The following is a 60,357-nucleotide window of genomic DNA, read 5'->3' as shown; positions in this document are numbered from 1 at the left end:
GATGTGTAAAGTCATCTTATGCTCCGTTTTGAGAATGTTTTGTAATTTGAAGGTAGTTCTCTTGCTTTTAATGCATACAAATTGTCAAACATGTGTGCATATAATCTTCTTTCCCAGTTGACGGACCGCAATATTGGCAGCTCTCGAGAAACCTCTTTTGAGCAACTCATCATGTCAGAGACAAATGGTAGAGGTGTGGACCTTGTTTTCAACTCCCTCACTGAGGAAATGCTGCTGGCCTCTGTACGCTGTCTTGCCCATCGAGGACGGTTCCTTGAGATTGGAACATTTAATCTTTAGAAGAACAACACTATTGGTATTGTAAAAATTTTACTGATTTCACATGGATTCATTATAGCTTATGCATTTGTTAAGTACTCTAAAACAATTGATAATGATTTACTCTTTACTGTACTTGAAGCTACTGATATAAAAATGCTTAAAATAGTTGTTCTCTATTCGTTACACAGTGCCGTGCCCTTCACACACTGGTGTACTTTGTTTGGAGCAGTATGCACCTATTGTTATCTTTGCTTTGGTGATTGTTCAACTTCATGAACAAGAAGTATATCAGAGAGTAAATGAAAGTTAGGTTGTCGAATTAACTAACTTCATAGCGTATAAGCTATCTTAAGAATTTGAAAACTGCTAATGTGGCCAAGAATTTACCCTGTATATAAGGAACCTTAAGGTTGGTTATTGTGTTCATAAGAACCACCCACTTTCACGTATTCTGATCCAGTTGGATAGCAAAAAAAAAGGGCGTGTAGGTTTAAATTTGTTAATTCTGAAGATGAATTATAGTTGATTACAAATACTAGGAAATTTCCCATCAAGAATGGCAAAAAAATTTAAAGTCATACTTAAAAACACATTTTCTTTATTCTTTTACAAATCACTGTATGAAAATTTAAATTTAATGTTTTTTTAACAAAAAAATCACTATGTATCTTTGCTTAACTAAGATTGTAGTATGATTTAATGTAGTACAGTCTTAAACATGATTTTATATCTAAGTTGTAACAACTGTGCTACACTGTGTACATGCACATAGTAGGACGCCCTTAACAACATATCCATGGCTATAATATTATCTCATAGAGCCCAAAATCTCTTAACAGGAAATGATCACCAACCAACCAATAGTGTGCATCCCTTCCAGATGCGGGGTGATGACTGCATTACGACCATCGCATCATTGCGATGGACCAATTGACTTTGAGCTCAGCTTAAGGCGCGTTCCCGCCGTTGTGGGGGAACGAATCAGGTCGCAGCTTTTAAGCCAAATTCAATGACAAATTACGTAATGCAGGGGTATTTAAGCGCGATCGTGGTTGCGGGGCGCTCTCTAAAGTTTTGGTCCTTCGGTTGAGCGGGGGTGTTTTTCTTAACAAACGTACGACAGAACAAAGGAACAGCCGAGCCATCCAGCTGCCTCCGTGAATAGTGCTTAAAAGATATATATGTTCCTGCGCGTATTAAGGAAAAATAAAGTGTCGTCGATCAGTGCAACACAGAAAGACTTTGTTGTCCATTTGTGTAGAAACCTGCTCCACCTTCTAATTCCCGTATATTCCCAGGGAGTCGGAAACTCGTGCTCACCGACAACCTCTCACCATCATCAACAATCCCTTTCTGTATCTTTACATATCCCACGTCAAGAAGCTGTAATCATATGAGCAAACCAGGCTACGACTACGAGTATACTAAACAAGCAGTGTGACGTGTGGTGGACGGAAAGGGACGGTTACAAGTCACCAGGGAAAGGTACCTACTAACCTAACGTAATTAGGATACGACAGATATTAGAAAGTTTGAAATGTATGAACTGTGTTTGAATCATGAAAAAGTTTGTACTCTCAAAGACTAGACCAGCAAACGAAAGACAGAAGTAAGGGGGGGGGGGGAAACAACAACAACAGCATTCACAGTAAATGTGAAACATGACTGTCGGAAGTAACGTTCTTATAAAGAATCCATTATTATCACAGACGTTTAGGGAATCAAAAATACAAGCTGTATCATACTTAACTTCATCATAAATGTTTTTTTCAAAACTGAGGTCCTAAGGCATTCTTCTCCCAACAGGCGCGCTACCTTCAGGACCACAGAGTCCCTCAAGTCCCCTTGACTTGGGTGCGGGGCATGCAGTTATATCAGTTCTACCTGCCTGATGAACTGCCAGAATTTGATTCCTACCGTGTCACTAGCATCACCGCTGATGTTGAATGTCTGCTGAAAAGGATTGCCTCTCTGATACCTCCTCATTATAATCCAGGTGATATATTTACTATTACTCTGATTTTTAAAAAGAAAAGCAATTTTGTAGGACAATATCTGCTGTCTGTGATAGCCACTTTAATGACGTGGTTGACTTCGTGAAATGCAGAAGGAATATCTTCATGTTGGGTCGTACTGTAAGGCCATATACGAAGGATTGTAAGGCAAACTGTAAACGGAACTCCAGTTTGCCTCCGGCCGTCTTCACCATCTGAGAACGATCAGCGTGCGCAGCCCCCTGCTGTGTGTTTAAATATTTCACAAATGGTCCCGACCCCGCGGCGACACTCAAAGTGTCTCTGATCGGGATGCCGTCTGTTCGCCATACAATATCGCAGCATCTGCAGAATTCTGTGCCCACATCTGCCAAGAGCTGGCTAGCCCACCGTGCATGGTATTCCATTCTGACACTTCGGTACCGGTAACAGCGACCACACGCAAGGGGCTCCACAATGTTGACGTACCTGCTTCTGCCCCATCTATATCGGCTACTGCGAGCACGTACAGAACTGATATGAATTTGTGTTGCTTTCAGCACATCTGGTGGAAAAAGTGATGGCATATATCGATGGGACGAGCCCGTCTTTTCCCGTGTTGGGAGATGCTCGTAGTCAGTTGCCTCGCTCCATGTCAGCGATCTTCTACCTCTTGGCTGACTATTATTTCAAAGTTAATGAATGGGTAAGTAGTTGATAAGATATGTGAATTGTGCTTCCTTTAATCTTAATTTCTTTGGATTCTCTTTTTGAATATTCTACCTTCCTTAATGCCCTCGCTTCACTTCTGTACTGTAACACCAAGACAGACATTTCATTACAAAACTTTGTTAGCATTTCTTCCTTGATTTTGTCTTCAGTGTCCTTGTAAGTATGAAGCTTGTAATTTAGTCCTGTCAGTAACTGCTTCAGGTCGTGTGGGGTAATTCCTGTAAAACCCATATCTTACTTTTCTGTACTGAAATTTTAAAATTGTGCCATGCACATGAAATGTTCGACTCGAACACGAACCTTTGAAGTTCCTCTCCAGAATTATTAATGGACATACATAAGTGTTTGTGGAAGAGTCCTTAGTGTTATCTGAATGATTTTGACACCGATTATTGCCGTGCAGTGTGGAAACAGTGAACACAAGGTTAAAGTGCGGAGTGTCTGTTGCAGGGGAAGGCAATTAGGCACTACCTGCTGGATGTTTGTGTCAATCCTGTACGCATCGACTCCTGGGCAGGAATGGCGCTTGCTCGTGGGAGTCAACTGGAAACTAAACTTAATTCTGTAAGTAAAATATTTACAGTGCGTTCCACTTAATGTAATCACTTTTGCAGGATGTGCATGAAGTGAATGCATGTGTGTGGCTGGTCATATCTGTCTGCGTGATTGAACTTGAGACCCACTGGATGGATTTTGATGAAATTTGGTATGGACTTATGCCATTGGAGTGTACTCTGACTTGCCAACTGCATGGGGCAGAGTCCTGAGACCAGTGGAGTGCCACATGGGAAAAGCGGATCCGCCACTGGGAGCAGACTCCTATGTGTATAATTTTGCTAGTAGCAATCAGTATTTTGTAAATAGGTAAGGTTCAACACAATTTTATGTCGCAGTGTGAACCATTGAAGAGCGAGATGGACTTTTTGCGTCAAGCGTCTGCTGCTCAGCGTTGCTTTCAGCGTGCTCTGGATATTGAGGCGAATCATTCATTGATGTGGATCGAGTACGGCTCCTTTGTCTATATGGTGCATTCCTTCTGTTCCCACCTGCTTAAACAGGTAAGATAAAAGAGCGTTTCTTGTAGCTGTAAACTCGCTTTTGAGCTTCACTGAGAGCAAGAGTCGTATAACAAGTAACTGAAAATGCTGTCCACTGTTTGATGCTGATGACGGAGGATGTACGCAATAGAATATTCTCAGGTGATTGGTCTATCAGTTTGAAGCAGAGGTACGATTTATAATCTCCACCATCAGGGAATGGTGTTTATTGACACACACACACACACACACATTTACAGATTCACTGGGGCCTACATTTGTGACAACCATTGACCTTTGAAGGTTAGGTTACTTATGCAGAGTAAAGTATAAACTCATGTCGTCACCATTAAGCTCACTGATTCAAAACTTGCAAAAACAAGTTAGAGTGACGCACTTATATGATATTTTTCTGACCTTCTGACATGCATAGTTTTTTCTTCAGAAGCAAGATGGCCTTTCTGAATGTTATTCAACATTCTTGTGAACCTAACCTAACCCTGCTGTGGTTTCTTGGAGTATGTTGGTGAGCTCTTCAAAGTCAGTCCTTGCACCTCCCAGATCATCTTTCAGTTGTCCCAGTATGTTAATACTCTTCTTGTTCAGCCACTGCATTGTCTTGATGTTATTTGTGGTGAGAAACTTGCTGATATCTCCAGAGGAGGAATGCGTATGAGATATTGTGACCATGCCAGTCTTTTGCTTCTCTCTCTCTCTCTGGTTTATCTGTGATGTGCTATAGCCATCTTGTTGGAATGATTTCCATCGATGTTTTATTTACCATTCAGACTTGGCCCAGACGCATTTGCTGTAGCAGAACAGTACAGAAAGGCAATTCAGAGTGAAGTAGGAGAAGAGTCAATGAGAAACATTTTAGGAACCATGTGAGTAGGAAAGTAGGTGGAAGAGTTTTAGTGACCCAGTGGTTGAAAGTGTGTTAGTTCTGCTGAGTCAGTCACTGCTGGTGAGGCTTAGCAGTTGCTTGATGAAGGTGTCTGAGTGGTAGGTCTGGTTAGAAAGGTGATAAGAGTCTTTACTCGGTCTGTACACATCTTTACAGTTGAAGTTTTGAAGGTGCTCTCTTATTTCAGTGGTTTCCCTGATGGTGCAGGTGTGACTGATCCTGTTGTACATGCCCAGTTCTTGATTTTGGAGTTGTCTGTCCTCTGTGGAACCGAAGCAGACGACTCCAGACTCAAAGATTGGCGTGCACAAGATCCTCTGCTAATGCAGTAAGGTTTACTTGACCAAATGGGTCTTCATATCTCCACCAGGAGTTGGGAACACATTAGAGACTCCAGACTGGAGATTGGCTGTAACAAAACTCTCCACAGAGATGAAACACTGCGTCATCTTTGACAGACAGAACAGAAGACATAGCCATTATCTGCACCTACAATTTCACATCATCAGGGAAGCCATTTAATTAACAAAACATTCTCATTATTGCATTGTAATTTTTGTAAACCATTGAACACTGTGTGTCTGCAGGAAACAGACAGCCTCAGCCTGGAGATGTTTGAGATATTGGAGAATCGAAAGGAGAAGATGTTGGACACGGCAGAGAAGTGTTTCACCACTGCCAGCAAGGTCAGCGGTCAAGTGAATCTTTGTTTGTTGTTTCGCTGTTCTGAGTGTTTTTATTTTTAAAATTGCAGATGTAGGCCATTTATCTCATATGACTAACTCCATGGAGCAGAGTTTATCGTAAGAAGCTCGTAGTCTCTCGGGTAATGAAGAAATTCCCCATCTTGCGTGCGATCGGAAGGTTCATTATCGTGATGACCAAGTATGTACGACTGGCCCCTGACCAGTCCATTCCTAAGGAACTATTAAAAATCTATTTTAATATTATCCCTTATCCAAGCCTTTGTCTTCCATGTGGTCTGTTCCTTTCAAGTTTTCTGACTAAAATTTTGTATCTATTTCTTATCTCTCCACGTGTTTACCCATTTGATAATTCCCTTTGATTTGTCATCAAAATACAGAAAGGCAGCTCAAAGACTAGGTATGCTTCGCCCTGTCTTTAATAGGAGAAATCGCATGTCCATCGGAAATGGCGTGCTGTTTTGTTAGACGGTCATATGTCCTATGATAGATTATACTTCAGCTATAATTTTTGTGGCTAAAATATCAGGACTGGTGTATGTTGACAGATATGGTATGCTGCAGGAGAGGATTGTGGAATACAAGATGAGCGCTGGGTAAAGTGGCAGAGAAGAGAGACCACAATCCAAGAGTTTTCCTTAGCCATTTTGCAAAGGTAAGAGCAGTAGGCTTCCTTGGTGTTTTTATAAATGGATTATAATTATTCTTGGTGTTGTGAAATAAGAGCCCGGTTAGAGTCAGAGGTAAAATGATCAAGAGAATGGGGTTTGTGAGTGGGATCCTGGGAGGGCTGGCAGAGATGGCTTTGAAACTCCTCCACAGACGACGCGAAGTGGGAAATGCCCTCAGGCAATTTGTCTAGGGAGGCAGGATTGGACTGGTCTGAAACTTTCCTGTCGGCAAGGTCACGAGTCCCGTAGGTCAGCTGGCATAGGCGCATCATAATCCTGGTGTACTGATTAGGAAAAATGTTGTCAGCCCAAATGTAAGTTTCTATTTCCTGGATCTGATTAAATTTATTGCACAAGGTTAACAACTCACCAGAGGTTTGATGGAGTCCGAGGCGGACGCGTGAATCTCGCTGCCTGCTAATCACCTAAATATTCTTGGAGGCCGGTGACCTTCCGTATGTTGATCTCATATTCCAGCTCATCCTTCCTGAGGTAGTCCAAATTCGGAAGTGCACGATCCATTGTAAAGATGATAAACAGCTGACAGATTAACAACAATTCACAATAATCAGTACAAAAGAAAAAAATGTGAGTGCAATAACAGAAGACCTTGAGTTAGATAGAATCACAAAACCACGCTCTGTGCTACCACTTGATATGCACAAAGGCCCAGAACCCTTGATAAGAAAATGGTTTATTAACAAACTATGAACTGAACAAGAGTATGCCTGTTGAATATAGACGCGACGTTTATTGCAGGCTTGCGAACACCTTCATCAGACGCAGGCTAGTTATGCCCGTAGGATAAGCTACAGTAATCCACAGAACTTGGCAGTTGAAGCCTTAGAAGTCTACTATAGGATCCACGCTTGCATACTTAAATATTTGGAGCAGAATGAAGGCAGAAAGCTCGATGACAATTTGAAGACGCTGTTTGAAAAAATGCTCAAGGATGCTGCCGCAGGACCATTCATGGCTTCTAATTTGAGAGAAATAGAAGGGTAAGCGTGTTTCTGTGTCATAAGCTACCGTATTGCTTATTAAAGTAACTTGCAGCAGGTGTGTTGTATGACAGCCTTGTGAATTAGTTTTGTTAGAGTACCCGAAACTGTTGTCAAGTCTTTTAAATTATAGATTCCAACAGAAAGTGAGTGAGCGAAAGAGTGATTCATTTGTGGAAATTTGCTTGTGTTTATTGATTGTAGCTGCTAATTTTAACATGTCTTTATCTGAAATAAACATGATTTTCAAATTTTTTTATTTTTGTTGTAATACTATGTGGGGGCTTTTTAAATGTTTGTGGAACTAGGAAGTTGTTTGTAATAAACTGAGAATTTTCTTTAGTTCCATATTTGTAAGTATTCTCTTAAAATGTCTCTGTTGTTTCAACAGGTTTATAATTTTCTTTCGTATTCCGTATTTACTTGCTTTAGGAAAGCCGAGAGTGACGAAGAAACGACCGCCCGTGTCTTTGGATATTTTCGAAGAGGTCCCATTTACAAAGAAAGCACGTCTGGATTTGCCTCTGGTTAGATTATTATTAAATATAAAGCACTATATATAGTAACAACTGTGAGCACATATTTAAGAATGCCTCATTGCAACTTCTTTAACAATTTGTAACCCAGTGTCAGCTGGCAATTGACGTGACGGCGTTACGCCACTGCAGCGCAAAAGGTTGTAATATTTTACTTCTTAATACAACGTTTGCAAGTTACTGACAACAACAGTTACGTGTGTTCTTATTGGTGGTCAAGTGTAGGAATTGAGGCAGTGGGACACAGGAATAAACAGAATATGGGAATAGCTGAGGAGAAGAAGATTAATTGATCCTTGGGATTTTACTCGGGGGAAAGCTGTCTGCCACCTGACCAGCCTACTGCTTGCCAGGAAATCAGTGGATTATGTTCAGTACACTTGGCAGGCTCACTTCATATCTCAACAGAAAATTGGCTGAGATCATGAAGGGCACTCCTGTCTTCTACAGATGTATCTGTCTCAATTTGACGTGCATTGTGTAAGTACACTAGCAATATGATGTATTAGATGTGCTTGTCATGTGATAGAGTTAAGTCTGTCCAAGAATATGTGGCACTGTTTATCATTACAATGCCCTTTGTAACTTGGTTGTTGTATTTCTTGTGGTATAGCTCTTTTGCAAGATGTTTGTTAAAATATTAGAGTGTTCGAGCTGTCTGTTAGTAAAGATTCCTTTGCATATGAATCTTTATCAGAAAAGCTATCAGACTGGTAAACATTTATTGACATATATTGAGGTTGACACTGCATCAGCACAAATTTTTTTTAAGTTGAATGGTTTATTGAGGACCACTACATGCTTAAACCTTAATTTTTAATCTTCACTATTGTCTCTTTAAGTGCTTGAATGTAAGAGACAAGACTGCTAAGTCGTGTACATGTTTGAAGCAGATAACTTTCGCATGGACCCATTGCAAATGCTTTACGATTATTCATATGAGTTATTTACCAGGAAGCATGGGATGTCTGAGCTAGAGTAGAAACACAGTTTTTTCACCAGGTTTAGAAGCACATGCTGAAATGGAAGGGAGAGGAATTTAAGTGGTGTAGCTCTTTTGCAGGATGTTTGTGTTCGAGCCATCTGTGAGTGAAGATTCCTTTCCGTATGAATCTTGGAGGTAGAAGGTACCTTATTGATCTTGATATTGGGTAGTCAATCAGCATATGATTATCATGTTGAAGGGGTCCCGGGATCTTAATAAACATTGTGACCACAATCCGAAATTGTTGTGTAGACACGCTGTCAATTCAGTAATCAGCGTGCACTAAAACGCATATCGTAAAACTGTTTATTGACGTAATGTCAGATATAAAGGTATTGTTTTGTGGAATGGCCTCTGTGGTAAGTTGCATTCTTTATTCTGTTCTGTTTCTGCTTGTTAAAGTTGTTTCATAGAGATTGCTGCTGGTGTGTCATGGAGAGATGTTTCCTCAAGGTAAGGCATTTTGGTGCGCTCTCCTTTACTTAGTGGGGAATCCCCACGTCCACAGTACAGAGTGTCTAAGTATTTGTGACCAGGTTGGTGGCCTCAGCACTCTGCCAGTTTCTCATAGTAACTAGCTCCTTAGCACCTACAGTCATCATTCCATCACTTCTGCATGATGTTCTGGCAGATGCATTTCTCTCCTAATCTTCTGTGAGCGTGGAAATGAGCCTTTGTAGAAACAAATTTCTTGACTAGCTGAATATCAAAGTATTCAGAGAAGGTTTTGCGTCATGGACGTGTTTAATTCGCCATTTTGCAAGCAGGACGTGATCAAGATATTTCCTCATCAGCACAAATCTAAGGTTGCCAAGGAGACAAATATTACCAATTTAATGACTCAAGCCTCAACTTCGGCGCTTGTTTCCACACATTTGCTCGACATTTTTTAGAGCGGGTTACCTTGGCATCTCACTAATTGTTGAATACCTATGTACGCGCATCTAATTATAGGGCTGATACTAACCAAATGTAACACAGACGTAATTAGCTATAAGAAGATGAAAGGGGTTTGGTAAGCATTTTGTAGTTATTGCAAACCTTTTTATACATTTTCAAGATTTCCATCACCAACTGTTTTGATATGGGCGACAGGAAGTCTTTATCTTGTCCACTGAAGACAAGTTTATTGTTTCGTCTTCAATTACATGCACAGCTGCAAATGGCCCGCTGAGGTCAGCACGCCCGGACTTTGAAGGGTCAGAGAAGGTTGTCAACACTGCATCTTTCAAATTACACGACATATTATTTGCAAATGATATTTTATGAAGCCAACTAATTGACTATATGGCTTACCGAACCCGAAGGTTCATCACCGAATTAACCAAAGCCCTGTCCTGGGCCAACAAAATCCAGGTTCCTTCAACTTCTGTCTCCCATAGATCCCGCCTGACATTATCCTCCCATCTACGTCTAGGTCTACCCAGCGGTCTCTTCCCTTCGGGTATCCCAACCAGTACCCGGTGCACACCTCTTGTCTCATCCATGTGCGCTACATGCCCCGCCCATCTCATTCTTCTCGACTTAATCACCCTGACAATATTGGGGGAGGAATATAAATTTTGAAGTTCATTATGCAGTTTTCTCCAGACCCCATCGTCTGCTCTCCTAGGCCCAAATATCCTCCCTTAGAGTGAGAGACCACGTTTTGAACCGATGCAAGACAACTGGCAGAATTATTGTTTCGTATATTATAATCTTCAGGTTCTTAGAAATCAGTCGTGAAGACAAAATATTTTGAACTGAGCAGTAGCAGGCATTTTCGGAATTTAGCCTCCCCCTAATTCCGTCGTGAATAAATTTTGATTTGTTATTGTTGTTTCATTGTTCCGTAAACCCGCGTACTATATAGTAACAGTATCAGAACTTTAACCTGATTTTCGACCACTTTCAAGGTCACTGACAATTTATTCTGGCCGATTAAACGCACGACGTCGCTTTCATTGCTATCGTAAACCACGTGCACTCTTAGCTTCGTGTTGTTGATGATGTGTCCGTGCTATGAATGCTTTTACGAAATCTTGTGACGTATTCGAGTATGGTGACCAAAGAACGTAGAAGCGAAAATCAAGGTAATGCATCGTGGAGATGTACTTTGTATGTCGACTGTTGAACGTTTGAATACAGTCTCGCGAATAATGGTATACGTTGTAAGTGTGCGCGTAGATGTGGAAATGGAGTGCTGACAAGAGTAGGTTTTCTCTCTGCGTTTCTGATAATGTCATCTCTGGTCGCGACGACGATGGCGCCATCATTCTACTTCGTGTGTTTGGGATTGTTTGACTAAGATATTTTGTTGTGACTTCTGCTTCTGTTTTGTAGCGTGATTATTAATCTTTTCTGTATTTGTTAAGAAATATTGAAATAATTTGCTAAGAGCTTAATATTTTTTATTACATTATCATTTATCTTTATTAATGAGGTCAATATTTCTGTAGAATGTTTCCCTGATTTATTTCTTTCATGTTTTCCAGACTGCTTTTATTTTGTTTTTTTGCTCGAGGCTGTTTAGTCTGGTTGTCACATTTAATCTGATTTAGACCTCGAGAAAGTAAGTATCTTATAATATTTCGTGCAGTGAATTTTCATTACTTGGTTGTTCCACTATTGACAAATTAGGTAATCTTTTTTTATCTTTGTGATCCAGTCATTCTTTTCAGATATTTTATCACTGTTTTGGTGGTGAAACTTGCTTATACATTTTTAAGAGATTATTTAGGAATGTGTTGAATTTTGAATCTACATCAAGGCTGTTTAATACTGAGTGCCAATTTTCATTCGATGCGTTATACATTCTTTAATAGTGTCTTCATTTCTGAGTCTGATTGATATTCTGTACTTATGATAACTGGAGATCGACTTTTTTATTATTAATATTACTAGAAGTCATACATCTTGATCAGATGGAGTAATTTTGGATTCTTATGGGGAAATTAACTATTGCCATGACATTGGAAGATGCTAGTCGATCATTTTACACATTTTTATGGTGACTTTCAATAAGATAATTTGTATTGATGATAATGGGACCACAGTTGACGATGTTGTGCTGTAGGTTTAAAAATGTAATTTATAATGCTTTGTAACTTGTTTAGGAAAGTCAGCATTGCCAGTGGGGGCTCTATGTATAGCTAGGACATATATGTTGGAATGTTTAGATTCCAATTGCACAATGCAGCATCTATTTCTTGTTATTTTAGTGACACAATGCATTTATCTAATTAAATTTTAGGTTCTTTTTGGCAATAATACTTGCACCTTCTTTTACCATATTTCATCTAGAGTAAGTACCTCCAAAAGTAACATTTTCAAGTTTACCTCTGGTGTTGTGTTAAACACAGATTAGGGTGTGTACTTATTATTAATGGACACTGATAGTTGATCAGTTTTGTTTGAAAGTCCTCTTATGTTATGATGGTGCACCACAGAATTGTTATCTTGATTGTATTCTGAATTTAGAACTGGTTTATTAGCATTGATGTAGACATCTTTCAGGTATTTGGTGACAGATTTGGGCTTAAGCCTAAAAGAAGGGTTAGATCTTACATCAGTGATTACAGGTATCCAGTTTGCACCTAATCTAATTAGCAGTGAGTTGCACAAGCTTCTACTTGCCTTCTGAATTAAGTTGTAATCCGTGTCTGGTATGATCATTCCTATTTCAGGATGAATTGTCAGTTAATCCAATATGTGATTTGTCTGCATTGCAAAGGGCACACTCAAGTAGAATATTTCCACTCCCCACCAACTTGTCTATATTGGGCTTGTCATGGTTGCAAAAGGAAAGTACTAGAAATCTGGTGACTTTGTAGGTTATGATTGCGTAATGTCATGAAAGAGAAATTTATGGGTTTTTACTTGTTCAATAAGCTCCTGATTATGAGTGTTTGGAATATTCATGCATTACTTCTTTTTTAAATAAGCACAGGTGAAATAGGCCTTCAACATCTTACTTGCCTGTGGGGTGGGGCTGGGGGTTCTAAAGAAGATGGATGAAAATCATAATAAAATTCAAGTGACAGTAAAACAAAGGCTTCGTGTACTTAGGAAATTTGAGAACAAAGAATGGGCAACAGAATTTATAATAAAAGTATGTGATAGGGATTGAGTGATTCCATCCTTGAAAGAACACCATATACCTTGCTGACCTACTGATGGCGTATTTTGGGCATAGTTTTCTGGGAGTCCAGTAACACTGGTTTGATTATGGGGTAAACTTTCTCCAGAGCTAGTAAGAAATCAGGAAATCAGAAGTTCATGTCATGGTGTGTGCTATGAGAAGTTTTGAAAAGATTGACAGTGAACTGAAAAATGGCTTCAGAGTGGTGCGTGTGAAGTGGACTTCCGGCACATGACAGACGGACATTGTAAGAGCTGCCGTGAGACAAATGACAGTGAAGTTCATGCTGTCATGAGGGAGAGTCTAAAGAGATTTCAGAACAAGTGAGCATTACAAACTGTTTCGTAAAAAAGGTCTGTTGTGTAAGAAACGTTAAGCAGTTTGTGAAGTTCTGTGAATGCACCAAACAAAATAGTTTGGATTAACTCTCTTTTTTTATTATCTATGCATCTTCTACCCTTCATTAGCCCTGATAATCAATACAACAGGTGGGAAAGGGAAATTCTTGAAATCTCTTAACTTTTTTGGTTATGGTTGTAAAAGAAAAGTTGTTTAACTGTGATGTCTTCGTTATTATTGTATAAAATATGAAAGACATTTTCTTGAAATCAGTTTGGCTATTATTCTGTAATTCATACTCATGTAATTCGTATTTGTTTCAACGTAAATAATTACACGTTTCCCCAGCGCGTGGGGTTTTATCTAATTTTTTTTCTACATTATTTAGCTTATTTAAAAACTCTGGTTTCCCTACAATAGGCATAAATCTTTTGCCTTTTACTAAAGTTTTCTGTTGAGGGGAACATATGATTCATACTGTTTCATTCTTACATTTGAATTACTGGTTGATTTTTTTAACTTTGTTGTATTGAGAATGTCAGAACAAAAATGTCTACTCTGCAGTTATGAGATCTAACGTAATATTAATCTCAAACACTACCGTGTACTTATCAATTCACTGTTACAAATTCCATTGCTCATCTTAAATCCTAGATGAAAACTTCTTGTATGTTCTTTCTACATGCTGTATGTTCACAGGTGTGGGGTATGGAGGGTCATCGGAGGAAGCAAAAGAAGCAGCTGCTAGATCAGTTTTGGACAGGATCTTAGTTGCTTCCGAAGAGTAAGTGCTCATCATTACTTCTCTCTGATGTACAGAGAATATTTCTTTCAGCACAGGGAACCTGTAAAAGTATGAAAGTAAACCACCAGGTGTATCTGAAGTCTTGACCTGATAACCGTCTGTCCTTTTGTTTGCTAGGAATTCTGACATCCCGCTCGACCCCAATTATATCACTAGATACTTTGTGTCTCTCTCGAAATTGGCCGTCTCCTTCTTATAAAGGAGGACTCGCTGAGCAAGGCTCATACACCTGTTCGTGTATTGTTACCAAACAAGAAGAAGAAGAAGAATATTTGAAGCTTGAGGAAACTGGTTAGTTGAGTCATAGCACTGGGTATACGAAGAGTGGTATGTTTGTGAATGTGTATGCTATGATGTGGTTAGGAATACCAATAGGTGATGATTTTGTGTCGTCATAGTAATCTATAATTTCCCTAGAAAATTTTGAAATTTTTTTTAATATTTATATGAACCTTACTGTTTCATTCTTACATTTGGATTACTGATTGATTTCTTAACTTTGTTGTATTGAGAATGTCAGACAAAAATGACTACTCTGCAGTTATGGGATCTAACGTAATATTAATCTCAAACGTTACCGCGTCCTTATCAATTCACTGTTACAAATTCCATTGCTCATCTTAAATCCTAAATGAAAACTGCTTGATTTTTCTTTATAGATGCTGTATGTTCACAGGTGTGGGGTATGGAGGGTCATCGGAGGAAGCAACAGAAGCAGCTGCTAGATCAGTTTTGGACAGGATCTTAGTTGCTTCCGAAGAGTAAGTGCTCATCATTACTTCTCTCTGATGTACAGAGAATATTTCTTTCAGCACAGGGAACCTGTAAAAGTAAGAAAGTAAACCACCAGGTGTATCTGAAGTCTTGATCTGATAACCGTCTGTCCTTTTGTTTGCTAGGAATTTTGACATCCCGCTCGACCCCAATTATATCACTAGATACTTTGTGTCTCTCTCGAAATTGGCCGTCTCCTTCTTATGAAGGAGGACTCGCTGAGCAAGGCTCATACACCTGTTCGTGTATTGTTACCAAGCAAGAAGAAGAAGAAGAAGAATATTTGAAGCTTCAGGAAACTGTTTGGTTGAGTCATTGCACTGGGTATACGAAGAGTGGTATGTTTGTGAATGTGTATGCTATAATGTGGTTAGGAATACCAATAGGTGATGATATTGTGTCTTCATAGTAATCTATAATTTCCCTAGAAAATTTTGAAATTATTTTTAATATTTATATGAACCATACTGTTTCATTCTTACATTTGGATTACTGATTGATTTTTAACTTTGTTGTACTGAGAATGTCAGACAAAAATGTCTACTCTGCAGTTATGAGATCTAACGTAATATTAATCTCAAACACTACCATATACTTATCAATTCACTGTTACAAATTCCATTGCTCATCTTAAATCCTAAATGAAAACTGCTTGATTTTTCTTTATAGATGCTGTATGTTCACAGGTGTGGGGTATGGAGGGTCATCGGAGGAAGCAACAGAAGCAGCTGCTAGATCAGTTTCGGACAGGATCTTAGTTGCTTCCGAAGAGTAAGTGTTCATCATTACTTCACTCTGATGTACAGAGAATATTTCTTTCAGCACAGGGAACCTGTAAAAGTATGAAAGTAAACCACCAGGTGTATCTGAAGTCTTGACCTGATAACCGTCTGTCCTTTTGTTTGCTAGGAATTCTGACATCCCGCTCGACCCCAATTATATCACTAGATACTTTGTGTCTCTCTCGAAATTGGCCGTCTCCTTCTTATGAAGGAGGACTCGCTGAGCAAGGCTCATACACCTGTTCGTGTATTGTTACCAAGCAAGAAGAAGAAGAAGAATATTTGAAGCTTGAGGAAACTGGTTAGTTGAGTCATAGCACTGGGTATTCAATGAGTGCTATGTTTGTGAATGTGTATGCTATGATGTGGTTAGGAATACCAATAGGTGATGATATTGTGTCGTCATAGTAATCTATAATTTCCCTAGAAAATTTTGAAATTATTTTTAATATTTATATGAACCATACTGTTTCATTCTTACATTTGGATTACTGATTGATTTTTAACTTTGTTGTATTGAGAATGTCAGACAAAAATGACTACTCTGCAGTTTTGGGATCTAACGTAATATTAATCTCAAACGCTACCGCGTCCTTATCAATTCACTGTTACAAATTCCATTGCTCATCTTAAATCCTAGATGAAAACTGCTTGTATTTTCTTTCTACATGCTGTATGTTCACAGGTGTGGGGTATGGAGGGTCATCGGAGGAAGCAACAGAAGCAGCTGCTAGATCAGTTTTGGACAGGATCTTAGTTGCTTCCGAAGAGTAAGTGTTCATCATTACTTCTCTCTGATGTACAGAGAATATTTCTTTCAGCACAGGGAACCTGTAAAAGTATGAAAGTAAACCACCAGGTGTATCTGAAGTCTTGACCTGATAACCGTCTGTCCTTTTGTTTGCTAGGAACTCTGACATCACACTCGACCCCATTACGTCATTGGAGACAATGTGTCTCTCCAGGAATTGGCCGGCTCCTTCCTATGTAGGAGGTGTTGCTGTGGGAGGCCTATACACCTACACGTGTATTGTGATCAAGCGACAAGAAGAAGAATATTTGAAGCTTGAGGAAACTGGTTAGTTGAGTCATAGCACTGGGTATACGAAGAGTGGTATGTTTGTGAATGTGTATGCTATGATGAGGTTAGAAATGCCAATAGGTGATGCTGTATGTTCTCAGGTGTGGGGTATGGATCTACTGAAGATGGAGCCAAAAGTGAAGCAGCAAAAGTTATTATTGACAAGTTGTTTATTGGTTCATAATAAGATTCAGATAATTGTACCTACAAGATGTCCGAAGTTGTGTTCATCATTTTTGTTTATAATCGTTGCAGCGCACTTATTGCATGTGCTGTAAATTTAATTTAATTTCTGGTACATTTTGTCTACATACAGTGAAACGTCTATCCATCGTTCCCGGATGCATCGTCTGTTTTGTTCGGTCCCGGATACATCCCATATAAAATAATGTTATATTTTCCCGCTTCTATCGTTTTATGGCATCGATCGTCTAAAAATCTTAGTCCCGGCCCACAATTTTCCCGCAATGATCGTTTCTGAGAATTTAAAATGCTGGGTTTTGAGATAAATTAATACCGAAAGACGCACAATGTTTTTGGAATACGCAGTAGCGGTAACATGTTATGTTGCCCAACCAGCACAGATTCTTTTGGAATGAGTGGTCAGCGGTGCAGGGGTGATAGTTGGAGTGAATGTCGGTGCTCATTGTCAGAAATTTTATGAGTTTAATCAGGGTGCACTCATATTTCGTTCCAGCGATGCCAGATGGCATGTGCAGTGTGAATTTCTTCACAAATGCTTTTATTATAAGTACAAAGGAAAGGCCGGCGACACTTTTCATTCTTCTGGTTCATCTCGTTTCCAGTGGTTCAGTGTCTTCTACAGCTACGTTTCGTTGAGTTCGGCAGTAACAGTACTTCCATTCTTACTGTTATTGTTCCAGTCTATACTTTTGTAGTTGTTCCCGTAAATATTTTGTTATTCCTGTTACTACTGTTAATTATTTTGTTATTATTCCTGTACCATCTCTCGCCCAGTAAAACAAGTCAGAATTCTTCTAGAAAGATTAAAAATCATAGAAGAAGTGGAGAAAAATGCATTTGAAAAAAGAATCGACTTTGCTAAACGCCTTGGATTAGCACCATCTACTTTAAATTCAATGATTGCAAAGAAGAAATAAATCCGAAAACAAACTGACAAGTGCGGTAATTCATGCAAAAAAAGGAAAACCGGAAGGAAATCAACTTTCAGTGAGCTAGAAAGTGTCCTCTTCACTTGGTACCAGCAATCGCGGGCCTCAGGAATTCCTGTTGATGGCAACATCTTGCGGGAAAAAGCCAAGACGATAGCCGCAAGACTGAATATTGAAAATTTTGCAGCGTCGAATGGCTGGATTAGTAGATTTAAAGAACGACATGGTATGGTCTACAAGAAGTTAGCCGGCGAAAGTGCTGCTGTGGATGTGGAAAGAACGGAGCTGTGGCTCGAGAGTCTGCTGGAGGGACATTTATAATGCGGATGAGACAGGACTTTTCTACAACGCCCTCCCGGATAGGACGCTGGCATTGAAAGGTGAATCTTGCCACGGGGGAAAACGTGCAAAACACCGAATTACTGTTCTTCTGTGTGTTAACAGTGACGGTAGTGACAAACGGGTTCCGATTGTAGTTGGAAAATCACTAAAACCGCGTTGTTTCAAAAACATGAAAAAACGTCCGGTGAAATATCACGCCAACAAAAAGGCTTGGATGACCACAGACATCTTTACGGCGTTCTTAAGTTCTCTGGATGCCTCCATGGGCACACAAGGCAGAAAGATTTTGCTGTTTGTAGATAATTGTGCCGCTCATCCGAAGGACACGACATTTCTACGAAATGTGAAAGTCGTGCAGTATCCAGCAAATTGCACGAGCGTTTACATACGCTTGATTTAGTCTTTCTTTTATGCGCATAATATTATTGAACGTGACGAGGAAAACATTTTGAATGTGGAAAGGTCTCTGTTTGGCTTAAAACGTAAAGTTTCGACAAACCATTTGTCCATTAAAGACTTTTTTGGTAAAAAGAAGTAACTTTGAAAGAGAAACATTGCTTTTTTTAAATTTTTAATGCTTTCCCGTATTCATCGTTTTTATTTCCCACCCCCGCCGAAACGATGCATCGAGGTTTCACTGTATATGCTTGAAAATGTCTGTTACGCACAGGCACAAAAATGAACACACAAATGGTACAATTATCAGTTCTGGGAAAACACCAATAATAACTTTAGGTGAGTGCCACTAAGAAATCTGTGAATCATCTCTTCCTATAATCCTGTCATCAGCTTGCTGAAATAAGCTTAACATTTCTTCTTTATGTTTTCAAGGTTATGCCTGCAAGCCTTGTTCACTAAAATGTGTGCGATGTTTACCAGTGTCTCTGAATGGATTTTAGCATTAAAAATGGCTGTCTTCAGCATTGTAGCGTCGTGTATTCTGGTGAAAGTTTACCAGCACGGCACTACAACCTGGATGACAGCCATCTTCATACTCGCCAATTTGAGAATCTCAAATCTTGCAGTTTATGTTTTATCTGTTTCTTAATAATAAGATTGTCATTCATTATTGTTGTGAGGTTTAAGTAAGCAGTAAATAATACTTAAAATGCAGTTTATACCTCAAAGGCAATTTAACGTGTGTCTGTTACGAATATCAGTTAGCTGTGCATTTGAGGGAAATTATCACTGTTTATTCCAAGAAAAATTAATGGAAAACAGGTGCACAGTATCCGGTTTGCAGATTACGAGGTGCGATCAGAAAGTTTCCAGACTGTGTCAATAGAGGGCGAACCGGATGTAGTACGAGCTTCTGCCGCTAGGGGGTGCGGCCTACAATCATAGTGAATCAGTGTGCCAGCCGGCATCATCGAATTAGCATTTGTTTCTTAGTTACGGGCGTTTTGGTAGTGCATTACACCGACCCTCCTGCAATTTCGGAATGGCGTGTGCATCACATTTTGCCAAAGACTCGCCAAAACGGCTACGGAAACCTATGAAATTCTAAAGCAAGCATTTGGGGAGTCCGCAAACTTTTGTGTGGCATTCACGTTTTAAAAATGGCCGAACCTCTGTCGATGATGACGAGCATTCTGGACGACCATCTTCGAGCACAACGCCCGAAAATGTTACGAAGATCGACGTCGTACCATCAACGACTTGTGCGACATTGTTGGGATAGGCTATGGGACCTGTCAGCTGATTCTAAAGGAAGAACTCCACATGCGACGCATCATGACAACGCGCCAGCACACACCGCCCTCAAAGTTCGGCAGTTTTTGGCCTCAAACACCATGGCTGTCATCCCGCACCCTCCTTATTCGCCGTGTGACTTCTTCCTCTTGCCAAAGATGAAAATTCAGCTAAAGGGAAGGAGATTTGAGACGATAGAAGAGATTCAGGCAGAATCGCAGATGGTGCTTGACAGGCTGACAAAGAAAGATCTCCAGGGATGCTTCCAGGCTTGGCAGCGGCGCTGGGAACTACTCCGAGGGTGATGGATGAATTTAATACCTGAGATAAGTGTACAGGTTTTTATAGGCGCAGTCTGTAAACTTTCTGATCGCACCTCGTACATTGCAATAATAGCAAATTGATAAGGTGAAATGAACAGGATGCTTGGAATGTTTAGCAAAAAACTAGAGAAGTTCCAGCTAAAAGTAATGAACTTGACAGTGACTGTCTTGTGGATATGGATATGGCATGATCTTACGTGTTTGACAGCTGTTGAGGCATCTGCAAATTAGCTGATGACAATAGGGAGGGCTTCTTGAGCCCATAGCACAGTATGGAGTCAGCATTTGTTTAGTAGCCTCGTTTCTGTGAAACAAGTGATTACTGACTGAAATGCTTCAAGCGCTCGTATTCACGCTGATTTTGATGAGGCGTTGTATATTTTACGTGCAGAAGTTTGGAAATTGCATGATCTGTGAAATAATCCTACAAAATAGACGATGCGGTACTTTTGACTGATTTGTGGATTTTAGACGATACTGATCAGGTCTTTCTGACACAAAGATCCAGATGCATTCATTGGTCTGGCTGCATTGATTATGTATTTAACAAGAAACAGCAGCGACATGTCGCATCATTCCCTGTAGGTTTCTGAAATGCTGGACTTTGCTCCAGATTGATGCTGCTGGTTGCCTGAGAAGATTTTATCACATTTAGTCACTGTGAAAGCTTCAAGTCATTTCTGACTGATGTTCAGTTTTGAAAAGTTTATCATTATCATACTTTTGACTATGTTATGTTACAAGTTATGTGATTATGTTTGATTTTCAAGAATGGTGATATAGGAAGTCACATTTTCAAATAGTTTATATGTATATATATATATATATTATTATTATAAAATTATGTTTGCTAAGAAAGCAAAGCATTACTGAAAGAGGGAACTTATTTCATATGTACATTGTTTTCAACAGTAACTAGCCAGTTAATGTGTTTAAAGCAAATATATATAATTACAAAATTATATGAGATATTTAGTAATATTACTATTTTCATGTATTACATGCAATTGATATGTATATGTGTCTTCCATGAATGAAAACTGATGGAGCAGCATTTTGCATTTATGTATACATGCATATATGTCTTTATATATGTACACCTAATAAGTGCATACATGCTTATACAGTGTACATGAAATGTGACCATTAAAAGTTTTGGAACCCGTATTTACAAATTTCATGGAGAATTGATTTTTGTATGTGAAGAATCTCTTATGTATGGGTGAAACCATGTGGATGGACGTCTGTTGAGTAGAAGTGAATGTTGCAGTTTGAATATCATAGAGTCGAGTTCTTTTAAGTATATATCAGGTTGCGTGCCAGAGACAAAGTTTTCTTAGTAATTAAAAGTTTGATCTCGTTTGCTTGACACAGAAGAAGAGGACAGTGCAGGCATCTGCAGTCACTGTCGTGAATTTGAATGCCTGATGATAATACACAAGATTTATATAGGAATTTGCTATTCTTGTATTTATATGCAGTCCTGTATGTCAAAAACAATACTGAATAGTTTTCATAGTTTCCATAGGGCCATGCTCTTGGATACCTATATTTATGTTAGTTTTTTTAATGGCAGATCAGAGTTATTGCTTTGCTGTTCTGTTTGCCTTATTGACATGAATTGTTCGTTATATGTTCATGAGTAGGTATTGATTAAACGAGTTGTGATTGTGTCTTTTCACTATACACTTATTGTATAATAAAATGAAAAAGCATAGTTAAAGACTAGTGATAATTCACTATATGATATGAATGAGCAAATAAGGATATATTTGCTTTTAGAGACAATTGGGCATTAAAATATCAACATGTGACTTGTGCGTAACTGAAAAGTTGTTCAGATTTGAAAGGATTCATGAATGTTCAATTGACAGTGCCTGTATCTTTCACCCTTATTGTGCATTTACAACCTATTTGTAATTTTAATTTAGTCCTTATAACCCCTAGTGATTACTGGCTTTAAGATACTTAGAGTAAAGGTGTATTACTGTAAACCTCATTTGCTATACCTTGTGTTCAAAGAAGGATGCATTAAAGAATAATCAAGTTTAGTGTGGATAAAATATCCAGTAACTTCTCTGTTATGGCATCTGACTATGATGAATGGCACAAGCACATTATTGAACCACAGTTCATTATCGAGGTGTCTTACAGGGATTTGGGGAAGTTTTTCCCAGTTTTGGCAAGTGGCCTTGAAAGAATGTGATCGTGGATTTAAAATAACTGGCTGTGATAAAATATTGCATACTGTTTTTACTCTGTATAGCAGCTAAATGTTTTTGAGAAGATCATATTACTCTGCTTGAATTTCAGAAGTATGGATGGAGGATGTCTGAGGACTGGTAAAATACAAGTATCATTGCTTATCTTGTGTCACTTGAAACACTGCGTGCCTCTACACGCCTTTACTGGTAATTGTTTTTCAATTCTCCTGCATGAAATGCATGACATTGCAATATTTTACATTGGCCAAGCTTGCCTCTTTGTGAAATTGCCATTTCTTTTGTAAGTCACAAACCCTCAAGGTAGACATGCTTGAAGAAAGGTGAAAGTACTCACACTGGGACAAATAGTTATTGGGGATTGTCTTTACAAATAAACCAATCTACATCACATACCTTGTGCAGTGATAGTTACACAATTCATCTCTTGGTTTCACACAGCATTAGAAATTACATACACTGTTCTGTCAGAAGTCTTTGTAGAACAAAGCTTGCTATTTCTTTGTGTTGAGAAACTGTTGATAATCTCTGAATATATATATATATAAATTGTAAAAGTGGTTAAAGGCATGTCAGAAACTGTTTCGTTTAAAGTTAAAATGTAATTTCCAGTATTGATGATGTTTGTACTGTTTGTTGTAAGGAATACTTTGTTGTCCATGTGGAATCCCAGGTTTCCCCTTTTTTTAGGGCAAGTGTAGAATTTTCTTATGGATCTGTCAAAGAATTACTCTGTTTAAAGTTATATGTCTTTGCAGCTATGCGTGTGCAGTTTTACAATTTTTGTTAGCAATAATGTTCATAATTTAGCAATATAAAGCAGTTGTACTGTTTAATGGACAGACAGGTTATGTAAAGCTGATGGCAAAGATCATATTAACAAGTAGTTTGAAGAAGAGGGGATGTTACTGAAATGGTTGTGAGAGTGTGAACCAGGTTGAGTAACTATGAATGTAAACACACACACAGAAACAGTTGTTTAATGCCCACTTGTCGTGTTGGTGTCAGATTTTTGTCTTGAATGTTATAAAAAGGAGAGAGTAGTCAGATTGAGATTGTCGTTGTCTATTTTGAATTAATTTTGTTTCCTGCTTGTTTCCCTTAACCTGACGTGTGGACTCATTGCAGACAGTTCAATGTTCATAAAGAGCATGCATAGGAAAACTTTGAAAGCATAATATTGTACCTTAAATGAGCATAAGAGTTTCAGCAGGATCTAGGAAAGAGCATTTAACAATCCTGAATCCATTAAGTCGTGTAATTGAATATTTTATGTGAGAGTGGTTATGAATATGAGGAAGTAACAGTTTGAAACTCAGTGGTTCTAATGCGAATGAAGGCTGGATGATCTTTTAGCTTGGGTGTAAGCGACAAGAAATGCATCAGGAATTGTTGGGGTTTCGGAGGAGGAAGCAGACTTATAAAAAGAGGGAAGATGATGTTAAATTTTGTTATTTTTGACCCAGTTTAGTGTCATCTACGTGGCTACTGTTTGTCCTGGCTAACAAGTCTCATTGGTCGGGTCAGAGCATATAGCACAAGGGAACATGGCTTCTGGTCATGGCTTAGCTCAAGTGTGTCAGGGTCAGTGTCTGCGATAGGTCACATTAGAAAGAGGTAAAATAGTTTTAGGGGCAATCACAAGAGCATGAAAGATTATAACCATCTATTTTTACTAATTCCGAAGCTTAAACTTGGTGTTTGTTTGTTATTCTTGTATATTCCCACATGTTAATGAAATGTGAATTTCATTTAAACAGCAGTACACAAGTAGCTGTCGGACATGTTATTTGAAACATAATTTTATATTAAAACTGTGAGATTTGAGAGCTGCTGTGTGGAATCTCATAAAACATTGAAGAGGACCCCGTGAGCTGAAATGTTTGGCAATGCCTGGTGTAGCTGTAGTGACATATCACACACAAACCCAAGATGGGGAGACCTCAGTTTAAGGTGCAGTGGGTTGAATGTTCTGTGGGAATGTGAGCCATACTTGACTTAGTGCGTTTGAAATGTGGAGGTGCAGATGCAGAGGTAGTAGTTTGTTAACCTCTAATGTATGAGAACTAGGGATTTAAATGCGAATACTTGAGGCTGCTAGCTGGACTCCAATTCTGGGCCGAGGCATAAGACCATTGAAGTCAGATTGTCACAGGAATATTGAAGTGTCTGAGGTACAGTGTTGTATCCCTTTTGCTTCTGTTTATAGTTATCAAGTGTTACGGATTTCGGAGCAGTTCATGTCTTATCTATATTTCAAGATTGTCAGTTGTTAGACAGCGGTCAGTAATATATCTCTTCAATAACATTGAAGGAACCCCACTTCTTGCAGGTAGCTTTGTGAGAGCTGAATATGTAGAGTTTATAGCCTGTTGTGTGTTAAGGGAAAACGATTTTTGTTTTTCTGGTGCTGATATATTCATAGGTTATTTAGCATATAAACTGTATGTCATTTATATGTTTAGCGTTGGTTGCAGTTCCTTTGCCAGCTTCTGAATTAGGTGGTTTGTAGGCTGTATGGATACCTTGTATGGTGATAATAAGTATTTGAATGGAATTGTGTGTGTGTTTTAGCAACGATCTAGAAAGTGGTTACTTTGGGGACTCAAATGGTAGTGGGAACATGATACTAACATTCACGGTTGTCCTGATATGTCCAGGGTATGAATTTGTGTGAACATTGAATTTGATTGAGCGTGATAGGGGGATGAGAAACGTAGACTGGTGAACAGAGACTAGGCAGATACAAGAAGGAGAGGTAGGAAAGGCCAAAGAGGAAGTTTAAGTGGTGGAAAATGAAGATGGTCACTATTTTTGGAATTTGAGTGTAGAGTCCTAATTTACTATGTTCCTGTTTATAAGTAGGAAGATAGAATAGGTACAAATCTTTAATGCAGCAGAAGGTTTGGCTCCTGTTGGGATGGTGGATATTCTGCAGTGTTTTTTGAACCCTTGGTATGGCAAAGCAGAGAAAGTGGCCTTGAAAACAGTGTTTAAAATTACGTAAAATATAAAATGTAATTAATTGCTTCATATTGTGAAAAATAAATTAAATTATATTAAATCCTTTAGTTTTACCCTAAACAGAAGAATTAGGAAAATAAATAAAATTTCACTTCATTTTAGTGTGCTAATTTAGAGGTTTAGGGTGATTAGATAACACATTTTCCAAATTGGAAAGTCTGACTGTGAGGCATATGATGTTCCACTTTGAGACATGTATAAATACATTTTGGTGTTTCCCGATAGGAAGAGAGACAGTCATATCCATCACATCTTGTTGGACAAAAGACAGCATTCAATTATACTTGATATAAAAGCTTTCATAGAAATTTACTGAGATAACGATCAATATCCAGTGGTTACAACAGTTGGGGAGTGACTGTTACAAAACCAGTGAGTAGCATAAAAGCTTAATAGGGAGAGATTTAATGCGAAGAAAGTACACAGTGTGAATATTAAAGACCAGGAAACAACTTTACAACTTCAGAAATATTTGAAAAAGTGTTATAGTGAACCTAACATTCTCTACCAAAGAGAATGTATGTAGTTACAAATTGAAGCAGCATAAACTATGTTTTGATGAAGAATTCTGAAAATTAACATTAATAGCAGGGGGATAGTTTTCAGTTGTAGCAAAATCAAGACAGGATGAATGGAGATAGCCTAAACAGTATAACATGAGAAAAGTTGATGTTTAACAACAGAGAAAGGGAGACAATTTGAAAAATAAAATCAACTTGAACACAAAGGAAGAACAAAAAATATTGCACATGTGTTTGAAGTGCTGACGAGAATAGTGGTTCTCTCTGCGTTTCTGATAATGTCATCTCTGGTCGCGACGACGAAGGCGCCATCATTCTACTTCGTGTGTTTGGGATTGTTTAACTAACATATTTTGTTCGTCTTCTGCTTCTTTTTTGCAACGTGATTATTAATCTATTCTGTATTTGTTAAGAAATATTGAAATAATTTGCTAAGAGCTTAATATTTTTTATTACATTATCATTTATCTTTATTAATGAGGTCAATATTTCTGTAGAATATTTCCATGATTTAATTTTTTCATGTTTTCCAGACTGCTTTTATTTTGTTGGGTTGCTCTAGGTTGTTTAGTCTGATTCTCACATTTAATCTGATTTAGACCTCGAGGAAGTAAGTATTTTAAAATATTTCGTGCAGTGAATTTTCATTATTTGGTTGTTCCACTATTGACAAATTAGTTAATCTTTTTTTATCTTTGTGATCCAATCATTCTTTTCAGATATTTTATCACTGTTTTGGTGGTGAAACTTGCTTATACATTTTTAAGAGATTATTTATTAATGTGTTAAATTTTGAATCTACATCAAGGCTGTTTAATACTCATTCCCAATTTTCATTCGATGAGAGATACATTCTTTAATAGTGTCTTCATTTGTGAGTCTGATTGGTATTCTGTACTTATGATAACTGGAGATCGATTTTTTATTATTAATATTACTAGAAGTCATACATCGTGATCAGATGGAGTAATTTTGGATTCTTATGGGGAAATTAACTGTTGCCATGACATTGGAAGATGCTACTCGAGCATTTTACACATTTTTATTGTAAATTTCAATAAGATAATTTGTATTGATGATAATGGGACCACAGTTGACGATGTTGTGCTGTAGGTTTATAAAGATAATTTATAATGCTTTGTAACTTGTTTAGGAAAGTCAGCATTGCCAGTGGGGGCTCTATATATAGCTAGGACATATATGTTGGAATGTTTAGATTCCAATTGCACAATGCAGCGTCTATTTCTTGTTATTTTAGTGACACAATACATTTATCTAATTAAATTTTAGGTTCTTTTTGGCAATAATACTTGCACCTTCTTTTACCATATTTCATCTAGAGTAAGTACTTCCAAAAGTAACATTTTCAAGTTTTACCTCTGGTGTTGGGTTAAACACAGATTAGGGTGTGTGTTTATTATTAATGGACACTGATAGTTGATCAGTTTTGTTTGAAAGTCCTCTTATGTTATGATGGTGCACCACAGAATTGTTATCTTGATTGTATTCTGAATTTAGAACTGGTTTATTAGCATTGATGTAGACATCTATCAGGTATTTGGTGACAGATTTGGGCTTAAGCCTAAAAGAAGGGTTAGATCTTACATCAGTGATTACAGGTATCCAGTTTGCACCTAATCTAATTAGCAGTGAGTTGCACAAGCTTCTACTTGCCTTCTGAATTAAGTTGTAATCCGTGTCTGGTATGATCATTCCTATTTGAGGATGAATTGTCAGTTAATCCAATATGTGATTTGTCTGCATTCCAAAGCGCACACTCAAGTAGAATATTTCCACTCCCCACCAACTTGTCTATATTGGGCCTGTCATGGTTGCAAAAGGAAAGTACTAGAAATCTGTTGACTTTGTACATTATGATTGCATAATGTCATGAAAGAGAAATTTATGGGTTCTTACTTGTTCAGTAAGCTCCTGATTATGAGTGTTTGGAATATTCATGCATTACTAATTTTTTAAATAAGCACAGGTGAAATAGGCCTTCAACTTACTTGTGGGGTGGGGGTGGGGGTTCTAAAGAAGGTGGATGAAAATCATAATAAAATTCTACTGACAGTAAAACAAAGGCTTCGTGTACTTAGGAAATTTGAGAACAGAAAATGGGCAACAGAATTTATAATAAAAGTATGTGATAGGGATTGAGTGATTCCATCCTTGAAAGAACACCATATACCAGGCTGACCTACTGATGGCGTATTTTGGGCATAGTTTTCTGGGAGTCCAGTAACACTGGTTTGATTATGGGGAAACTTTCTCCAGAGTTAGTAAGAAATGAGGAAATCAAAAGTTCATGTCATGGTGCGTGCTATGAGAAGTTTTGAAAAGATTGACAGTGAACTGAAAAATGGCTTCAGACTGAGAGTGAAGATACTGTGCCTGTTACAGATTTATTTTTATGGAAGCCCCACAACCCAAATGTTACGTCGAATTTGAAATCTGTGTGTGTATCTTGTGTTTTCTTTTGATTTGTTTGCCAGCTTTTCCAACACAGACCTTGCCCATGAATTTAAGGTGCAGTGTGTCTTTTATGTGAATGTTCGTTGCTGGTCTTGCTGTTGTTCATTTTGTTTGAGAACATTTGTTGAAACTATCTTCACTATACCAGTGTTGAAATCTTGCAGGGATTGTGACTGGATGTTGATGTGCTGGTCAGGAGATTGCTTCTGCTTTGCAAGAATTCACATGCCCATATTATTCACTTGTTACAGAACTTTCATTCAGAATTTGAATGACTTTTTTATTGTAATGACAGCTTTTGAGCACGTATTTAAATACAAGGATACAATTTGGTCCAATATAATATGGGCTTTTATAGAAATTCCCTCAATGCACAACATTTACATTTTATGATATTCGTGCAGAGATAACCGTATGGAAATGACAGATGTAACTTGGGACACTCTTAATGTCTGTCACATCTATCGTAGGTGATATACCATTGCCATTGGTTTAAATTTTTGTCATGTTCATCTTCATTGATGAATTGGTATACTAGTTTGCAGGCTGATCAGCATTGATAATTTTGCTAAAGAGCATTCACCAGTTGATTAGGCTGTTTTTTGTTAGAAAAAGAAAGTTGATTTTTAAATATTATTTGCACGAGTTTCAGCTGCAAAAGGTTAAAGTTTATACTTGAGGAAGCACCCCACTGTTTCAAGGTACCAGATTGTAAGTGGTAGGGTGTGTGTCATTACATGTTTTGGGGCGGAATTCTGCAGCATGGCGTCGTTACATACTGTTATTTCATTATACTCGTATTTCTTTCAACGTCAATAATCACACATTTCCCAAATGCTTGGGGTTTTATCTAATTTTTTATTCTACATTATTTAGCTTATTTAAAAACTCAGGTTTCCCTTGATATTCGCATAAATCTTTTGCCTTTTACTGAAGATTTCTGTTGAGGGGAACATATGGTTCATACAGTTTCATTCCTACATTTAGATTACTGATTTATTTTTTTAACTTTGTTGTATTGAGAATGTCAGAAAAAAGAAGACTTCTGTGCAGTTTTGGGATCTAACGTAATATTATTCTCAAACACTACCGTGTCCTTATCAATTCACTATTACAAATTCCATTGCCCATGTCAAATCCTAGATGAAAACTGCTTGTATTTTCTTTATACATGTTGTATGTTCACAGCAATGGAACCTGGTCCATCAAGAAAGAGAGTAAAGCATGTTGTTCAGGATCAGCTGTCTGGCTTGCAGGAAGATCCAGCTGCGTGTGCCAGCGGCCCGTCTAAAGGGTAAGTGTTCATCATTACTTCTCTCTGATGTACAGAGAATATTTCTTTCAGCACAGGGAACCTGTAAAAGTATGAAAGTAAACCACCAGGTGTATCGGAAGTCTTGACCTGATAATTTTCTAGTGATGTGTAGTGCAGTGAAATCGGCTTTCCTGTGTTATGTACCGTGGTGATACTTTATTGAGAGTGTATTGAACACGGCCTATTGAAGCAACGCATGTGGGGTCAGGATGCTCAGTCATGAGCAATTCGGTTAGAGAGAGAGAGAGAGAGCGGCTTGCTTGCACGAAACTTGTGACTGGTGGCAAGTGACGATGTCTTGCGCTTGCGCAGGACCCCGCCTTGTTTTAGTTTCGTTGTGTTTTGAGGGTCAGTTCCCTTCGTAACTCTTGGACCCAGGTATTAAATCAGAATATTCATTGCAGTGTGGATCGTTATGGTTTTCCTGTTGTCATTCGGTTATCCTTTAAGACGCTGCAACGTACGTTCATATTCGTTTTTTGCAATTTGAGGTTGTGTTGTGTTGAGTTGTTTGCGAATGTTGTGCGGGCGGTGATTGGAAGAAGAACGCTAGAAATTGACTGCATATTCGAATGTATGTGACTTGGGCAAGGGAAATTGAGTACGTTTATGCATTAATATTGTGGGTATTTTACACGTGCCATTCTGAGAAGTAAATAACTTCACTCGATTCACGCGTAATGACAAAGCCGCTACTTGTCCTTTGTTCGTGGGTTGAACGCATATCGCCATCTTCATAACTGAGGACTGAGTTGGAAATATGTTTGTAACATACTTTATTTTTGTAAAAAGCCTGGAATGTCATTGCCCAAGAATCTCTACTGTTATTGTTTGTGTATGTATGATTGAAAATTAAATTTCTTTAAGATTTTTTCTTGTGGTAAATGTTTGAACACTGTTATTTGTTTTTTCGGACAGGAATAAGTTGTCAAAAGTAATACTGTCCTCTCATCTTGCCAAAGATTTGGCCTGTTTTTATGAATGTGTTGCTGTAAAGGATCTAAAACTTGAATTTATCATCTTTGGTTTTTGAAGGTGTTTCGTCTCATCGTGATCAACATCAACATTATGGATTAAGTTTTGGCCTGCCCCATATACAGGGATTAAAGTTATTCTGTTTTTTTTTTCAGGCATTCCTGGATTGTTCTACTCTTCGGTTTATGTTGATAAAGTTGCTTTGGAATTCTGTTCTCATGCATCTTTTCATAGTTTTCATGTTGTCCTCATATTTATTATTGGTTCTTCTGTATTATCTTTGTTACATTTAAGATCCGGCATTCTGTATCCTGCAGTTTCTGTGAGGAATCACATTCCTATTGTTTCATTAATAGCCAGTGTCACGAGATGTGACAAGTTAAATTTCCATACTGAAATTTTATCTCAGTACTTATTTGATGCTGTTCTGTTTGGAAGTACCCTTTCAAACCTGTTACAGCAAATACCGAGCTTCTGTAATTTTATAAGTTGCTGTGGAATTTTGAAAACCTAGTCTTTGATTGTCCCCTTTATTTCATTGATGTCATCGAAACCTTTTCGCTTTGAATTCTAAATTGAGTTTTTGGAAGAACGAAAAGTCGCGCAATACTAAATGCGGAGGAATATGTTAAGAAATGCGCAACAGCCGGAATGGTTGTCAGAAATTTCTGCACAAACAACAGAGTGAAGAAAGCAATCACAACATTTTATTTAGAAAAACTTATATATGAAATAAACTCCCAATACAGATTTCTGTTTACATCAAAAGAGGAGGACATTCTATGTGCTCCTTGCATTTGAGTGAACTCGTCTGGCCTCTTTTATGATTCATCATACTAGACCTGTTAATTTTGAAGATTTGTTTTGGGGTTACCCATGAACCATTGTTTTATCACTTCTGATTTTCTTGGAAAGGAAATAAGGTTCTTTCTGAAGTTTTCCAGGAGTTTTGACACATTGACTTGACTCTACTTCCGCTTGTAAGTCAGCAGATGAGACAACTTTTGCAGCAGTATGTTGGTTCTTAAGATTTTGTATCAGAATGAGAATCCATCCTTATTAACTTACATTTGGTGAGATGTCTGATTTATTTGTAAACAAGTCCCCTAATTTGTATAACTTTTTATCTGCTTTACTGTTGGACTGTAAAATTTCAGTATCTTCGATGAAAGTCATTTTATTTTTTTTTAAATTTTGAAACAGCTTACCTATTTGAGGTCTGCTAATTGTTTCTTCTGTCAAAGATATTTCTGAAATGTTGCAGATGTCTATAGCAATATTGCTTATTTCATATGTTCTGCTAGTTTTTAAGAAATGTAAATTGCAAGTACGACACATGACCTTACATCGAGATTCATAACCTCTAAATGATACATCCTGTGATTTTGAATTTATGGAGAAATATTAACAGTTTTATAATGGTTGTTTCTGTTGAAATTAGAAAAACGTATCAGCATTTTGATGTTGTGATCTTTTTGTTTCTGGTGTCGCTGGGCTTCCATTGAGATCTTCGATGAATTGTTTTGGAAGACACACATTTCTTACAACTGCTCAGATTCCTTCAACAAACTTACTGAAAAGTCTGGTTATGTTTCTTCGCTCATCCTAATTTTACCATAATATTGCTGAGATGCTTTGCAGCCTCCGTCATTTGGGTGATGAGTAAGTCAGATGATAACTGGATCTTGGTGACTGACGCACAGATGCTGAATCATTTCACGTTTTTCAGTATATGCATACTCACTATGTTTCCACTCAGTGTGCATAAATGTTACGTGTGTTATTTAATAGTAAGATATTGTTTAATTACCAGGTGACTTTATGTTATGTTGTAAGTCAGGCAAGAGTTTATAGTTTATTTTCAGCTATCATCTGTTTTTGTTTTTTTGAAATTTCTGTAATTGAATAAAATATGAGAATTTTCCTTAATCAGCTTTGGTTGCCCAAGAAATGGATTGGTTGGACAAACTAGAGAAGCGATTAGGGAAATCACTTAGTCAGATGACCAGACATAAGATGGCTGTCTTCTGTGGTCTGGTATAAGTTTACCAGTGATCATTGTCTTTGGATTTGTCACTGTGGAAACCTCAAATGTTACATATTCAGTGAATCTGAAATTTACCTTCTGAGGATAATGCATGTAGACTATTTACTGTGAAGGTGATGAGTGCAGGCATTAACACATTTTTTTCCCTCGTAACTGAATGAATAGGAGTAGGGTAGTTTTGAGGGGAGAGTCTACTTTAGGGCAGTTTTCTTGCATTTATGTGAAAATACTAAGGAGACCCCACAAAAATCCTCGGTCAGAATAACTGAGTTTGAAACCTTTGAGAAGACTCCATATCTGCAGGCTATGTAGCAGTTACATTCTGAACTGGCTTATATTCATTTTCACATCTCTTGTTGAAATTTATGGATCAGAGTGAGTTCTGAGGAAATGGTCTTTCAGGGTAGCTTGCAAGGTTATAATTCTTATTTCAGTCTTCTGCACATCTCCTTGATGAGTAAACACATTAAAGAACAAACAATTTATATGGAGTTGTGTTTGAAGATTATGGAATTCCTGCAAATGATCGGTCTTTTGGCTTATATCCTAAAAAGTGTCATTCCTGGATCGCTTTCGAAGTCACTATAGCTACTTTTATGTTTTGTGAAAGTAAATGATTTAGCAATTCTTTTGAAGGACCTTGAAAACTACATTCGAAATCATCCAGAAGCTCGCCTGGCCAAGATCCAGGATATTGGACGTCATTTTGTGGATGATGGCATCATGTCACAGACAGTGAAATCAGATGTGGAGGCTACTACATCAAGGTGGAGTCGTCTGAGTCAGCAGGTAGAAATAGGGAATTCATTACTTGCTTCTTAAGTCAGCATGATGAGATGAAAGTCTGATAATGTGTAATAATGTGATTGCTCCGTATTAATCTGCTTACCTGTTTGTTTTGACTATTGTACTTTTAAGTTGCCCTCAGTGGACTTGTGGTTTGCGTTTTCGCCACTGGACCCAGGGTTCTCGGGTTCAAACCCAGCCAAGGTCGGTGGACTTTTAAGGATGATAAAACTTTCTTCAGAGGGGAAGTAAAGCCGGCGGTCTCATGTCATAGTTTTATGGCATGTAAAAGAACCTTATGAGCAGGAACAAGATGTTTTGTAAGCAAAATTCATTGGCCATTTCTCACCCGTATCTCTGTTTTTGGAGTTGCAGCCATTTTTACTGTGGTCTGCTTATTGAAAAAAGCAATTTCGGTCATGGCACTGTCCTTTCATGTCTAGTTTCCAAGCAACAGGAAGCACCATCACCAGCACTCAAATTCAGGACTGAGTTTTTGACTTTTCTAAAATATCTTCTTGGTTTCCAGGAAGAAGCACTTCAAATTTCATATGAATTAGAATATATTTTTTTGAACTGTAAGCAAACACACACACAACTCCGAAATTGAAATTAAGATTACCAACCCTATGAAAGTTATTTTTACCAAAAGATCACATGGGGATGATGTCTTGTCAGTGACATCTGAATGTAAGCTAGATGAAACACGCAATGTTGCCACAACAAATAATACTTCATTCATTGTTTGTAGTTGCGTGATTTTTGTTGTTTTGGAAGTTTGAATACTGTAAATGACCTACGTCGTATGTTTACAGAAACTGACATATGTATTGAAGTTACGTTTAGTTGAAACTTGAGGAACGAAATAGAGAACATCTAATTTTGAAGAGTGTCTCTGATGAAGTAATCTCATTTGACAGTGAAATTGAACCAGCTTGTTGTGGCAGTATGGCATCTGGTAATAAGAATAATTCAATTAAAATCTAAAATAAAATTTGGCCAATACCATGACATCCATTGAATTCTCTTGGTGTCCATCATTTTGTTGAAGGTCTCGGTTACTGGACGATATAAGCGTTGATCTGTGTGAACAAATGTTCCTAAGCTTTAAGGGTTAAGTGTCCCATTAATTTGTGTGTGTGTGGTTGGTTGAATAGGACTATATGGTCCTGTTGTGTCATGATATTGTTATAATGTTTGTATATTCAGACAAATAGCACTGTGTATGTCCAAAATGCTTCTAAGGCTTGACAGTACGTCAAAGATTAATTTTTAACCTAATCATCCACTTTAAGGAAAGGATTCTCTAACTAAGATTCACTTGAAATTTTCAAACAATTTGGAATAATTAAAAGGAATTTTGTTTTCCTGCAGAATGTCAAAATCGGACTAAACAGTCTAAAGGCAGTTTAAAATGCCCCTGTTTATATCATTATGACTGTGTATATATTTGAGGGAATGAAGTTCAGACTTCAGCTCTACTTAAAATACCCACGAGTTTATGAGATTGTCATTTTTTATTGGGAAGAAATTGAACTCTTTATATATCATAAAAGCAAGCTGTATCATACTGCAGTACTGTGGGATGTGCTATAGTTTACTACTCTTTCCAGGCAGGTGATACAATACCTTGCTCTGCTAATCCCATTGATACTCTTCAGTCAAATCACCCCTACCCCTGTCTAAATGTCTCCCCCCCTTACAAGGGTCCTGCAGCATACGTATTTGGTCCAAATATTGAACAAAAAAATCTGAGAATGCTCTTTGCTGTTTCAAGGATCTCTATGAAACAAATAACAAGATAGCATATTTAATTCTGTAGCTTCTCAGTTGGTACCTCAGCAATCGACTTGTACCCACAAGTGAATCGTCATATATTGATGTCAAATGCCACCATTTAAATTTATTTTTAAAACATTTTAAACAGTAGATTGTAGTGCCTTAAACCCAGTTTAAAATTACAGGTGACATTTCACTGTGTTTTTCTTCTTGTACAGTCTGAGGAGCAGTGGGTTAAAGAATAATAATTTTGTTGTTTATATAATTTGTTTTAATTAGTATCAAATTAGCAGTGTTCATTATATTAAATGTGTGTGTACTACATATTTACTTGTAGGTTTTATTTAGTATGTGAATGTATCACGTTACCATATCGATAATAATTTTTCTCTAAATGAGTATGAAATTAATTTTTATATATGTAGCAATAAAAAAGGGAATATCTGCCTTTAAAAATTGAGGAATGAATGTATTAACTATAATTAATAGGAAAAATTTATACCGCTGTATGTGGCTTACATCCTGAAATTGGTTACAGGTGTCAAGACTGATGTTTTCTCATCATTCCAGTGAACTATATAACAAAATATGCCACAGCTGCTTTGTTTTACTCTCTTTCCAGTTCACCATAGTCTCAGGATTCAAATCTGATACCCTAACTTTTCAGTTTTCATTATTTTCCTCAGTTCCTCTGGGTATTGCTGTATTCTGTACAATTTATAATTTACAATGTTCCTGCCAGTTTATGATAAGTGTTCCTCGGAAATGACAAAGCATTATTAAAGTAACAGAGGAATAAATATGGTTACTTTTTTCTTTAATGACAATAGCATGAGGGCCTAATGGAGCTTATGTGTTTTAGTATAAAAAGACAGCTTGTTAGGATTTTGGGATCATACTTTCTGTGCCTTGTGATGATTATCTTTTATTGAAAGTCATTCTACATTTGGCATTGCATTGGAATTTGAAAGGCATGCACTGGCCATGGCTTGATTGCATCTTGCTTTGTGAGTTAGGGATCGTACCGTATTGCTTGAGGACTCTGTCACTAGTCTGAGTAAGAAAGCTTTTATTTGTATTTGTTCTTGTGCCAGTTTTTTTAATTGTCAGTGACATTGCAGCAAAAGTATTAGTTGTAATTACAACTGTTCACCAGTACCAAACATTTTTGTCCCTCTACTGAAAGCTGTTAAACTGCGAGATCGTGAACAACGTGGCTGTGTGTACAGCTAAGGTGATATTAAACTACAGGTTGAAACTTTTACACTTATGTTATGGTATTCACCAGTAAGAGTTTTACTAATTGCTAAATTCTGTCCTGTAATTTGTGTTGATGAATTAATTATATTTAGTCTTTCAGAATCCATATACATTTCCACTCGCATACACAGCAACCTTTAAAGTATTAGCAGCTGCCCTCCACATCAGGTGCCGTTTTCATCCGCGAACGAAGGACGCGCTGCACGTACCACGCGCAGTCACAATTAGAATACTCCATTTAACTGTTGTGTGAGGCTCTTCGAACTGCATCGGAGTCACATTCGAGCTAAGAGAATCCTAATTGTTCTTCTTTAAAATGGGGACAACAACGAGCAGCGGTTGCCGTAGTAGCCCGAATGAAAAACTTAAAAGTGTTAGAGCAACGGTTTAAAAGGGGATACATTTTTGACAGCGTGTCCGAGTTCATTTTTAACTTGCGGATGGCGTTAACATTCAGGTCATTGTATCTGTCAGTTATCGTCAGGAGGCCAGAATATGTCACAAGGCTGGCCCGGATTTTTCTCTAATTTGTATTTGGAGGTGCCCAATTAGGCACTGCAATTGTAATGAATGAGCTGCTTTTCTGCCGGCCAGTGTGCAGTCGTGGCAGTCACCGGGTGAACTCGCTCGATCTTACCCGTCGAAACAATTTAACGTCAGTGGAAGGCACTATTAGTCGTCTAAAAGTTTAGTCTGTACGGAAGCCGTTTATAGTTTGGTAGATATTGACCGCCGTTTCAGATCCTTGTGCCCCCATCATCATACTCGTCGCCGTGGGGAACTCAGATCTTACCAAAATCATCTTAGTTTTTCTTTAATGACGAGTTTATAAAGCCAAGGAAACGATTCAGTCCATTATTGATTTATATAACGTTATTTTTGTAATATAATTAATGATAAATGTACCTTTCTTCAAGAACATATTGACTGAGCAGCCATTTGTTACGTTTTTATGCAGTCAATTTTCCCTTACTAACGTAAGAATCCTCAAACACGTATAGAAAATAGGTCTACTTGTTCAGTGACAAAGAACATCATCGCAGTCACATAATTACAGTTCGGGTTTCGTATTTGTGAGGCTCTGTTCTCAGCCCAAAGACCGTGCTTTCTGATGGAGGTATTTCATGATTTTCCTCAGTATCTCCAGGAAGATGCCTGGATGGTACCTTAAACTACGCCACTGGCCGTCCATCCTGAATACTTTCCGGTTAATTATTAACTAATTATTCTGTCATTCGACGCTGTCTGGTTTGCGATACTGAAGTTACGTAATTTTAAATGACCAAAACATGTTCGTGTGTGAAGAGAGACCTAGTATGTTGTTATTCTTTGCAACTAAAACAGGGCTGTGTAAACTTCTCTACATTCGAGTCGAATTGAATGTGGATGGATGTATTTGGGATCCGAGTAGAAAGAAATGTGTGCCTTGAAACCAGTTGATAGAATATTTTGTAATTTGTTCCCCCTTGTTCTGTTTCTTGTTAATTAATATTCTTTTTTTGGACTGGTCGGTTTATGTCAAATTCCATACTTTCCCCTCGATATAAACGATTTTGAGCACTTTTTGTACAGAAATGCAAACACAAAGGCTTTACGTTCTGCACGTAGTATCCAGCGTATTCAAAAATATTGTTACGATAATAAAATCTAGGAGGGCTTGATGGAGGAGACATGTAGCGCGCATTGGAGGTATATGAAATGTGTACCTCATGTTTGAAGTAAGGAGACCACTGGCAGGACACAGGCATAAATGGAAATTGACTTTGGTGGCGAGTCGAGCGAACACCATCATGTAACACGGGGAATTATATAATTACCAGCTCCTCCAAGTACGTGCCTTCCAAATTGATGTTTACCAAGAAATTCAGTGTGAATTCCTTAGATTTCTATTTCAAGCCATAAACCCAGCTCATTGTAGGATTTTAGATTTCATTGATCTAAAAATGGCATTTGACCCGTATCTCATGCGAAATTGCTCGCTCACTCTGGCCTTCACATGTCCAGATTATGTTGATTGACTAGAAGTAAATGTGGAAATTGCATATTTGTTTATTCTTGAATTCCTTATGAAATAAGACCTATTAAAAATTACGTACATCTAGTGTCTAGCTGAATGAGAATTGAGTCAGGTGGGCCTGTGTAAGCGAGTAGTGATGTGATACAGTATCGTGAAATATTTAAAATTTGAGTTTAAGCTACATATTTTGTGTGTTTTATGAGTAATTGTTTAGATGTGGTTACTTAGTTTGGATGTAAGGGAGGACGTAACAGCAGAAAGAAAGTTCTATCTTATTTCTAGGATAATTCATTCAAGAAGTACGGTTTATATGAGACAGGTATTACGCATGTAAGTTGTGTTGAAGTCTGTCAAATTAAGTTTGTTACATTTTTATGAAATTATCTAAGAAGTAAAGTTGTAGTTCTCACATGTTTCTGATTCTGTAGGTCATCTTTAAAAATGAATGTGAAAGGAGCTTCACTTGAACAAAAGAACTCTGGCAGTCGAGATGAGCGAGTTCGAGAATCAGACGATGCACCGAGCACCTCTAAATTCCGAAGAGATAATGACGGAGACGAATCCAGTTCTAGTGGACACCCCTCAAATGTGAGTTCTATGTAACTGGTGTATATGAGTCCTTATTTATAGGCACATGATTACACACGCAGAGCATAAATTATAATATGTACCAGGTTGCCATGTTACTAAATATTTGTTTTGGTGCCTGGGTTTCTTCTAAGTCGTGTATTCATGTGTGAACATTTTAAGAATTTGGATCTTGGAGTTCCACTTTTGTTGTACTGCAGATTGAAGTTTCAATCTGTGTGTCATGAATTGACAGAAAAGTGTGGAACTTTATACATTATAGGAGCCCCTGAAGATTGATTATTATAAATGTGATTGATGTGTTGCAACTGAACTAGCATGGTTCTAGTGCTCAGGGACAAGTTTGCCTCATTTGTAGAGTTTACTGCAATTTTATTTTAAAAGAATATTGACATTACAGGAACCAAAATCTGGGATCATTGAAAAAATATACATAACAAATTTCATGTGCCACTCATCCTTGGAGGTTCGTCTGAACGGAAGAGGTAATTTTGTTTTTGGGAAGAATGGCAGTGGCAAAACTGTGATAGTTTATGCTCTTGTACTTGGTTTGGGAGGTAACCCAAGAGCTATTAAGAGAGGAACCTCTTTGAAAGGTAACATATTGTAACAAGTTGCTAAGGTCATAGGTTTAGTCTTTGCTTATCTAGCTTGAATTTAGTCCAGTCTGAAAAGTCTGAGTGTACAGTCTACACAGGTAATGAACTGAAATTTGTCATCTCTTATCTTCCCTTAAAACTAATTTCCCAGTACATATTATTTATGTTTTTAAATTTCTTTAATCTGATTATATAAAATAATTCATAGTGTGTACATGTGTGAGCTTGGTAACTCAGGGGGCAGAGAAGATCCAGCATATTGTGCGCTGGATATTCTCCTACCATGACTTACCATTCCTGCACTGATGAAAAAAATTATACCATGGTATTTATTGCCAACCCATTAAGTAAATTTTGTAAGATCGTGATGTTTAATATCATCAAGCCCAAATGACTGAATTAGAGAACATGAGAATTGCGAAGGATCCCCTCAGTTAACCTAATACTGAATGAACAGTGGATTTGGTCCAAAACTTTAATTTTATTTCATATGATATTGGAAGGAAGATTAAGTGTGTGTATCAGAATTTTAGAATTGTTCCTGTTTCTTCCAGAATTTATAAAGAAGGGTAAAGTCACTGCTACCATCGAAGTGACATTGAAGAATACTGGTCACCTTAATTACGAGAGAGAACAATATGGTGACCATATAATTGTAAGGAGACGCTTCGATGCAACTGGTCGCGGCACATACGAAATAAAGTCAGAAGAAGGTACTGGGCTTTCTTTCCCTCTGCTTTTCCTTCATCTCATATATTGGATGCTCTCAACAAGAAATTTGTTATCTTTAAACAATTAGTTTTTTATAAATAAAATATGACTTGTCCCCTTCCTGATTGTATATGTGTTTTAAGAGGGCATTTTACCATGCACACTGATTATGTGTAAATGTCTGTTTTGTCATATTTGTTTCAAATATGTTCTATTTTTGGCTGTTTAAAAAGATGCGCAGATTTCAGGCCCATTTTACTGAAATTGCGTAAAAGTGTCATATTAGGCTTCTTCTTTTCTGAGAGTCCTGTTGGTCTTCCTCCATATACAGCATTATATAGGAAGTTTCAGTTTATTTCAACTCGCGTTACTTGATGTATTGAATTAATAACTTGGGTGAAGGTTGATTTACAAGATTTATGTACTGTACTCCATTCAAACTAATAGTCTCGATTGACTCTACTATATTACAAAATTTACAGCTTTTAAATATTGAAGATTTCTGTAAGTGGCACATTGCCTATCCTTTCATCTTCGTTAAATTGGCACCAGGTCCCGACCGTCTCAATGAAATAGTTTGTTTGGAGTAGCAGTTGATCACATTTGGGTCAGTGGGTTACATTACTGTGTATATCATTTCTCACTTGTTTCCTGTTGCAGGTGAAGTAATTTCCAGGAAAAAAGAAGAACTGGACAAAATTGTTTCAGCATTCAACATACAAATTGACAATCCTGTAACAATTCTGAATCGGGAAGATGTCCTGGAATTCCTAAACAGTAGCAGTTCTCAGAAGTACAAATTCTTTATGAAGGCAAGGAAGGTAGGACAAATAAAATGGTCATGTGCAGAGTCGATGTCAAATAAACGAAAGGTCACTACCATTTTAAACTCTAAGAAAGAGTATCTTGTTACATTTTTTGTATTGACGACATGTTTCAATGTGTATTACATCATCATCAGGTCTATCAATTTTAAAAACTGTTGTACATCTTGCGTTGCGTATATTGATTTGTTTGGTTTTAAGTTTTGTCTCTCCTTTAAATTTGGAGGTTGTGCTTGGATGTTTTATATTGGGTTGTAAGTGATGTGTTGTGTGTCCGATATTAAGGGACAGTAGTCTACCGTCTACCGTCCCTTAATATCTAAGAAAGAGGTTGTTATTCTGTTCAAATGTTGATTAATGTTTACAATAGAATGAGTTTTGTTACAACTTTTTTACAATTCAGATGGCTGTCATTTCCTCTTTAAATGATTAAATTGTGTAATGCACTTATTTGCATCTGCGCTGTAGTGAATGCATATCAGACTGAACAGCAGTACCAGTTTTATTTTATTCAGACAAATTTACAATTAACTTGGCTTGAGATCCCATTTTCTGTCTGTTGCCATGTGGGTTTGTAGGTGGGTACCTTTTGTCTTGGAGGAACATACTGGAGGAAATATGTTCTTCCATGACTTTGATACTCACCTGTTCTCTGTGAGAAACTCGAATTTCATCCCCACTTTCTGTTTATCCTTTCAGGAAATACGCCGTTGGTGACGGATTTTGTGGATGTCACTTGCTTTAAAAATTATATTTTTATTTGTTTGTGGTTTATTTTTCGCCACTGTCATTAGCTACTAGTTAAGACTTTATGGCATTAGATGATATATAATGGATGGGAAAGGGTGTGGAGGGAGTGCTATCTTGTCCTCACCTAATTTAAGGTACTGACCCAGGATGTGCCTGGAAGGACTGAGGGAAGTCTCAGGATAATAGGTCTCCAGGCTGAAATTTGAACCAGGGACCTCCTGTGTATAAAGCACATGGTAACTACACTGCTGCAATGGTTGTTTGTTTTATGCTGTGTTTATTCCAGAGAAATTACTACTCATTTACTATTAAAAATTGTAATACTCAGGGGAAGTAAAATAAGGCAGGAAAATTTTGTATTGTATGTAAGGAAGCCAGGGTCCACCAACTGAAGAAGAATAAGATTGTATTTGAATGTTTTCTATTTGTGCAGATTGTAATGTGCAAGCAGCCAGAAATCAGGTGACTTGTCTTCTAGGTTATGGTAGAAATTTACCAACGTTTCGGAGGCATTAAGCGCCTCTGCGATGTAGGCGAGTTTCAACCAGACTACACATTGCAACATTGCATCAACTTCATATTTATCGTGCTTGCTTACATTTTGTTAAATCTTTGTAATAGTATGAGTTACACTTGTAAATTTTGCACTGGAAGTTGCAACATCAAGTTTTGATGTAAGTGAAAGTAATAAACTCGGTGTCATTTGCAATCAATGATTAAGTGCCACTTCAGTGCAACTCCTTTGGTGTGGTACTATTAAATGAGAAATGCACATTTTTTAAAAAATGCTACTTTCATTTGAGTGAGAAATCAGACTTTGGAAGCTGCTGGCAGGGGCACAGTGGTTATGGATCAATTGTTGCTGATTCCAGACAACTGACATCACAGACATTGGACCATCACTGTTACGCTGTGCATACATTTCTTAGCTTGTTAAACATTTGTTAAGTTGTTAAATATGAATTCATGAAGCCGTTGTTGTTAATCCGCAAATATTGGTCTTGTGGGTTGTAAATCCATGTGGATTTGTATGTAAATACCAACATTCCTGAGGAACGTCCTGCTTCCATCTTTAGGGCTGAAAATATCGAGGCAGTATGTTCCTCTGAATTGTTGATATTTGTTACGTGGGTAGTATGAATCCTAGTAACTGTGGCTAATAATTTTTCACTGGATAAGGTGAAAATGCAGCTGTTCAGGTACTCCTGCCCTACCAGGTATTTTGAGTTGCATTTTTGAAGACTGTAGTAGCTGTTGTCTAATTTTATAGGAATTTGAACTGTTTCTTCTGTGGTTATTTAGTTTCTGTTTTGTATGTTTCAGGATCTAGAAAACATGATCGAACCACGTGATATGATTGATTTGCAAGTGAAGTCCCTTTTCGAGAGTTTGCTCCAAGGGTGCGGACGCAAAGTAAGAATCAGAACATTTCTCTAAAACAGTACTTCTCAACTTTTCTGTTTTATGGACAAGTAGTCTCTCTCAAATCCAACGTATTGTCAGACGTGTGGTGGGATGATATTTAATTTTAAGTGAAAAATTAATAGAAGTAAATTACATCGTATGTAGGCAAAAGTGTTTTGGGTTTGATAGTGAAAGCTGAATCAGATGTTTGATGTTTGTGGCCTCTTATGTGTTCTGTTAACTATGTTTTTAATTTGTAATGTGTTTGTGTCTCCTCAGAGACTTTGATTTTGGCAAATGTTGATTGCAGGGTGAAATTAAGATTGATCACCAAAAACAGACGTTGGAAGTGAAAGTGTCGTCTATGAATGACCCTCATGTAGAAGACATCATGCCTACAGGAGATTGTTCATACGCCATTGTTTGTTTAATCATGGCCCTTTGGGAAGCTATTAAGCCACCTTTCTATATCTTGGATGGATTTTATTTCTCTGCGGTAAGAGCAGCAAAGAGTACAATACAGTGAGAAATAGGACTTCGCAAATCCTTTTGTTCTTGTTTCCTGTTACCTAGAAATTAGTTTGTGGTACTTGGTACAGGCATTGTGCCAATTCTGCCTTGAATGATTGTTTGTGGCTTTCATTTTCTCATTCATTTATACCTTCTCGTCTTCATGGATTAAGTATCTTAATGCCTTTATCAGCCTCATCACCTTGCCAGCATCTCCCTGGTTCCCTTGTAACTCTGCCTTGTTTGTTTTAATTCTGCGCTGTATCTGGTCTGCATTCTTCTTCTGTATATGTTACACCTTATCGATTTTTGTACCATATTTTACAATTTATTTGCCCAGTATTTTGCATATTTTCAAATGTGTATGGCCAACAGAATTGTGTGATGATGTTAATGTATTTATTTTGACAGAATCATTGTACATAAATCCCTTCTAGTTTGCTTTTCACTCTGAATTCATGAGTCACAAATTCATAGTTGGAATACATTTCTAACTTTAGCGTGTGACTGTATACACCATATTTTAATTTTAATTTTAATATAGTGATTTCCACAAAGACTGAGGTATCGTAGACATAATCCTCAAATGTGACCTGTGCCATGCATGGTATTCAGAGTAAATTGTATGAGAACTGTAAGCTACGCCGTCACCAGACGACACGTAGAACGAATAAATAGGCCACATGATTTATAGGAAGCAGAGTAGGCTTTGTATAAATGTTATCCTTACATTGGCATTTCATAGGTGATTTTGTAAGTCCTTGTTTTAAGGTTTTTGTTGCTTCTTTAGTTAAATATTTTATATTTCAGGATATGATGAATCATCAAAGGATCATGAATTTACTTTCGAACCATCCCCGACAGAAGACAGACTTCCAGTTTATCTTCCTCACCGCACAACGCGTATCCGCCATTCAGTCCCATGGGGATGTTACAATACACAGGTACTAAATAAACTAAGAGCAAGATAGAATACTAAGCCTCTTCTCTGTATCAACCACGTTCATCTTCAGTGTCTGGTTGGGTTGGAGGGTTCTTGGAATATTTAATCTTTTTTGCTGTTACATTTGGTGAAAAGTTTGAAGTTGGATAGGATGTTGTGTGTGCGCATACGTGTGCCTGCATGTGTGCACATTAATGCTTTATATTGCATAAATTATACTTGCTATTCTGTGAGTGGTAAATCTTTTCCAGCCCCTGCAATGCCATTTTAAGAGTTTTAAAAGTTCGTTGTTTACCGACTAAGTTTGTGTACCTGTTATCATGAAATACAGATTAATAGTTAACTTCTGCAGCATTAAAAGTGTTGCCTTGTCAGTAGGCTCACGAGAATACAATTCTAGTCTGTTTTTTTTTATATTGTGTGCCAGCACTTTCATTTATTAGCTTGCTGTGTGCATGATTTGGTTGTTTAGCTAACAAATAGATAGTTCACATGTTTCTGTTGCTTATTTCGTCAGTAGAATAACACTGCTTAACTATATGACAGTGTTTCCTTTTAATATCATAATATATTATTTTTACTTACAGGATGGATGATCTATGCAGGGGTAATAATACACAGTGAAGAAGAAGGAGCTTGTATCTTGAAGATATCCGTCTTCTGGGTTATTGTGCTGTGTAGTCTGGTCGATGTTTACCGACGTTTCAGAGGTCATACTGTCTCCGTCATCAGGGCGATGAGTATGAAGATTTCTGTCTTCTGGGTTGTTGCGCTGTGTAGTCTGGTCAATGTTAACCAACGCTTCAGAGGTCATACTGCCTCCGTCATCAGGGCGATGAATATGCCAATAGGGTGTGAGGTGCTGGGTTTATAGGCCGGGAAGTGAAAGGTGTAGCCTGCCCCGAGCCAATGGGAGCATTTATGGGATTGGACCAATGGTAGCACGTGGGCGAGAGTGGGAGAGGGAGAGAAAATAGAGAGAGAAAGGTGAGTTTGATTGTATGGATCAGGGCCCTGAAAAGGGCCGTGTTAGTGGTCTGGTTGGTTTTCAGGGCCCTGATCGATACAACCAAACTCACCTTTCTCTCTCTACTTTCTCTACTTTTCTTCATAAACGGATTCCCTTGTTTCATTCTTCAGAAGAAGCTGAAACTGCATGATTGCTTCATTATTGACTTTTCTTTTCTTCTGCTTCAAAGGTATGTTATACTCGTGTAAATCAGCTTCGCCTTTCAGAAAAATTATTATAATTATGACAAATTTCAAATGAGACCTGAGGTTCTCATGACAAGATGTCAGTGTTTGTCTTCTGAGTTTGAATGTCGATTAAACTTGTAAGTAGGTGGACGTGAACACACTGGTAAAAGATACTGCATCTATCATCACTTCACCCTGGAAGATGGAGGACGTACGTCAATCCAAAATGTTACAATCTACTTACAAGCCTCAGTCCAGAAGACGAACATTACATTCGACAAGAAAGTGGTTAACACTCTTATTGTGAGGAAGTTTTGTCATGTGAAAACTAATGACGACACTGGGTTTTGAAATAAACAAACAAACAAACAGAAATGGAAAAAAGAATAATTTTATTGAGTACTTTGGAAAATCTAGAAACATATATCATCAGGAGATGGTAAAGTTGCGTCATATTGTGATATAATAAATATATATTTTAAATCTTGTCCGTCTAATCACAATAAATTCTTATTAAATATTAAAATATTACAATAATTAACACCAAAGTCATATCGAGCATGATGTACATATACAGAACAACATCGAGTATGCTATTAAAATGGAATAAAATCTGGAAAAGAACATCGTTTGATATCTGATAAAAATGTGCGCTAAAATAATATATAGAAATTGTATTTAAGTTATTATTGATTTGAATCTTCATATAATTATATTCACCTGAAGATAGTTCTTTTAGGAACTGAAACATGTCGTGAAAAAATGATGGTCTAATGTAAATCGAATATTTCGATAAAGAACATCATTTGATATATTTTAAATGTTAATTATTGTAATATTTTAATATTTAATAAGAGTTTATTGTGATTAGACGGACAAGATTTAAAATATATAAATATATATGTATCATCAGGTTTTGTAAAAACACAGTAGTCTTGTTTAAACTACAAATTAAATCTAAAATACAAGTGAAGTAGAATCTACTTCACAAATCGGAGGATATACAAACATATTTACAGCTATGAGTGTGACGATGTAATGAAATTATATACAGACTACAGGCATATTTTTTTATTAAATCCTGATTTCTGTTTATTTCTATTAAACCTTACTTCTGTAAATATCTGGAACTGCATGTGGCCCAATTCTCGGACTGTCTTTTTCAGTACAGAAATCTGCTTCCAAATCTTCTCCCAATCCAATAAGGTGCTACAATCTTAGATATTTAATAATTAACCAATATCATCATCAAAATCTCATACAATATATAAAGATACGGAATTCTTCAAGATTTAAGTTAAGTGTTTTTATCTATCGTTCTCTTATAGTCATGTCGACTTATCCAAAGAATTAAATACAAGCATGTTACGATAACAGAAATTAAAATTACTAATATTCGGGTGACAAAATGTGTTCTGCTTTAAAGGATACTATAATTCTATACATGTAAGAGATCTATCACTTAGTCATACATTTCAACGATCTGCTAATACAAAGTAATTCATCCAGATATAATATTGTGCTTCGATGGATATTTTAAAAGAATAAATTAGCTTGAAAACATAAAATTAGAGCTTCCATAAAATTATATGTATATGGAGAGCATCTTTTTTAGTACATTCCCCCCCCCTCCCCGTTCAATTTTTTTCCTTCTGAAATGTGAACCTTTTTGTGAAGATGGGGAACATAAAAGGTGCAGAGATAATCATGTATCACCTCATTTTATTGTATTGATATCTTTTAAGTAAATGCAGTAAATATAGTGGATTTGATAATGCATCATTATATAGACAAATACACATTTCATACTAACCTAACCATATGCTATGTAGGATTTGAGGTTTTTATGGCAGTGAGACTGGGTTGTTTTTTATGAGTAACCTATCGCCCTGATAATGGAGGCAGCAAGGACCTCTGAAACGTCAGTAAACTTCTACCAGACTGCACGGCGCAACAACCCGGAAGACGGCCGTCTTCAAGTATATGCTATATCGTGCCATGTTCAGATCACAATTATAGGAAATGATGCGGAGAATCTTATTATATATGCAGACGTTCTGTGGCATTGTCCCCAGATATATTTGCCAATGGCCTCTCTGCCTGACTGGGGTAAATGCAGGAATTCATGTTTCAGATGGGAGCACAGCAAATAAATCTAAGACCGCGCAAATTGTTCTATTGAATTCGCACATGCTCTTATATAAGTGTTTTTTTTCCAAAACACAACACAACCTTTTCCCTTCACTAGTAGACTGTAATTTGGTTATTAAAGTAATTTAATGGGGGTCCAAGATATGAAAATAAATAAATCTGTTCTGTACTGCCACTTACTCATACACAAACACACACACATCTAATGCCAAACCACCCTCCAAGTATTATCCTGATTGGACATACATACATACATGCATCTTTATTACATTCCATGGATCCATAAGTTAGTCAGATGACAATAGAATGTAGAATAAGTCATAATAATACAATACATGTTATACAAATACAAGTCATATAAATGTCACAAAAATACAAAGGATAAATTACGACTTACTTGTAGACATTAGGAATTCATCGACAGAGTAAAAGGAGTGTGTAATTAAGTATCTCTTCAATGCTGATTTAAATTGTGCCTTTTTATTTACAAGACTTGTGAGATTTGATGGTAGACTGTTGAAAATTTTGATCCCTGCATAATATGCACTCTTCTGAAAACTGGCAATTGGTCTATGAAGCTGATTTTTATTCCTTGTGTTGACGCTGTGTACAGCAGAATTAGTTTGAAAGAGTTCTTGGTTATTTACAATAAAGTTCATTAACGAGAGCTAAGATCTCTAATCTCTTAAATAGACTTCTACATGAATTCCTAGGTTTTACACCAGCCAATAACCTAACAATTTTCTTTTGTAAAGTGAATATCTTTTTGATGTTTGATGAATTTCCCCCCAAAAATTATTCCAAATTTCATTAAATAGTGAAAATATGCAAAATATACTGATCTGAGTGTGTCAGTGTTGCTGACGTGGAACAGAGATCTAACTGCGTAACATGCGCCACTTAACTTAGGTATCAGTTCATCAATATGATTAGTCCAATTTAGGTGATTATCAATTTTCAAACCCAATAATTTTGTGTTTATCGACTCTTGTATATACTTCGCATCATAACCAATACTTGAAGCACATTGTGGTGAGTTATTTGTTATAAATTTTATCTAGATTTAGGGTCAGCTTGTTAGCAGTAAACCATTTACTCATATGAGACAGAACTATGTTTGATGTTGAACAGAAATCATCAAAATTTTTATTTTAAATTATAACGCTTGTGTCATCAGCAAATATTATGGGTTCTGTTGAAGTATTTATTGTTTTTATTATTGGAGGAAGGTCATTTATGTATATTATAAAAAGCAAGGGACCTAAAATTGACCCTTGGGGGACTCCATGTTTTATTGTTCCCCAGTTTGAGAAAAAATTTCGTTTGTTTTTAGGTGCTTTTACTTTGATCTGTTAAATAGGATCTGAACCATTGCGCTGCTATTCCTTGAATGCCATAAAAATGCAATTTATCCAACAAAATTTCATGATTTACACAGTCAAAAGCTTTTGCTAAATCACAGAAAATTCCTCCAACATGCATTTTTTGGTTAACAGATTTTAGAACATTGTCTGTTAGTTTGAAAGCAGCATCTTCAGCGGATACACATTTCCTGAAGCCAAATTGTTCCTGGACTAATATGTTGTTAGCATGCATATGATGACTTAATCTATTGTACATAATCTTCTCAAGCACTTTAGAAAAGGTAGTTAAAAGTGAAATTGGTCTGTAATTTGTCATATTGGTTTTGTCCCCTTTCTTGTACAGTGGTCGTACTACTGATATTTTAAGGTGGTCCTGGAAAATGCCTGTGTATAATGAGTGATTACAAATGTGGGTTAATGGACGACTAATTAGAGCTGAACAAGCCTTCAAAATTTTACTTATTTCATCATAACCTGATGAGTTTTTTGATTTGAGGGAATTTATTACACTTTTCACCTCAGTTTCGGTGGTTGGAATGATATTAGAACCAGAAAAGTTTACAGGAAATGCAGCTTTTAAAGTGGAAACAGCATCTTCTGTCCCTGTTTGATTTAAATTTAAGCTTTCAGTAATTGTTAGAAAAAACTTATTGAAGGCATTAGCCACTGTTCCAGGATCATTTACTTTTTCATTGTTTATTAGAAGAGGTGGCATTTGTTCTGATAAATATATTTTCCCTGTCTCCCTTTTTATTATGTTCCATGTTGTTTTTATTTTATTGTCTGATTTTGCTATAAGTCTACTGTAATGCTGCTTTTTAGCCTCTTTTATATATGTATGTGTTTAACTGATTAAAAGTAAAACTCCATTAAAAGATATAAGTATGGATGTGAGTGAAATTACTGAAAAGGCATTCTGAGATTTTCAGTTTGTATAAATAAGGATAATGTCTTTACAGTAAATTTTACAAGTTATGTAATTCCATTTCATAATATAAGAGGAAATCTACCACCTTGGGTTGACAAGAGCATCAGAGACCCGTTTTAGAGTATGATTATGCTCTGAAACTGCAATTAACTTGTTTGAGTCATGCGCCTGAGCAGCATGCTTACCCTTCTACGTATTGAACACTGTGCAGCTTTGTGAGATCTGACATTTTCACTATGGTAAAGATGACAATATGATGATAGTCATCTGGGTTATGACACCGTGTAAGGCTGAAGGTAGAAACAGTAGTTTTCTCTGAAATCTTGGATTCTACCTATAAATCTACAAGGCATCACAACCCACAACAACATAATCAATGTACAGGTTATACTGAATCATCCTTCTTTATACTTTTCACTTCATCCAGTGTAATTATTATGTTATTTAATGCTGTATAAGTAATACATTGATTTGTTCCATAAAATGATTAATAAAAAGTAATCCCAGTTAAGCCAGAGGTGGCAGTATGATCATCAGCTCATCAAGAAACTTTGGGTAAACTAAATGATTTTTTGTTAGAATATATATTTTGGTAGAAAGCGTATGTGGAATCTGTTTCAGGGATTGATGGTGGAAAATCCAGTTGTGATCTACATTGCAGTCCAGAACTATGATTGGCTGCCACAAATGCAGACTGTCATCCAAAGCAACACTAAGCATCGCATTATCCTTGTAGCTCAGGATACACCACTCAATGGCATTTTGGGTCTCATGAACTGTATCTGCAAGGAGCCAGAGACCAACTTTGTAAGGTTAGAGACTCCTACTTGAACCTTTTTACTGCCAGTGAACAAAGTACCACATGTTAACAAGTTTTCACCTGATTTCTAAGATTTGAACATTTGTGCAATATTTAATCTCTTTGACTTATAAATATTATTTTATGTTTTAAAATAAAATTTCCATCTGAAATGGTGATTTATTTAATGTATTGTTCTTATTTATAAATTCTTGGAACATATGCCAGTTTCACTATTACAATAAAGTCCACAATCAGAATTTTTGTTGAAATAAAACCTGTCTTAAATTTGCATAATTGTTCATGTTTAGATAAAATGTTATAATGTACATTTTTGTCTTGAAGATTAGCTGATTTGAGTTGGTTCACTCTTTTCTTATTCATTTTCAAATATTGCATGTTTGATTGTTTGTCATGTTAAGGGTATAGAGCTATGACTCTGTTATTGTATATCCTGTTCTTGCTGTAGCACCTAAAGTGTGGATTTTTCATTCATAAGTTTTCTGTAGATGAATGTAACTTAGTTTTGTCTGAATCAAAAAGAGAGAATTTTTAATATGTGCTGATTTTTGTCATTCCCCAGTTGCATAAGAGCTTACTTGCTTTTCTGGGAGTGATAGCTGATTTTCTGGCATGAAATTAAAACAAGAGACTTTGTGAATTGGCACTGAAATTATGTAATGAATTTAAAGTTGTAATTGGTTAGTTTAATTTTGTTTAATTCTTTAGATAGGTCAAAATAAATGTTTGTTTGGAAGTGAGTTTAGTGGTTACATACTATGTGGTCCAGCTTTTACAGCATTGTGGTTGAGAGGATGACCTGTAGATTAGCATCCTGAATCAGTAATTGTAAGGATCACAAATGGAAACAGGCACTTCATTGTTATTCATTTAAACTTATCCAGATAAAAAAATTTAATCAGTCAGACCACATGGGAGATGGAGGCTTAGTTGAAATGATAATATTAAAGTTCATCTTATTGGAATAGGATAGGAAGCTGTGAACTGTATTCTTGTGGCTCACAATAAGGACCAGTTGGCAACAAACCTTTGTGTTCCTTGAAAGGCGGGACTTACTTTACTAGCTGAGTGACCATCAGCTTGGAAGAAAGACTCTGTTTCATGGAGTTTCAAAAGGTTGAATTAAATACATGTTCCTTTTGTGTGAAGACAATGAACTTTAATGTTTATTAAACTTATTTAGTAACATTATGATGATAATAAGGAGCCTTAGAATAATTCATATTAGATTCATCAGTTCGAATGACTGCATTATTCATGTCTCAATAAAAGGATATAATTTAAATATATAAGTGAACAAGCAGAAGGTCTACGCCCTCCTGCAAATTTAGTTGTGAGAAATTATCGAGCAGGGAATGTCCGTATTAGGTGTTGAGTGCTGCAAGTGCCATAATGAAGTCTGACGAAGGGAAGTTCGTGTTCGTAAGTACGGTTACCAGTGGGCTTAGTCAGTCAGTGTGCTAAAGAGAGTCGTGCAGTACAATCCCGTGGCGACATATGGAATAATCGTTTAAGAATGCTTCGCGCTAAGTTCATTGTGCAGTATTTTACGAAATCCTACCTGTTTTCATAAATGATGGAAGATTTTTAGGTTATGGAAATGTTTGGTAGTTGGTTTTCTATATGTGATGTTGGTTGGCCTGATTAATTGACGCAGCCCGCGTTTCATCTTATTAGTTTCTGCAAATTTAGTTCCAAGAATTGAATAAACAGGGAAGATGTCGCTGCTGAATCCGCGTGAGGTGTTGAGTGTCTACATGCCAACATGAAGTCTGACGAGTGGAAGTTCGTGTCCGAGACTACGGTTAGCAGTGGACGCTTTCACTCGGTGTCTTGTGTTATAGATAGTCGTGTAGGTATTAAAGATTTGTGTCTGGTTTTGATCTAAGCAGGGTGTGAAACGTCGCTGGGTTCAGTAACAATTCGGGTGACCGAGAGGCAATGTGTGCCAGAATGTAGGCGATCTAGTTACGAAATGTGTGTTATTTGTTTCATAGTGCTTCGTGCTAAGTTGATTGAGCTGTATTTTACGATCCTAGGTGTTGTTCCGTGTGGTTGGTTTCATAAATGATTTTAGGTTATGATTATGTTTGGTAGTTGGTTTCTTATAGGTGACGGTAGGCGTGTTTCGCCTTCATTTGTTTGTAGTTCCTGTCATTTTTAAGGGCTAAGATGTAACTAATGGCGGTTACGGAAGTACTTTCCAGCAACCCCGTTTCTGCTTATGATTTTACAATTTGTGGAGTGGTATTTCAGGCAGCATTTCGTTCGGCAGTGCAGTGGAGTGTGCTAGGTAGGACATCTACTTCAGCCCTTTTGTCGTTAGATGGCAGAGGAGTTCGTCAGGGTGGGCATATAACGATCATCGAATATCGCTAGTTCAGCGGTGGCGGGATGTGTTCGCTGTTTTTTTCGACGTTGCCGTCCCTGCGTATGAGGAGAATGGCGAATTCTGAGGTCGGCGTGATCGTGGGCTGCATTACGAGTCTAGTGCAGATTCACTGTCATATATATATATATATATATATATATATATATATATATATATATATATTGCCATGGCGTGGAAGTTAATTTGATTTTATTAGAATTGATGTGTGTCATCTTTGTGTGAAGGACGTAAAGTGAGAAATATTTTGGTTGCATGGAAGGTCGGTTTAGTTGGCCAGTTGATCATTAATGTGGTGTAGAGTGCCTTCGTAGTAAGAATTAATACTGGTCTCTCAATGCGGATGTTTATTTCGGTCCATGGTTTTGTTTCAGGTAGGCGTGCCTGCAAGCATATGGGATACTATAGACGTTACGCATTTACGAGTCCATCATTACTACAGAGGTAGCAAGACTTTGCACCGGGAGCTGACATGATCATTGTGCATGATGGACACAATTCATCAGGCGATGCGGTTGGGATGATCCACAGACACGTGTTGGCAGCCTCAGTTTTAGTGACTTGCTTGTGGAAATTCAGTAGCTGTTTATTTAAGTTTGTGTAAGAGCCTATCGCAGTGGACAAGGTAGAAGTAATCAGCTAGGGTTACAGGTTGTAATGTTGGTTATGTGGCCACCACACCACGGTCGCACACTTTAGATTCCTAGTGACCAAGTATCACGAGTTAGTAGCATGCCTCACAATGCCACAAGGAAGACCTCAGGCCCTCGTGTGATCTCCTTGCTTTCGGAGGAGGTGTACGGTTATAGATTCAGTGTGAGTGCCTTGTCTGTCTGAAAGAGGAGTTTGAGATCAGGGGATGTGCTTAGTGGCAACTTTCTCGTGAACTGTATCTGTAGTGTGTGGAGTAATATTACCAAGAGATGGCAGACAAAGTTATCTGAATGTCAGTGTTTCAGAAGATCAGTTGTGTGCGTGATGGGGAAGCAGCTTATTTGGAGTTGGAGATGTGAAGAACCAGACAGAATGAGGCACCTGGAGTGTTTGTGACTTGGATAGGAAAGTGCAGTATTCAGGTATGTTAGAGCGTAGAGTTTATTTACATTCCATAGATCCTTCTTAGGACTCAATCAAAGGATGGAGAACAAGTCATTTTCTGCAATATACATAAACCTCAGGACTTCATTCAATATACATAAACTTCTGTATTTTCGACACAATAACAAGTACGTGTTTCACATATCAATGTACATATACTGAGAATTTTAAATAGAAATACAAAAGTGACTTTACATATAGATTATAGATATACATAAAGCTTACGGATTTTCAGCAGAGATGAAAGCGTCTACAGAATAGTAAGAGTGAGTGAAGAGGTAACCTTTCAATGCAGGCTTGAATACCTTTATATCATAATTTAGACTTTTAATTGTTGGTGGAAGATTATTAAACAACTTGATACCTGTATAGTACACCCCTTTCTGATATTTAGTAAAGTTAGCATTTGGCACACATAGGTCATGTTTACGTCTTGTATTTAAATTATGTACATCTGTATTTCTTTTAAGATTATCCAATTTTTCCACCACAAATTATAGCAAGCAGAGTATGAATTCACTTGCAAGTGGAAGTATATTAAATTTACGAAATAATTTTCTACAGGATATCCTGCTTTTGACACCGGCCATTATTCTAATTATTTTCTTTTGCATGTAAAAAACTTTATTACTGTCTGTTGAATTCCCCCAAAAGATTAATCCATAAGACACCACAGAGTGGAAATAAGCAAAGTAAACTAGCTTTAAAGTATCTATTGTCATGGGTGGTATGACTGTTCTCATGGCAAGGCACGCAGAGCTTAATTTGGGAATAATAATATACTCAATGTGTTTCTTCCAATCTGAGGTATTGTGAACTCGTAAGCCAAGGAAACTTAAATATATAAGTGAACAAGCAGAAGGTATATTTCAGTATGAGATCTCTGAAACATTTTGTATATATTTTCAGGTGTTATTTTATTCTGGATACATCAGCACGCCCATTAAAGATCTTGTTATGAATGTACACAGTGATGGAAAGTGGGGGTCATACCGACACCTGCCACTAGACAGCTGTGCCACTGTTACTGTGCCACATGCCTATGTCAGCATAATGACCCGAGGAGATTTCTCCAGCTTCAGGTGGCTGGAGGGAAATCTGGACCCTGACAGGTGTTGATCAACTCTTGTACACAGTAATGTGATTACTTTAAAGTTCCATTATAGTGATGAGGGACCAGAATAAATGTACTTAAAATTTAATGCCAAGTGAGCTTGCTTGATTGTTCAACTTCATGAACAAGAAGTATATCAGAGAGTAAATGAAAGTTAGGTTGTCGAATTAACTAACTTCATAGCGTATAAGCTATCTTAAGAATTTGAAAACTGCTAATGTGGCCAAGAATTTACCCTGTATATAAGGAACCTTAAGGTTGGTTATTGTGTTCATAAGAACCACCCACTTTCACGTATTCTGATCCAGTTGGATAGCAAAAAAAAAAAAAAAAAGGGCATGTAGGTTTAAATTTGTTAATTCTGAAGATGAATTATAGTTGATTACAAATACTAGGAAATTTCCCATCAAGAATGGCGAAAAAATCTAAAGTCATACTTAAAAACACATTTTCTTTATTCTTTTACAAATCAATGTATGAAAATTTAAATTTAATGTTTTTTAACAAAAAAAAATCACTATGTATCTTTGCGTAACTAAGATTGTAGTATGATTTAATGTAGTACAGTCTTAAACATGATTTTATATCTAAGTTGTAACAACTGTGCCTCACTGTGTACATGCACATAGTAGGACGACCTTAACAACATATCCATGGCTATAATATTATCTCATAGAGCCCAAAATCTCTTAACAGGAAATGATCACCAACCAACCAATAGTAATTATTATGTAGTTAAATAATAGTCTACTGCTCATCAATTCTCTTGTCAGCTTTCAAAATCTACGCTGTCCTCTGTGTCTATATGCTGGTTTCTCCATTCACTATTAAAGAACGTCCTGTGCCCTTGTGAGAAATTGCACAATCAACATGAAATTCTGAGGGACACACAGACACACACACACACACACGTATATATGTCTCCATGTCACATAATGTAATAGTTTGTTTTATATATTACATCAAATTTTTTTGTATTTCAGGAAAACTTGGAATTTGTTACTAAAGAATTTTTGTGTTGAAGGGCTAGAGTTCTCTGGACATGACCAGAATGGGCAACGAGTTACAGGACACCTCTGGGCTCTCCATTTGAAATTTATGTCTCTGATTTCTGTTGTAATGTTATAGTCAGTTCTGTGCCTGCATATCTGTTGTGACTATTATTTCCAACTAAACGTCTGTATGTATTTTTTATTAGTTCCTGCATATACTACATATTTTGTCAATTCCATCTTTGTTACCTTATTCCTAACACGTGGCCTCGTGTCTTACAGCGTGAATATGTTCAGGTAGCTTAAATAATATATTCGAGATCTAGACAAAAGAAAACTATCCACATTATCTTTCTGTGGTTTCATTTATAACAAATTAAAAAAGTTGTTTGAATAATGATAGGTAGAACAGTTATTGTTTCATTTCTTTATTCGCAGAAATTTGTTTCTCCCGTGCCATATGTAACTGCTGTATTTTTGGTGGAAATTGCTTCTACTAGCTTCTGTATTACTATTTTGTTGTCAAAGCAACATGCTTACTTTTGAATGTCTTTCTTGTAACAGACGACAAAATAAGATACGAAGGGTTTATTTGCACCGAAATAAATCTAAACTAAATAATAGATCAAGTTATTGACATAAATTGAAGTTCTTTGGTTTCGAATACATAATATTGAATACTTTCATATATTAATATGTATAACTGGATATGGTGAAGTCAGATGGAATCCACTCAAAATTCAGTTTAATGTGTGAATCAACACACACTTTCCAATTGTTATTAACAGAATTATTATGTATTTTGTTATCTAAAAAGAATTTCCAGTCAGTGCAAATAATTGATAATTATTTAACAATGTATAAATTGTGAATTGTGTTTTTTTAATATCCATGGTTTATTATGTCTACTGTCATCTCACTAACTTATGGATCAATGGAACATATTAAAGCTGTATGATGTATGTATAACTATTTAACAAGTTTGAAAAAACAGATGTTTTTTTTTTGTAAAGTTTTCCAGCCCATGTAAGTTTAAAAGAGATTCATCATGCCCCCAGGTCTACTAGTGATCTTGAGATCAAGAAACTGTGAATCTTAACATTCACACCTTGTATTTATCTTTATGACATGGTACTTGGGCAAGGGCCAGTCCCCTAAAGAAAATGAGATTTCAGGTATAAATGGCAGTGAGTATGGAGGTGGCTATCTTCAGGGTTGTTACGCTATGTACTCTGGTAGATTTCCGCCAACGGTTCAGAAGTCATACTGTCTCCGTCAAAAGGGCGATTAACATTCATTGCCCTGATGACAGGCAGTATGACCTCTGAAATGTTGGTGGAAATCTATCAGACTACAGGGAGCAACAACCCAAAAGACAGCAATCTTCATCTTCTGAGTTCTTTTACTGTATAGGCTCATAAAAGTTGTGATCTTTCAGAGGTGGCTGGTGCCACCACCATCAGGAAACATGCACCTCCGAAACACCAGCAGACCTCTACCAAACTACACAGTGCAACAACCCAGAACAGAGCCACCTTTATACCTAAAGAGAATTTAACATAAAAAGAAAAACTTATTGCTTTGCTTTATTGTGAACAGGCTTACTATGCACTTGAGATGATCGGTCACATGAGAAAGGGTGAGTCTGTGCTGGTCCACTTAGAGAGCGGGGGTGTAGGCCAGGCAGCCATCAACATCTGTCTGCACGCAGGTTGTACAGTGTTCACTACTGTTGGCACGCAGGAGAAACGGGCATTCATGAAGAAACAGTTTCCACAGGTATTTCAACAGCCTATTTCCTATCTCATGCACACATAGGGGAGATTTTCCGCCATGATAAATTGAATTATTTTACAGATTCTGAGTGTTATGTGTGAATTTCATTAAAAATCGAAGTTTCGATGTGAAACATACTGTCACAGAACTCAAATACTGCTCCCCATCCCCGCTCAGCTTTCTGCATTGCCTGCTTGTGGCAACATCATGACCAAACAGTTGGGCATACACATAATCACCTTCTACGAAAGCCTGTCAGTGCCAAAACATTTCTAGTCACAATGCAACAAATGAGTTCCCTTTCAAATAATGAAGTATGTGCTCTGTTATGGAATTTCTCACATGACAGCGTTACTGTCTCAGCCATCTGCTGGAGGACTGAACGTGTGTGCTATTTTCCTATTTATATTCTTTGTTTTATTCTTTCTGATTGTGGGGCAGCTGTCAGCTTGTCCTGTTAGATTATGTTCCCATACCTCCACCAGGAACATTCATAATTTTTGTCTGGTTTCTTGGTTGTAAATTTTTGTTTTTGGCCTGGATGGACTCTGGGGGTTCTCAGTGATGCATGACGTGGCAGCAGCTGTCATAAGTTCCAAATATCTAATCTGAATTTTTGGTGTTTAGTATGGGGGGAAATTTGGGCCTCAACATGAGAAGATTGTGGGACATTTTGGTTTTCTCTGTGTTGGGCAAAATACTGTTTTTCTTTGTACATATGAGAGATGATCAAGAATGTCTAGGACCAAGGAACTGAGTACTGGTTCTGTGGCTAGAATCATAAATTCTGTTTTTACCATAATTAATATTCTCATTCATGCATTGAGATAGTACAGGATCCATGCCTTTGACCCAGGCACAGTACACTGTTTGAAATATTCTGGAATGTTTTTAACTTACCACATATGTTATAGGGATTTGCATTGGTATGATGTTGAGACTGTTCAGCAAGGAGAATCTGTTACATCACTGTTAAAGAAAGTGCAGAACTTTTTCTCTAGACCTGCAAGTTATAAATGGATGTATGTTCCTTATAGAATACATAATATTCGTTACTGTCCAGAATGTAAATTCAGAAATGGAAATTTTTCTTCCTCCAGGTTTCCCTATTTATAACACTGGTTAGACTACAGTGACAGAAAATGAAAAGTAAAATAATATGCTTTTAAGACATGCAACCATAACAGGTATTGAAAGGACTTGGCCTTGAAGGTAAGATTCCTAGAGTGTTTTCACAATGGATGTGTAAAGTCATCTTATGCTCCGTTTTGAGAATGTTTTGTAATTTGAAGGTAGTTCTCTTGCTTTTAATGCATACAAATTGTCAAACATGTGTGCATATAATCTTCTTTCCCAGTTGACGGACCGCAATATTGGCAGCTCTCGAGAAACCTCTTTTGAGCAACTCATCATGTCAGAGACAAATGGTAGAGGTGTGGACCTTGTTTTCAACTCCCTCACTGAGGAAATGCTGCTGGCCTCTGTACGCTGTCTTGCCCATCGAGGACGGTTCCTTGAGATTGGAACATTTAATCTTTAGAAGAACAACACTATTGGTATTG

At 37.1% G+C, this 60,357-nt stretch overlaps 3 protein-coding genes, 1 non-coding gene and 1 pseudogene across 19 annotated transcripts; all 5 read left to right on the top strand.

Annotated features, from left to right (window-relative positions):
- The first annotated feature begins 181 nt into the window (after positions 1-181).
- LOC147870791 (calcineurin-binding protein cabin-1-like) lies at positions 182-7,559 on the top strand. Its single transcript, XM_087341937.1, has 8 exons — positions 182-316; positions 2,089-2,278; positions 2,816-2,961; positions 3,438-3,551; positions 3,881-4,045; positions 5,516-5,614; positions 6,181-6,287; positions 7,063-7,559. Exons 1-8 carry the CDS (start codon positions 185-187, stop codon positions 7,109-7,111), a joined length of 1,002 nt encoding a protein of 333 aa, XP_087198063.1. The 5' UTR covers positions 182-184; the 3' UTR covers positions 7,112-7,559.
- A 6,122-nt stretch (positions 7,560-13,681) lies between these two features.
- LOC147870790 (U5 spliceosomal RNA) lies at positions 13,682-13,795 on the top strand. The gene has a single exon (XR_015533162.1). It is a non-coding gene; the product is annotated as a U5 spliceosomal RNA (small nuclear RNA).
- A 12,668-nt stretch (positions 13,796-26,463) lies between these two features.
- On the top strand, positions 26,464-51,963 carry LOC147870788 (structural maintenance of chromosomes protein 6-like). 13 transcript variants are annotated; one of them, XM_087341934.1, is made up of 12 exons: positions 26,577-26,593; positions 29,647-29,752; positions 33,432-33,584; positions 39,066-39,225; positions 39,626-39,821; positions 40,379-40,537; positions 41,196-41,356; positions 43,433-43,522; positions 43,824-44,009; positions 44,834-44,967; positions 45,554-45,573; positions 51,228-51,963. In XM_087341934.1, exons 4-12 carry the CDS (start codon positions 39,079-39,081, stop codon positions 51,278-51,280), a joined length of 1,146 nt encoding a protein of 381 aa, XP_087198060.1. In that variant the 5' UTR covers positions 26,577-26,593; positions 29,647-29,752; positions 33,432-33,584; positions 39,066-39,078; the 3' UTR covers positions 51,281-51,963. The 13 variants fall into 13 exon arrangements, 11 of the variants coding, with proteins under 11 accessions (XP_087198054.1, XP_087198060.1, XP_087198057.1 ...); XM_087341932.1 differs by lacking the exon at positions 26,577-26,593 and adding an exon at positions 30,904-32,410; XM_087341928.1 differs by lacking the exon at positions 33,432-33,584 and having other exon boundaries at positions 26,464-26,593.
- Positions 29,344-29,456, top strand: LOC147870789 (U5 spliceosomal RNA; annotated as a pseudogene).
- Positions 51,964-53,139: 1,176 nt separating the features above from the next.
- On the top strand, positions 53,140-60,351 carry LOC147870787 (fatty acid synthase-like). 4 transcript variants are annotated; one of them, XM_087341938.1, is made up of 5 exons: positions 53,143-53,282; positions 54,194-54,891; positions 55,823-56,025; positions 58,619-58,798; positions 60,153-60,351. In XM_087341938.1, the coding sequence occupies exons 4-5, from the start codon at positions 58,637-58,639 to the stop codon at positions 60,333-60,335; spliced, it is 345 nt and encodes a 114-aa protein (XP_087198064.1). In that variant the 5' UTR covers positions 53,143-53,282; positions 54,194-54,891; positions 55,823-56,025; positions 58,619-58,636; the 3' UTR covers positions 60,336-60,351. The 4 variants fall into 4 exon arrangements, with proteins under 4 accessions (XP_087198065.1, XP_087198064.1, XP_087198067.1 ...); XM_087341941.1 differs by lacking the exon at positions 53,143-53,282 and adding an exon at positions 53,318-53,480 and having other exon boundaries at positions 54,190-54,891; XM_087341940.1 differs by lacking the exon at positions 53,143-53,282 and adding an exon at positions 53,936-54,077 and having other exon boundaries at positions 54,190-54,891.
- The last annotated feature ends 6 nt before the right edge of the window (positions 60,352-60,357 follow it).

Source organism: Zootermopsis nevadensis, unplaced genomic scaffold, assembly GCF_977971745.1.
Source record: "Zootermopsis nevadensis isolate Lab colony 2312 unplaced genomic scaffold, Znev_1.0 Znev_ptg000199l, whole genome shotgun sequence".
Classification (NCBI taxonomy): domain Eukaryota; kingdom Metazoa; phylum Arthropoda; class Insecta; order Blattodea; family Termopsidae; genus Zootermopsis; species Zootermopsis nevadensis.
Note: the sequence above shows the minus strand (reverse complement) of the source record. Positions and strands in the feature narration are given on the sequence as shown.

Bases quoted from the DNA above. Each gene is read 5' to 3' on its own strand.
- LOC147870791 (XM_087341937.1), top strand. From the start codon at position 185: ATGGTAGAGGTGTGGACCTTGTTTTCAACTCCCTCACTGAGGAAATGC. The intron at 3,552-3,880 runs GTAAGTAAAATA...TTTATGTCGCAG, and splicing joins TGGAAACTAAACTTAATTCT to TGTGAACCATTGAAGAGCGA. The intron at 6,288-7,062 runs GTAAGAGCAGTA...CGTTTATTGCAG, and splicing joins TCCTTAGCCATTTTGCAAAG to GCTTGCGAACACCTTCATCA.
- LOC147870788 (XM_087341925.1), top strand. From the start codon at position 26,824: ATGAGAGATACATTCTTTAATAGTGTCTTCATTT. The intron at 40,538-41,195 runs GTACTGGGCTTT...TTCCTGTTGCAG, and splicing joins CGAAATAAAGTCAGAAGAAG to GTGAAGTAATTTCCAGGAAA. The intron at 41,357-43,432 runs GTAGGACAAATA...TGTATGTTTCAG, and splicing joins TCTTTATGAAGGCAAGGAAG to GATCTAGAAAACATGATCGA.
- LOC147870787 (XM_087341939.1), top strand. From the start codon at position 58,637: ATGATCGGTCACATGAGAAAGGGTGAGTCTGTGCTGGTCCACTTAGAG. The intron at 58,799-60,152 runs GTATTTCAACAG...CTTCTTTCCCAG, and splicing joins TGAAGAAACAGTTTCCACAG to TTGACGGACCGCAATATTGG.